General features: G+C 36.9%; 1 protein-coding gene across 1 annotated transcript; it reads right to left on the reverse strand.

The window, feature by feature from the left end:
* Positions 1-36,938: 36,938 nt before the first annotated feature.
* On the reverse strand, positions 36,939-37,686 carry LOC114366361 (uncharacterized; the record flags this gene model as incomplete). Its single annotated transcript, XM_028323222.1, has 1 exon — positions 36,939-37,686. A coding segment is annotated over one exon (645 nt), but the record flags the coding sequence as incomplete, so codon positions are not given.
* Positions 37,687-68,405: the final 30,719 nt, after the last annotated feature.

Below are 68,405 nucleotides of genomic sequence, written 5' to 3' on the forward strand. Positions count from 1 at the left end.
TAACTGGAACCTGCCTTTAGGAGGGCGTAACAGACAGTTAACTGGCCACGTGTTTGATTGCGAAGATTGCCTTATGCCATTATATTGGCCTTTGTTTGTTGTTTTTATCCTTTGTTTTTACAAAAAATATTAGGGCAGTATACCTACTAATAAAAAGGTTTAAAAAGTTATGTTTGAAATTTTAAAAAAAACTATGTTCGAAATTGGAAGTTTGAATTTTTAATTTGAATATTCGAACAATCGAACGCGTTCTTTTTGACAACACAGAGGATAATTTAGACAGGCATAAATATTTCAAGAATACTTATAAATTAGCACAGTCTTGCAAAACTTTGTTAAATTATCTTAGAAATTATTTTCAGGGTAAACCGGCTTGACGGAGCGAAACACTAAAGCGTAATAAAAGAGATTTTTCACAGGTCTGTGGATAAAGTTTTTCTTAGAGACCAAGATTATAATATTCAGTATTCATTTTGTTTGTAACAGCAGCTTAGACTTAAATATCTTTATTACTTTCACCAAATGGACAATTTTTATAATAGAAATGAAACTTTTGTAGAGGAAAATTGCCTTTATACAGTGTGAGTCACGTTAAAGTGTACATATGAAAATAGATGAAATTAGACCTGTTTTTATCGACAAAAAAGAGGTCAAAAAATTTTTGAGATTTTTTTAAAAAAAATTATAGAATTTTTTTTCTTCCAATTACTTATTGTAAAGAAAACGTACTAACTTTTAAACTAAGCGGTATATCCCGATAAAATAAAAACAGTAATAATGCTAAATAACAGGAAATACTAAAAAAATACATAAAATACACAAATAAGGCCAGCAAATAATAAAAAACGATACTTTTTGAAAAAAATCTGCTTAAAAATTCGTGTTTTTTTGGTTATTTGATAAATTTCTCCAAAAAATGCCCCCATAACTGGTGGTTTTTATTACTTTTTATTATTCTCTATCGTATTACCTTCGTAAAACCAAAAATCGCATGTCTCTATCCCTATCACAACGTTTGCAATGATCATTTGAACTAAGCCTCTCCGGGCGCGCCATTCAACGCTTCGTTAACAACAAAACTGAAAATGGCTCTAGATTTGTAATTTTGATAAAGACAAGTTAGATTTCAAATAAAAACAAAAGATTTCGAAGTATACATTCGAAGTAGACATAAATAAGCATTTTAGTTAAAATTTAAATTGTCTCTACCTGTAGCGGAGAATAATGTTGTGGCAGGCCTTTATTCAAACGATCATAGCAAATGTTGTGATAGGGATAGAGACATGCGATTTTTCGTTTTACAAAGATAATACGATAGAAAACAATACAAAGTAATAAAAACCACCGGTTATAGGGGCATTTTTCGGAGAAATTTATCAAATAACCAAAAAAACACGAATTTTTTAGGAGATTTTTTTCAAAAAGTATAATTTTTTATTATTTGTTGGCCTTTTTTGTGTGTTTTATGTATTTTTTTAGTATCGCCTGTTATTTAGCATTATTACTGTTTTTATTTTATCAGGATATACCGCTTAGTTTAAAAGTTATTACGTTATCTTTACAATAAGTAATTGGAAGAAAAAAAATTATATAAAAAATTAAAAAAAAATCTCAAAAAATTTTTGACCTCTTTTTTGTCGATAAAAACAGGTCTAGTTTCATCTATTTTCATATGTACACTTTAACGTGACTCACACTGTATACCGTTTAAGCACGATGCTAAGTATTTTTCACATTCGGACAGAAACTATATACAAACAAAATATTAGTTCTCTTTAAAATAACATTACAGTTGTATGATTATAAATGAATATGGAACTCGTAGGTAGGTACATGATACTGCGGTTGAGGTTAATCCTAGAAATGGCTAAACTAATTTTGATGGGACTTTACTGATATTATAATTGTTAATAGTAAGAAGTTATTTTTGTTTAGAAACTCATATTTTTTTATTAAATAAATCTACGCGTGGTGAAGCAAAGTTACCTAGTCTATATACAACGTGTCCCAAAATTCAAGGATAAGCCGACGCCACAGGATGGACATAGTCATGACTACTTTAGGAAAAATAAGGAAAAAAATCTATCTCAATTATTTTTTAACTTACACAATAAATTATGAAATTCGACGAAAATTGACACCCCTTATGATATTTTACATTACCACAACCACAATTTTTCAAATATTCCTGTTTTTCTGTTTATATCGGCAACTTAAGTAGTGCTGCTGTTCACCCCAACTCTTAAAACCCCCAGAATCCTTGCAGTTTTTACACAAAAGTTAATCAAAATATGTTATTTCCTTAAAATTTTCAACGATTTTTACTTTCACTCCACTTTGACTCATCGTTTTGTAAAAAAGAAGTATGAACACTACTGCGGCAAGTTTTTTATAAAGTTGACGCAACTATCCAAGATTCCAAAATGGTATAATACTCTAAGAAACCTAGTCGCAAAAAAGATATGCGAACCATTTTTACAAGCACTTCGCTTGTTAGTTAGTATGGGATAAATCTTGCAACTGAATTTAAAACCAGTTCTCCTTAACCAATTGAGCTGAAATTTGGTATACTTGTGTAAGTACGATGACAATGCAATATTATGGTACCATTGAGCTGGATGGAGTCTGGAAGTGGCCATAGGAACTCTTAACGAAACGGCGGAATTGCATCTAGTTTGGGTTCGTTGGACTTGTCTTTTCGAGCACTTTAGTGCTAGATGATGTCCAGGGTCCTGATGATGAAGTCAAGAGGTGGCAGGAGCTGGCCATAGGAACTCCTAAACGAAACGGCGGAAGCTTATCGAGTTTGGGTTCGTTGGATTTGTCTTCCCGAGCACTTAGGCCATGAGATTGAGAAACAACTAAAAAGCTTAAAATAAAGTTGTAATAAAAAAAACTTATTTAAAAACAAGCTTGACTTCGTTTGAAAATTATAATTGACTTCATCATCAGGACCCTGGACATCATCTAGCACTAAAGTGCTCGAAAAGACAAATCCAACGAACCCAAACTAGATGCAATTCCGCCGTTTCGTTTAGAAGTTCCTATGGCCACCTCCAGTCTCCATTCAGCTCAATGGTACCATAATATTGCATTTTCATCGTATTTACTTAAGTATACCAAATTTCAGCTCAATCGGTTGAGGAGAACTGGTTTTAAATTCAGTTGCAAGATTTATCCCATACTAACTAACAAGCGAAGTGCTTGTAAAAATGGTACGCATATCTTTTTTGCGACTAGGTTTCTTAGAGTATTATACCATTTTGGAATCTTGTATAGTTGCGTCAACTTTATAAAAAACTTGCCGCAGTAGTGTTCATATTTTTTTTTTACAAAACGATGACTCAAAGTGCAGTGAAAGTAAAAATCGTTCCAAATTTTCAGGAAATAACATATTTTGATTAACTTTTGTGTAAAAACTGCAAGGATTCTGGGGGTTTTAAGAGTTGGGGTGGACAGCAGCACTACTTAAGTTGCCGATACAAACAAAAAAACGGAAATATTTGAAAAATGGTGGTCGTGGTAATGTAAAATATCATAAGGGGTGTCAATTTTCGAAGATTTTCATAATTTATTGTATAACTTAAAAAATAATTGAGATAGATTTTTTTCCTTATTTTTCCTAAAGTAGTCATGACTATGTCCATCCTGCGGCGCCGGCTTATCCTTGAATTTTGGGACACGTTGTATATAAAAATGAAACCCGTTTCGCGTTGTCACGGCATCACGTGTGAACGGCTGAACCGATTTCGATAATTCTTTTTTTTAAATGTTTGTGGAAGTCCAAGGATGGTTCTTACGGGAAAAAATATTAAGAAAATCTCTACGCTAAGGCGGTACGAAGTTCGCCGGGTCAGCTAGTTGTTAATAAAATTACAAAAGACGTCTGTGCTTTGTCTTTTACAATTTGAATTTTGTCTTTCGAGAAACTTATTTGAAGATTGTCTTGCGTAGTTTTATTTGGCCTTTAACGGCAGGTCGAGAAAGTTGGGCTTACTCAATGTCCGCTTTAAAGTTATTTGAGATGGGTTGCCCTCGTATTTTAAACTTTTTAATAGACACCCCAGTCTAATTAATTCAAAAAGCTAACTCTGCGTGCGACAGACGGAGTTATTAAAATATAAATGTAAATTGTGAGCCAAAATTAGTATGCAATATCTTCCGGATTTAGCATCTGCCTAACCCAATTACAGGATCTTGAATTATGTACCTACATTCAGCACTTTAAAGTTAATATTATTCTGTTCTGTTTTACGAACTGTAACATGCACTATACACTATACAGTAAAAACCATTAGAATTTGACAAAATTACACGAGTTATACATCTAGTTCAATACCTGCTTGGTAAGTCAGTCCAGTGACACTACGGTTTGTACCAAAATTCCGCCCTAGAGCTCTCCATTTCAAGTTCAACCTATTGTACCTACCTACAGAAGACACAATTAAGCTAAACTCTGTGGCATCTTGCCTTATGTTGTAATAAGAGTGATTTTTCAAAAAGAAACAGTTTGATGTACAGACTGTCAACTGCACGTAACCTGAAGTGGTGCCCGCCGGGTATATCTATCTTACTTCCTCGAAGTTGTAAAGGCACTGAGACTGAGAGCTACTCGTATGTACACTTTAAATTATTCTCAGACTGAGAAAAGCATTAACTGAACTACTCTTACTATCCTACTAATTTTATAAATGCGAAAGTTTGTGTGGATGTTTGTTCCTCTTTCACGTAAAAACTACTGAACGGATTTTGATGAAACTTTACAATATTATTGTTTATAACCCAGAATAACATATAGGCTATAATTTATAACGATCTGTGACAAAATCAATTTCACGCGGGTGAAGCCGCGGGCAACAGCTAGTGTCCTATAACTTTTAAAATAAATAAATAAAAATACCTGCCTCTTATGTTGAAATACATAAAGCACAACACTATGATCGTCAATTGATTTGCACTTCACTAGTGTCAATATTTTTTTTCTTCTCCATGGTCGCGCCGAGCGTCCCATCGGTGTTAATTTTGATTAATTTAAAATGTGCTGAAATAAAAGCAAGTTGAACTACAAACAGTGTTTATCATTATTCTCAATATCTTAATACTTAATGTAGCAATACTAGCAATATTCATGAGTGTGAACACGTGAAAAAGCTTAGTATGTCAACTGATTTTCATCTAAGCTTTTATTCAAACTCTACTGCTTACATTTGTAGTAAAAAACACAGAAACTGCGTTTGTACAGTTGTCATTACATTAGATTATACATTTTGTTGCAAAATATTTGATGGCACAATTACATAAGATGCCACGGTCTTGACATTGAACTGCTGTAGTCTACACGCGCGCCCTTTTATTTGGTCTCCAGTGTATTCACAATCAAAGATAACGACAGCTAATACAAACAACTCTTTATTAATCCCTACATTGTAAGACAATCAGAGCAACTACCTCACAATAACAACAAGAGTTGAAAACAAAACGCTTCATTCCCTTCATCGGGGTAATTACAGTTTTTATTAGTTTCCCGTAATCCAGGCAAGGGCAGACGGCGCAGGCGCCCGTGTTTGTTTATTTGGCTACAAATTACTTACGAACTAATACTACCTACTGAAGGGAGTGTACTCTCGAAGTTATTGTTTAGTTGTTTAATTTATTTTCCTTTGTACATCTTTTTTCTCCTGAAGGATGGACGAGTTCTTGGGTTAAATGACACCATTAAAATGGTTCTGAAAGAATAGCCGTGAATCTATTTTGATAAGGAACAAGCATGTTTGTTGACTGATCATGCCAACAAAGTTACTATAATGAGCACAAAAAATCGGGATTAATAAAGTAACCTACAATATAAATTAAGTATACAACATAATTAATGTTCTGCAGACTCTATCTTTTAATACAATGATGATTATTATGACATAATAAAAAAAATAATACAACATGATTGAATATAAAGCTTAGCATGTAAGTATTTACATGCATATATTATTAACCTCTATTTGCGTCCCATGGACCGCCAATCCCTCTAAGGGTCGATATAGAACATTTAGAGTATCATCAAATAAGATGAAAACAAAGAAAGTTGACAGTGTGGTATGTTTATATGTTGCCAATTTTGCCATAAAAGTAAAACAAAACTGCCATACTTGGTATGTGTTGGGACGAAAATAATGTCTAAGTACACAAAAACCCCTCGAAACTTTTGTCTGAACGAGAATCCAGAAGTAAAAGTGCTTATGTAAATCCCTGCCGAAACTGAAAACTTTGGATGCAGCTGAAGTGGGACCAATACGAAGCTCTCGTAAATATCCCGCAGGAAAACTTACAATTTACTGCCCGAATATTATCCATAGACAAAGACTCTGATATATGCCGCTGCTGGCGTAAATGCTAAGGCTGAGTTGCACCAACTTACTTTAACTTAACAATAACCGGTGTATTTTGTATAAAGTTTTTTGACGTTTGTTAAAGTTAAACTAAGATGGTGCAACTCAACCTTACTACGCTTTCTTGTCTTTACAAGAAAATTGGTCCTAGTACCTAAGCATGATGTTTGATTGGCGATGTCATGACGTAATGATAAGTGTAAAATGTCATGAAGCAAAGGTAATTACTAAAGTATTTTTTTAAAGAAGTGTTATTCTTAAAATATGTAGTTACACAAACTAACATCAAAACACGACGTATATTTTCATTAATAAATTTTGTAATGAAGCGAAATACATTTATTAATAAATATTAGTTAGCTGTATTACAAGTTAAATTCATAGTGATCGAGTCTAACGAACCAATAGGTCTGTCATCTCACTTCTACCTTTATCTACGTTCAGATTTCTTTCCGATACCTTAGCGTTGTTTCTACTTTGAAGATAATAATGGCCTTCTCAAGTTCTCTACCTTTATTGGATAAGTTTCAAACCATAAAAACGTGAATACTTTTATTTTCGAGTGACAACCGGTTTCGTAACAAAATCTTTCATAATTGTGATTAAAATACACGAAAGATCTTTAACTAAGTAGAATAATTGAAACGTTCAAAATTACTTACTGTCTGGTTAGTTTGAGATAATTATTTGAGAACTCTTTTGACAAAACACTTGTGATTCCTTGAAACATGATAGGTATTTTCATTATATTATTCCTTACAAAAATAATCTCAAGATTATGACATCTTTAAGTAAAGTTAAGTATTTAACCCTTTACTAATAAAAGTTAGACGTGCGTTAAACTGGTTGAACATTAGTTTATAGCAATGTAATTTTATACTAGTGTTCAACATGACGTGTGTAACTTTTTCAGGGTTGGGGTTCAACAATGTTGTTTTATAAATGCTTAATAACTTATTTGGCCTTTTAAACTCTAGGCTAATCTTATTATTATAAAGATAAAGGTATTATTTAATAAAGCAACATTGATAGCTGAAGTTCAACTTCATTTTCTGGACCCCGACCTCAATGTAATTAACAGTATTAAACTGGATAATTATGTTGTTACTTTAGAATTTGCGGCACATTTTATTTTATTCAACAGTCGGTCGGAGTGCACGGCTTGATTCTCAGTTGGTCCCTTTCAAGTGGCACTTGCGGCGAGAGGGATGTTTTGCATACATTTGCCCCATTTAGGGAGTTCCTTAGGGATCATGTGGCCCAAGGAGTTCGGAGGTAATTTGCAAACTAAGAACCGATGAAATCGAAGCCTTCAAAAGGGGTTAATGCCAAATGAAATTAGAGGCCATCTGAGAACAAAATAAATTAACGAAAATCTGGAAATAGGCATGTCTAGAGTGGAATTTTACGTAACAAATTCCAGGAAATGTCTTCTCTTCGAATTTTTTAAAACCACTACATAACGTAATCACGCATGAATTTATTTCTGGTAATAGAAGTGACGAACGTCATTTAGGTTACCTACTGTGATTGGAGTATATTAGAATAATATGATGATAATTAACGGCCACTAATTAACATTACGTCCGCATATGTGCCTACGGAGGCATATGCTGCCACATTTCCGGTGAATTATGGGTCAGTACGCCATCAATTTAGTTTGGATTTCATGCTTATTTAGACTTGGGTATATGTCTATATGCTAATGCTTAACCTCCATCCATATCATAATAATATGATTCAAACATGAAAACAATTCCAAGAATTAGACATACTTGGGTCTTATTTAAGTAAGTTTAAAAAACAAATCCGGGATTTGTCTTGTGGCAACTAAATTGCGAGCGTCAGGTGATGTTTGCAGTTCGCTCCTTTATTAATTAGGTAGTTGATAATTTTTCTTTTGTCACTTTGTTTACTTTTTTTATAAGTTTATATTTTTCACAACAAAATTTTATTCATAATGGTTTGCCCAACTTTATGTGTATATTTAACTGTGGAAACTCAATTGGTTTATGTGTTTTCTTACTGCACCTAAGTTAAATTATATTGTAACTGTATGTTTCCCAAAAAATAAATAAATAAATGATATATGGATATGGATAGAGGCTAAGCATTAGCATATAATTCAGAATAAGAATCCTAAGCTGCATCTCACTTTTAACACCAGGTGCGATTGCGATCAAATACCTGCCTTGTCTTGTGTGTTATGTTCACAGATTACAGAGAAAAAGCAATATATTAGAAAAACATTAAGTAAACAGTCAATTAGAAAAAATATCAAAATTGGCGCCCAATATACCTCTATTTAATCAGCAGACAATCTATAGAATAAAAGCCTCAGTAGATGAATTTAATGAAATGGTTCCTTTACATACTGGAATGCTCCGAATCGGGTCTGGTGTTTGTTCCGACCTAAATTTGCCTAAGGGTGCCTTTGCCATTATCCTTAATTTGAATACCCAGAAATATTTGGCTATGATATCGTTAGGTATACCGGAAAATCTTAATTGATTTGATCTTGATTCATTTTCAACTCAATAACTTATTATACAGTTTAGTCCCATTAACTGTAATACAGTACTGCTCCTGAATCAATAATATACCTACTACTGCTATTTCTCTTTCTATTTATTTCTATTAACCGGCAGAGAGTGGTGACTGAGTTTGTTGCGGCGCTTCTTCTCAGCACTTGCCAAATGTTGCTGGTCTTGAAGCGCTGGTGGGGTAAAAAAATTATGAGACATGTGGAGGCTCCTTATGAGCAAAATATTTGTCGATTTGTAAGTACTACCTACTTAAATAGTCTATACAAAAGTTAAAGAAATTTAAAAAAAGTCACAAAAATGCTCAGGGTAATTACTAATTAAAACTGTAGGTTAATTTTAAGTTTAAACTTTGAAAATATCTGTATTAAAACGGTAGTAGAGTAGTTAATTTTGTTATGAACCAAGTTAAGGGAACTTTCCAGATATAAGACAGATATTGTAAAAACTTTGCCGATTCCTTTTGTGGGAATTGTACCCGAATCATAAATCCACTGTGTGTAAAAGGGGTGAAATATGGGTCATAAGTTTGTATGAGAAACCCATCATTTCTCTTGTTAGGGATATAAATATCCATATTTATGATTTTGGTAAGAAATGTGGTAGTTTAAGCTGCGGGAATTGCGAGTTTCTGTGTGAGAAAAAAATAAACGCAAGTAACTTGTCAACTGGTAAAAGTCGAAAGTAAGGAAGAAAACAGTGTCAAAAGGTCTAGTCTCTAAGGTTCTATCTATAATTTTATGTATTTCCAAAAATAAGTATTTCAATAGGTATGTTTATATCCGTTGCCTAATCTAGTACAAGTTTATTTTTTTAGTTTGATACTAGAGGCTCAGTATAATATATCTAATGATATTTATTTATTTATTTAAAGGCTTGAAAGTAATAATAAGTAAGTAACCATAACAGCTTTTGCTTAAGTTTTAAATAAATAAGTTACCTACTACATGACTTGTTTCAAGCCTTCGTTTTGATCGTAGAATATTTTCAGGCAATAAAACTCTCCAAAGAAAATATTATGATGTACCGTCAACTGTAACTTTGTGAACTGTTAGATACAAGAACTTGTCTCCGTGGTAACATAATCGTAAATACCTTCGTAAAAAGGTTTTCAGCGTTTTGCTAAAATTGCAAAACTTATAAATTAGATTCTCACGCCGCGCTCTTGTAATTTATAAGTGATGAATAAAGTTCCAGGAAGGGGCGATTTTAAATTTTCGTTTATTTATGACTTGCCTAACACTGTCGCCCGTATATACTATGATCACAGTGCGCGTGGACGCACAGGGTGACACACGAACCAATCACAGAGCTCTATTCAACGCTGTGCGTTCGCTTTGCTGCTTTGTTTTGTCAATACGGGCGTAAGATTGTGTCTCTTGTGTTTTGAAACAATGAGTTTTCTATGCGTGTTGCTAAGCATGTTGTGTAGCACTTGTGACAAAGGACTCGTATGTATTAAAAGTGTGTTCTGTCTTTCTTGATTGTAATACCTGACAATGAATATAATGATACCTTCTAGCAAAGCTAATAAATAAATAAAAATACCGTCTAATCGTTTCAATTTATGTTCTGTTCTGTTGTTTTATCTAATTAATTATGACTACTTACTTACCAAAGAACTAATTAATAAATGTACTTACTTACTTAAATATACTTTTGAAAGACTGTAAAATCGCAATTTGCGAAGCGTCTATTGCCGTCAATTTAAAAATCTTATTAATAGTCAAACGAACNATACAATTTCTTCTTCAGGGTATGCTTATTCTAATGAATACATTCTATCTTCTTACTTAGAAATAAATTTGTTGTAATATTAGTTCAAAGTTGTGCCTTCGCGAGTTACCTGGAAATCGGGCTTTCGAAATTCGCTGTTTTCGTAGGCAAAAATCCAATTGGAACGAGATTTTGTCAATAGACATTCCGTAAAAACGTATGATAATTACGATGATATAAGTCAAAAGAACCTATAACAATAAATTATATGACTAAAATCATTTCGAAATCTGCCAAATTCTCGATTTCTGCATGAAAAATGTGACAACGCTCTTAATACTTTTATGGTAATGGTGTAACTTATACAATAATTATCCCTTTGACTTTGACTTTCACTACTTCTTTTGGACCAGTCGATACTAATTGCGTGAACATTGACTAGTCAAAAAGTAACAGTATTATAATATTATGCATGCTGTGGTTATCGTTTGTGTGGGAGCAGTTAGCTAGAGACCTTTGGCTTAATTTTTTAATAGTGTTTAATACTGTATCTCATGTTGATAGACCAATAAAATCTATACTTATAATAAATCTGTAGAGAGGTCAATTCTGTACATGAAATATATTTTCAAAATAACTATCAGGGGGTGATTAGTGATCGATACTGATGCCAAAAATGCAATCAGTAAAATTTTTGTCTGTCTGTCTGTCTGTCTGTCTGTCTGTCTGTCTGTCTGTATGTTCCTTATAGAAACAAAAACTACTCGACGGATTTTAACGAAACTTGGTACAATTATTCTTCATACTCCTGGGCAGGTTATAGGATACTTAGGAATTCCCACGGGAACGGGAATTAGCGGGAAAATCCTTTTGTATGAAAAATCTAAACCGCTTAAGTTAGACGCTTGAAATTTGGCATGCAGGTACCTTAGTAAACTTAAAGCTTAGTTACAACAGGATATTGCAAAATTCCCACGGGAACGGGAGTTAGCGGGAAAAAACATTTGTATGAAAAATCTAAACCGCGTAAGATAGACGCTTGAAATTTGGCATGCAGGTACCTTAGTAAACTTAAAGCTTAGTTACAACATGATATTGCAAAACTCCCACGGGAACGGGAGTTAGCGGGAAAAAACATTTGTATGAAAAAATCTGAACCGCGTAAGATAGATGAAGGGGGAGTAAAACGAGATCCACGCGTACGAAGTCGCGGGCGGCCGCTAGTAAATAAATAAATCCCAACTAATAAATAAATAAATAAGTATCGAAGTGTGTCACGAAATCGTTCCGTGTAAATCCAGCATTAGTAACTCACGATATAATTTGGACTAGACGGGAAATTAAATGTAAGTGTTTACAGTCTACTCAGGGTCTGTTTTAAATAACTTAGCGCTACAAGCTTTTTACCCACCTATCTTGGTAACTGGGTAATAAATCTTAGACGTTGACTGTCGTGACCCTAATAAAGTTTAATTTATTATTACTACCCATTAAAATATTTGTAAGCTTGTTATCTTTCAGATAATCCTTTCTACTCCGGATCACTTCAAGACGGGAGTGAATAGGCACTTACAGGGCAGATATGTCCCATCATACTGTATTTCACTTAACATCAGGTGCGATTGCGGGCAAATAGCTGCCTTGTTGTGCATAAAAAAAAATGTTTTATATCATCCTTCAAAGGGGTATTTGCATATACTGATTGGATTAGTTCTTGTCAAGGCTCTTAAGGAGCCTTTACGTGTCTCATTTTTTTTGCCCTACCAGCAATTTCAAAGAGAATATTTTTTTAGCCAGTGCTTAGAAGCAGCGAAAGAAATCGAATATCAAATGTTTATTGAAGCCAGAAAAGATTACAAACCTACTTGTATACCAAAACTATTACTCGTAAGTCCCTAATCTGAAAGCGCCCCAAACGATCTAGACAGGACCAAAGTGACAAGTACAAAACTTTCGACCAGCAGGCTTAGCCTTTGGCCTGCCCTTGGAGATGTAAGCTCACAAAACACGAAACAAACTTCCAGATGTCCCAGAGAAGCTGGGAAGTTATTAACAGTCAATTACACTATTATAACTGATAAGCGAATCAATTTAAGTTTAATTGCTTTGGGAATTCTATGTCTGACTTTTGCTTGCGGTTTTAAAAACATGTAGGTAACAAACTACTTGATAACATTGGAAATGGTGAAAGAAGGAAGCGCTGGACGCAGGCCGCTACCAATCGATCAACGCGGAAAGCATTAGGGGAGGCCTATGTTCAGCAGTGGACATCCTATGGCTGAAATGATGATGATGATGATGAAAGAAGGGCTATAGGATCGGTCGTTCACTTCTGGACATAGGTCTCCCCCAATGATTTCCACAGTGGCCGGTTGGTGGCAGCCTGCATCTAGAACCTCCTGCTACCTTTGTGAGGTCGTCGGTTCACCTTGTGGATGGACGTCCTACGCAGTGCTTTCCGGTACGGGGCCCCCACTCCAGAAGCTTGTCAGCTAGGCGTATTATGTGCACTGCCCATTGCCACTTCAGTTTACTAATCCGTCAGCGACTTTAGTTCGTTTACGGATCTTCTCATTTCAATTTGATCTCGTAATGCCAACTACTAAGTATAAAAACGATAGCCCTCATTCCCTTTTATCCCCTATTTCCTCTCTGCAAGTTTCCTTCGAAAAAAATATCTACTACTTTTAGGCAGGAAATACTTCATGAAAGAGATGAAACGGAAAAAAGTATCCATTGAAAAAAATCACCATTTAAAAAAATCACTGTAATACCAGAACGTACTTGAATTATACTCGTAAAATACCTGAATAATAAATCATTACCTACTAGACATACAATACAATGTACCACTTAAAATGTATGCCTGGGTTTATCCTAAACATCAACAAAAATCTAGATTATAAATAATAACCCTTTTTCAACGCAGACAAAACAAAACGGAAATTTTTCATAAAATTTATGTCGCCTGCCCGCTTTAAATCTACATTAAAAAAGTTCCAAATGAACCTTCTAATTTATAAAACGGCCGAACAAACTCGGAACATAAACAATAAGTTGGCAACATTAAACATTGGGAAGGGACAACCCTACCCTACATTCGGGGAGTATATTTTGGTACCCACATACATTTTCAGGCAGAGTATATTGAAATAGGATTACTATTTTTTGTCATATTCCAATTTTAGATTGGATACACGTGTAGCACTTTGCACGGGGAATCCCAGATATACCTATCTTCTTTAGTTTGGTATGGTTCTTTGAGCACTCGACTTGACTCATTTCGTGTCGACTTAACCCTTATTACGATTACGTTTGGTACGAGTATTTTATACAATAATGAAACGGAGCTTCATGAAGTCTTAAACTTGGTCTAAATCCAAAGTACCATTATGAAACTAATCACAGCACATAATCTTTGCTAAATGATAAATATTGATTTATATTCTTAAGTTTGAATCAAGTTTTAAGTGCCGTTTCATAAATTCAAAATCGAGCCTAAATAATTCCAGTTGCTACCGTACTAACTAGTGTTGCAAATGGTCCATCCTTCTCAGAACCGTGTATCCCATCGATCTAATGAAATAGTTTCATGGTAAGTTAATATCAAATTATGGTAAATAATCACCTCAAAATCATTTTAGTTTTCAGTTCAACAGGGCCAACTAAAAACGGCCTTCCGAGAAATATAAATAAACCTAAAACAACCCATTATTTTAATAAACTGTACGAAGGATTTAGCGATGATAGCGAAACGCAAAGACAGTAATGGTATGGTAACGGAAACATACTCTCATACCGTGAGTCAAGTCACTGTCAGCGCCATCTATTGGTAAACGTTGGTACTTCTTTGTATTTAGATTAATTTAGGTTTTAAGGTGTTACATAACCAAACTTCTTTATCAAGCAACGTCTAGTGCTTAAGATCTAAAATTTCCCGCCAGCAAAATTCTATTGTTGTAAACCTGAAATTAAATTCAATAGTGTTAAAATTCAATACACGCGCCTCATACATATTAATACAAGTTCTGTAATGAAAGGGCTCTCATTAATTTCCTTTGTCGGGAAGATTAATAGGCCTTCGTTGTATCTGCAGGCTGCGGTGGCAGCTTTGGAGACGGGCTTGAGCAGTGTTGGGGGTTTGTTTCTATTTTTTTAATCGACTAGATGGCTCGGCAAACTTCGTACCGTAGTCAATTAATGTGTCAATTGCGAAAAATCACGGAGTTCCAACGATATCCGGAAAATTGGGTTACATTATTAAAGTTTTCATACATACCCCTAACTTTTTGAAAATATTATATCTAGCCTATGTTCATCATTGATAATGTAGGATTATTATGGTGAAAGAGTTTTCAAATCAGTTCGATATTTTTGAAACCTTTTCCATGCAAATAAACTATCACATTAAATAATAATAAGTATTGTAAGTGTATTGTCGATGATACTGAATAAACATTTTTTCTTTCTTTCTTTCTTTCTTTCACATCTTTCACATCTTTCACATCTTTCATTCTTTATAATATTAAAAAGCTGAGTTGCACCACCTAATTTTGCTGACCGTAACTATAACGATAACCGGTGTTTTTAGTATGGAGTTTGACAGATATTTGAAGTTTATCAAAGTTAAAGCCTTATGGTAACAATAATGATGCTTTATTTTTCAAAAATGTATTTAAGTATTCTCAAACGTATCTACTTTGTCGAAAGTAGAAAAGGATCGGGGCAAACTCTTCGTCAAATGTAAATAATAGGTAGAGTTCTCTTATTTCACAAGTATATTTTCATGAAATCATTATGGAAAAGTACTTAAATTTCTTCCGAGAACAAATTAAAATTGAATAAATAGAGGTACTTTGAAGAAATTGTTGAAATTACAGTTTTCAAACTAGTTGTATTTTCTCGTAATTACTGTTCCATTATAATTCTTATATAAACTTTTGCGAGTCCAAGAAAGTAATTTGCATCGAGAAACAAGATATTTAAAGGACCTCTCAAGGTGCAAACAGAGGGCATTTAAGTAACCAAAAATTATTAATTTTAGTAATAGACTTCTCTTTGGTGTTCAGGATAGTGAGTGAGACTCTCTCGAAACTTCTATATTAAGTACTAATAAGTCGCATATCAAAGCGTATTCTAATTCATAACAGCAGTTAGCTCGACGGACTGTTCGATCCCCGTCAACCGCTGGATATTGTTACTAAATGGACAAATAAATAGAAAACTGTACTAAAATGAACTAGTTACTAAATGGATGAATGAATGAAAGGTGTGCTTAATTTAAAATACTTGGAAATGTTCACGGAAACGTTAGCAATAAATAAATACTAAAAAAATTAAGCTATTTCCACTGAAAGCACGCATATTGCGAGCAAAACGAGGCGTAAAGTCGAATTTTATTTCAAACGCTGTTTTTGTATTGAAAACAAATTGTTTTCAGTCAACACGACGGCCGTCCGTCCATCACTCTGTAACAGGGCTACCAATATACCAATATAATAAGTATACAAGTTCTCTTTGAAATATTATACTACCAGTTTTTTCCTGCGGCTTCGCCTAGCTTGAGGTTTAGTTTGTCACACACATCAATTTTAAGCTATTTCTTATGTATAATACTGTAATAAAAAATAATTATTGGCTAAAATAAAATTAAATATGCACAGAATCATGATTCGTGGAACTTTAAAACAATTTAGAGAGGTGACTCGACAAACTTTGTACCGCCTAGGTATTAATTCATCAGAAGTAATTTAGGATTCTAATGGCGGAATTTTTTTTCAAATTGCTCCTGTACTGTTGGAGCTTATACAATACTAGCGGCCGCCCGCGACTTCGCCTGCGTGGAATTTGTCTGTCACAGAAAAACTTTATCGCGCGCGTCCCTGTTTAAAAAACTGGGATAAAAACTATCCTATGTCCTTTCCCGGGACTCAAACTATCTCTATGCCAAATTTCTTCAAAATTAGTTCAGTGGTTTAGGTGTGAAAGCGAGACAGACAGACAGACAGACAGAGTTACTTTCGCATTTATAATAGAAGTATAAATCAAACACACAATCAAATCTCTCTTCTTTATATTAGGGGAGAGTTCGGTATATTGTACCGCCGGGTAAATTGTACCACCCTCATATTTCGTAAACTATTTATTGAATGTCTGTAATTGCAACACTCAGCGATACACAACTAAATTCAATTAATATCGGCCATGTGGTTTTTGCTGTGACAACAAACACGTGTGTTTTATTTTGAAAAGTATTTTTTCATTGTTTTCAAGTAACTTTTGACAATGCATGTTTAGTTTGTAATTTTGTTAAATTTAATCACAGGGTGTTTCTAATATATTATTTACAAGCGTAAATTAGTGCGGATTACAATTATTTGAAACATTTTTCGATAATATTTATAAGCTATATTTTTTACCGATTTTTTAAAAGCACTATCACCTAGTCGGCTAAATTGTACTACATCAAGTTGTATGGAACTTTACCAAAGGATTTTGAATTTTTTTTTTAGTAAATCATATTTTGAAGTTATAATAGCGTAATTATGTTTGACTAACAATAAATGAAAGCAAAATACTGGCAAAGTAGATTAGGTACAAGTGTGCGTTACGATAATTGGAATTACAAAACTTGTACTCAAAATCGTGATAACGTGTAAAACAATATCGATTGTCTATGTTATTAACTACTGTCCCTTTTCGTTTCCTAATTTGTTAAGAATGTATCGTATAATATTTTGCCATAGTTTTTTTATGGGCTTGAAATTTATTGAAATCCAATTTAGTAACCCTGTAGTACAAATTATCGAACCGGTTGGCTAAATTGGACCGAAGCTCTGAGCTCATATTTTGTTGATTTGTGCTAAATATACAACAATCATGTTAATTAATACATATGAAATAGTAAGTTGAATAATTTATCTTTTATTATATACCATGGACATTAGCAAAAACAAAAGAAAACTATGTGTAAAATGGGATTGAAAAAAACTGGTCCAAATTAGCGGACTCTCCCTTATTAGTATACATATTTATTTATTTTTTCGTATATTTTTGTCATCCTTGTCGAGAACGAATCGTCCGACTAAATTAAGTGACATTTCTTTTGTTTTTTCCGCCCCTTTACGAGTTTGATTAACATTCTATTATTGAGTCCAATAAGGAAAACAATTTTAACGAACTGAAATTTGAGTGATGGTTTTGAATATCGTTTGGAAGTATAAATTAATGTTTAAACTATCTTTTAGTTAACTCATGCATAAACAATACCTCGTAACTCTAACGAAAGTATAGTTAATTAAAAAAACTGAGTCTTTGTTTAGATTTAATGTCTTATACTGAAGAGTAGGTAGGTATGTTTTATAGTAATTAAGGCTACAAATCATACAGAGTGTAATATAAAACTCTGGCATCCTTTTAAAATAATGTTGCTACACAGTACATTCTCCAAATATGAAACAAATCTAAGGAGTTTCTTTGTCTTAATTTTTACTATTATTTGTATTTATAAAGTGTCTAAAACTTTTTAAAATTCAAAATTCACCTTTTATAGGTACTTAAAAGAAAGTTTGAGTAGGTAAAGCACATCTGAATAAAGAGAAAACCTATAAAGGTGTGTTCCTCACAATTTTTCATATGAAGTCGACATCTCTGCTATCGGAAAAGATGGGAAAATAAGGCTCGAGTGCTCCACCTAGATCGATGAGATTTAGAGCAGTTTGATTTTGCGCGTGTGCGGGAGCATAAATCACACCCGGGACCCGACGATGACTATCTCGTGTGGTGCAAGTTAGGCCCGGGTTATGGCTGAATACTTTTTAATTTTTAATTCTTTATTAATAAGGTATAGTCTGGTCCCTGAGCACGTAGAATTTTGTCCAATGACCCCAAGCTACCCATCCTTATCGCTCGCGCGTAATTATGTTGCTATCGCGCTCGCACACTCACTGCGGGTGCCAGTCGCACAGTCGCGACAGCAACATAATTTCGCGAGAGCGAAAAGGATGGGTAGCTAGGGGTCATTGGACAAAATTCTACTTGCTCACGGACCGGGCTTTAGATGGCGTCTACCCCAGTACAAACAAAGGCTTTCACAACAACCAGTCCTGCGCTGAACGGGTCCAGGTGCTTCCCATAACCTTCATCAGATCGTCGGTACCTACCGGGGTGACCAAATGTGGCAATCTGATCCCTGATCGCCACTCGAGAGATTTTCTGCCCAAACAGTCGTCATCATCATCAGTTCTACGAGCTGAATCAATGTGCATAGGAAAGTGAAAGCAGCTGGCATAGCCCGCAGAATTGCCGAAATAAAGTGGCAGTGGTCGGAACACATAATTTATTACCCGGTACCTAAGTTCAAGTCCACCTACAAGGTGGACCGACGACATCATAAAGGTAGCAGGGAAGCGCTGGACGCAGGCCGCTACCAATCGATCAACATTGAAAGCATTAAAGGAGGCCTATGGTCAGCAGTCCTGTGGCTGAAATGATGATGATGATGATGATGATCCAAGTTCAAATTCAAATTTGTTTCAATCCAATTCAAGTTAAAACTACCAAACGTGTAAAAGCAATAATAAAATCTAAATTCTTAAATTCTGATTTAATGTAAATAATCCAAACATCCTTTGAACCATACACCAATATTTTCTTCAGAGTTTAAAGGAAATTGGGTTACCGCCGTTAATCACCGGAAGTGACACGGGCCCGATGCCCGCTTCCGGTCGCGAGGCTTTGCGGCCGATTACCAAAGCCTTCCAAGTTTTCTTTACAAAACTTCCAGCATGGTGTGTGTGACTTAGATACTTAGGGTAAGAGCATACTACGGGTTACTGCACAAAGCTTCATTTAATAAATACAGTGCTACTTTGCATCCTTGTCATATTCACAGAGATAAAAGTAGGGAACAAAACAATACAAATTGTAGGGATTTCTTTTTTTACTGATTTTTGTTCAGTGTCGGCAATATATACTCAACATCAAATAAACCGCACCTTCCGCGACGCGAACTTTAACGATTTTCTTCTGACACAATCATGGTGCCCCAACAATATTGGTGTTATTTGAAAGCCCAATAAATATCCTTAAAGAAAAACACATTTAATTTCTTAATAAATGATTAACATATACCATAAATGTGACTTGAAAAAATACCTCACTTTGGGTCCACCTATGGGATCAATTAGACCAATTATGGTTATAAAACCAAATAATGATCTCACGTGTCCTCTTAAACAGATGGATAGCAATTAAACCCAACTTAACAGTTTTATAGCCATAAAAGTTGGCTCAAGCCTAACTAGCTACCTATTTTTTGAAGAAGTGACTCTGGATCCTTCTAAAGACACATTTTTGGGGTAAAAACCTTTCCTTTAATGAAATGAAGGTTAGAACTAGGCTTTTAAATGGTACCAATATTGGTGGAAAGTGGGGATGCATACGTTTGAAAATGCTTTTCGCGGGAGGTGCGATTTATTTGACGTCGAGTGTAGTTAGCTCTGTTAATATGGTCGCACACTCACTGCGGGCGCCCGTCGTACAGTCGCGACAGCAATATAATTACGCGCGAGCGATAAGTATGGGTAGTTTGGGGTCATTGGACAAAATTCTACGTGCTCACAGACCGGGCTTTAACAAGTATTAACTCGTTTGGATGTGACTCATTGGGAACAAGCGATTTTCTGCCACTTATGTTGTCCCGAAGTGGTAGTAGGGCCAGCTATATTTGGGACGTGTATAAGTGCCCTAGTAAGCGTGGAAGTGTAACAAACATCCGTCTTCATAAACTATCATCTAATAACATCAATATTATTAATCTTATTAGTAGAAGAAGAAGAAGTAGGATAGGAACGTGTAAGATTAAACTACATAGTGTAGTCACATCCTTATCCAACTTAGGGATATCTACGTCATGAGCTTTCAGAAGATAGTTTTAGTGAGTAGTTCGCGGATAAAAAGCGCTTCTAAAGCTTTTTTGGGTAGAGATAGCTGCTGCGACTCTAACGACTTTTAAGGGAGGGATTTTTATTTATTTTTATACTAGTAGACATTTGATTCCAATGTTGTGTAAATAAGTAAATAGTAATAGTGACTGAGTTTCTTGCGCTGCTTCTTCTCAGCACTGGCCCATTTATTATCCAGAAACAGTGGTAGGGTAAATACTGGGACGTGTAAAAGTGATTTTTAAAAACCTACTTGCAAAAATAAATGAATTTTATGAGTAATGAATTGTATGATATGACTAATTTGACTATGCATTTTTGTATGAAATACGAAGTCTGGCTTTACTTCCGCATAAAAATTACAAACAAGAACTATTTTGGTATCACTGAAGATTTATTTATTTACTCGTATTTACTGTATAATTTATGTCAGTTTCATTGCAATTTGTTCTTTTGCGTGAATCACTACATATACAGAACAAAATCGATTTCCTGTCTGTCTGTACTATGTATGCTTAGATCTTTAAAACTACGCAACGGATTTTGATGCGGTTATTTTAATAGATAGAGTGCTGCAAGAGGAAGGTTTTTAAGTATAAAATTTTGTACCGGTGCGAAACAGGGGCTCTAATGCTAAATAAATCTTGATCCATCCTCACAAAAACATTTTTAATAATCCTGCAAGCAAGACAAAACCTTCTCATTTATGGCTTACACGTGATCACAAACAAAAATTATTATCATTGACAAATCTGTTTAAGCAAATCTCTGCCACTCTCTCCCAAGGCTTACGTCTCGGAGATAAGAACAAACGTAAAAGAAATAACAAATGTCAGTTTTCACCCCGGTGGGACCCGCTTGGGAGTGCTGGGTGAATTATGACGTCATATTTCGAGCCCCATGCCATAGAATAAGGTACAGAAGATCGAAATAAAACTGTAAAATAAATGGGTAATTTTGCAGAGGCGCTGTAACTTTTGCATACAAGTAAATCTGTTCCTGTCTATGTTCCTGTATTTATTTATCAGTTACATTATAGGTACCTACATATTCGTATGTTATAAAATATAGTATGTCTTCGCTAAAAATCGTATCGTGGGTAATGGATGGACTTACTGCGAATAAGCGAAGGTAACATTCAGTCCGCGAGAGAACATAAATGATCTGCAATTACTCTAAAAATGGCCTCCCCCAAGGATTTCCTCAACGACCGGTCCTACGCTGCCCATAATCCAAATAATTTTATAAGGTCGTTTAAATTTATCTTTCCACCAAACTATCGATATAAAGCTAAGTATGGTCCTTCGAGCCGGATAAATAAAACATACGATTGGCACTCAGATAGAAATATCTCATAAACCATCCCATCAATCGGTCAACACAATATATCAGGCAAAAAGGTCACCCCATGCTTCACCATCGATTCATATCCATTTGCTTCCGTAGCATTCCCATAACAATCTGGCAAAATGCAGCGGCTTTTCCCGCGTTTCTTGCGAGCAATATTTTACGTCAGCATCTGATATTTGGACATAAAACAACTGCGGCTCTCTTTCTGAGTATATTTGTTTATTCGCGGAAGATATATAAGGAGACATTCGGGTAAAATATACGAATTCGAAGTCGTTGGGGCGCTTTGACATCACTATAGGCGACAGCGGGGTTTACAGAGACCGACTTGCTTGTTTAACACTTTATTGCCCGACATTAATGAGTAATAGTAGATATCAGGCGTTACTTTGCGGAAATCCTTAGATATTTAGATAGATAAAATTACTTAGCCGCTTAGTGACGCCAGCTTAAGTCCCTAACCACACTACCTGTGCCCACATAGTTGCTAATTGCTCATAAGATAGGCCCCCTTAATTGATATTTATTGTCCGTGGTGCATAATCTTTTCTTAAGGGTTTTAAACCTTTGTTTGTCACCTGTCATCCGCTTTGCAATGGAGGGAAGTCGAACCTTAATTTTGAACTCCTCCTATGTTCTTCTGATTAATTTCGTTGCGGGTCCAATGACAGTTTAACTTTCCCCCGGGACAAACTTGACCTTCATTGGTTGGGTTTTTATGGCGGTCAATCTGTAGATCCTGGCTACACAGGAGTTGCAGTGGTGAGAACGAGAGGTGGTTTTTTTTTTACCTGTGTCCACCGACTATGTTATTAGAACAAGCAAATGCTAGAAGCACCGTCCGCCTTCCAACAAATCACATGCGACACAGATGACTAATACAAAAAAGGCTTAAATCAATCAACCTTTTTATGAAAAACCAAAGCGAAATACACACACATCGGCAAAACACCACATCGCCACACAAAAGCCAAAAACGGCAACGTCACGCGCCCAACATTAATTTCTTCCCACATCGCGGCATCGCCCCGTGTAAACCCCACTTAACCTACAAGTTACGGATAAAGTGGGAAATCGGCCGATATCATCAGTTCCCCGATAAGGGTGGGAAATTTCGGAATTTATGCCTTTTTGTAAATTGACTGTTTGGTTTTGTCCAGTCTTGTAAATAATGTTTGGGGTCGTTACGTTGTAGCATTACAAGGGTCGAGAGAAGCTTGGTGTTCAGTTTATTTTTATTAGAATACACGATATTTTTACCCGACTGCGCCAGAAGGAGGGTTATATTATACACTAGCTTTCCGCCAGCGGCTTCGCCCGCGTGGACTCCGAAAAACCCAAATATTTTACGGAACCCTATTTTTTTCCAAAATAAAATATAGCCTATGTTACTCGTGGATAATGTAGCTTTCGAGAGGTGAAAGAATTTTTAAAAACGGTGCAGTAGTTTTTGAGCCTATTCATTACAAACAAACAAAATTTTCCTCTTTATAAAATTAGTGTAGATAATAGTGGTGCTCAAACTCAGCTAAGTACCTAGTGCAGGACAAAGTTGGCCTTCTTTGGTTGGGTTTTTTATTGGCGGCCAAGTTGTATGTAGATCTACACAGGAGTTGCAGCAGTGGTAACGAGAGCTAGGAATAATTCCATTTTAGTGCAGTTCATGAGGTAGTAAAAAAACTGTTTAAAAAGAACATTAGCAATTCAGAGTGCACAAATCATGAACTATTAATAGGTATTCCTGTTAACTCTACTTTTTTATATTTTTAAACCGGCAGACAGTGGTGACTGAGTTTGTTGCGACACGCTTCTTCTCAGCACTTGCCAAATGTTTGTCTCGAAGCGCTGGTAGGGCAAAAAAAGAATGAGACATGTTTAGGCTCCTTAAGAGCATTAGACGATTTGCAAGTACTAATTTGGTAGCGGCCTGCGTCCAGCGCTTCCCTGCTACCTTTACGATGTCGTCGGTCCACCTTGTAGGTGGACGTCCCACTACCAATCGATCAACATGGAAAACATTGGGGGAGGCCTATGTTCAGCAGTGGACGTCCTGTGGCTGAAATGATGATGATGATGATGAAGTACTAATTTAATTAGTCCGAACAAATAAAGATAATTTTGATTTTAAAGAAGAACGGTCATCTGTGACCCAGGCCCGACAGAAACGAGACATACCTCAGTTTTTTTGTCATGTCTTAATTAGTTAAATTATATATTTTTTATATTCGAAATCGATGTATAACACCAAAATATTACCCTTTGTTTTTGTTCAGGCGCCATACAAAAACTAATACAAAATGATTATTTATCACCAAAACTGGTAATAGTATACTATTACAGCTGCTATGGAATGTATCTAGGTGACCTGGAGATACAGCCGGATTATACAGGGTGGAAACGAGAAATTACAAAATCCAAAAATTCAATGATACCAGCTTCCATAATCTGTAACCTATTGTTGGTACCATTTGAAAGAGCTCGTAAAGCACTTTCAGAATCAGTAACTAGTTTTTCGATATCTTGTATATTTTAGAAATAATCGAGTGAGATCACTTATCGTTCCATATGTATAACCACCCTGTATAATCCAGCTGTATCTACAGGTCACCTAGATACATTCCATAGCAGCTGTAATAGACATTTAGGTACATACATTTACCAATTTTGGTGATAAATAGGCATTTTGTATTAGTTTTTGTATAACGCCTGAACAATAACAAAGGGTAATATTTAGGTGTTATACATAGATTTCAAATATAAAAAATATATAATTTAACTAATTAAGACATGACAAAAAAAATGGGGTATGTCTCGTTTCTGTCGGGTCTGGGTTTTTTTTGTATGGGGCGTGACCGTTCTTCTTACGCTAGTTATGCTAAATTATGCTTGTGTTAGGAGTGAATTCACCACAATAATAGCCCAGCGGTAAGCGGTCGAACTAGCGTTGCTCGATTCTCGAATCGGCCAATGTTTCCTACCTTTTAAAGAAAATATTCAAAACAAATAATAAAACACTAAAAGCGGTATCGTGTAACGGTCCCGAAGAAAAATAACATATTCCCGCAAAAACTACAATGAGTCCCGAAACCGGGCAATTACTTAGGGATGCGATATATTTGCTTAGGTGGAGGCGGGCTCAGGCCCCGCGAGACGGGCACGACACGACGACGCGACGCGACAGGGAAATCCCTATCGTATTTGCGTAAAAGGAAGTAAGTAGATGTTTTATAAGAATATTATTTTACGTTTTTGTTGAAAATTTTGTTAATTTCAATTAGCTTTCCGCTCGCGGCTTCACCCGCGTGAAGTTTTATCTGTCACAAAAAACGTTATCGCGCGCGTCCCTGTTTCAAAAACCGGGAAAAAAACTATCCTATGTCCTTTCCCGGGACTCAAACTATCTCTATGCCAAACATCAAAATGGGTTAAGTAGTTTAGGCGTGAAAACGACACAGACATAGAGAGAGAGTTACTTTCGCATTTATAATATTAGTAAGGATTGAGGAAAAGGTATTTTGCGAGCTTATTTATAACAAAACTCAAGTTGTTGCAATTGGAAAACGAAATGAACTTAAGGTTATAGCAGACTTCTCAACTCGGAAAGTTGTATTTGTACGAGTATTTGGATCAACACCGTATCGCCATTCGCGCGCTGTCAACCGCGAGGCGAGGCGTTTACGATGCGGATAAGCGGTTTCCGTCGATTTCCCTAGGATCCCATCATCAGACCCTGACTTGGTGACAATGGGACCACCTCGGGAGTGTACCCTATCAAACAAAAAAAAATGGTTCATAATTGACGGAGCTTTGCGGTAACATATACATACAAAAAAACATACACTCGAATTGAGAACATCCTCATTTTTTGAAGTCGGTTAAAAAAGCTCTTTTAAACGCTACTAAACGATACTTTGGCGTGTCAAAATAGTTATTCTGCAATCGTAAGGTGTGGACGGTCTTCGCTAAGTGGCCGGCGAGTGCCGCGAGGACCAGGACACCCTTCTAAATGAGAGTTGGATAAATACGAACACTTACACGCACTTAAGGGCTGCTGGTTTACGTCTATTGCTAGCTAATTCAGGTGGTGTACACGCAGTGGTGATGGCTTTTTAATTAAAACTAGCTTTTTTGATCTGTCTCTAAAACTCGGGAAAAACCTTCATATTGGTTTTATTGGGGCCCAAACTGTATTTATGTAGACCGATTTTCATCCAAATCGATTCTGTAGTTTCAACGTATACAGACTGACAGACGTAGTTACATTCGCATCATCAATAATTATAAAACAAAGTCGCTTCCCTATCCGTCTGTAACTATGTATGCTTAGATCTTTAAAACTACGCAACGGATTTTGATGCGGTTTTTTTTAATAGATAGAGTGATTCAAGGGAAAAGCCGGGAAATTCCATTGCAACCGTGCGAAGTCAGGGCGGGCCGCTAGTTTGTAATAAATTACGGAAATAGAAATCACGCATTATACACCTTCTGTTCAAGAAAATTTAAAAAACAGTCGCTACATAATATTACTTGTACAAAATAGCAAAACAGTACTCTGTTAAACAGTATGATGTTTCATTGAAGAATATACAGTTCTACCGTCAATGATATTGCTTCAATAACCACGCGTTTAAAAGATATTTTTAATTTTCTTTCTTGCTGAATAAAGCTACGGTGCCAAAAAGTTTCTTGCAAAAACTTTAAGCGCCAACACGGAGCTTTGGTTAATTTTCTCATACATACAAAACAAGTGGCGGCGCGTCATGACAGAGTGATTAATTTATAATTTATTGCCATTTCAGCTGACGACAGCCCAAAGTTTCACTTCCTGGTTTGGTAAATTTTGAAGTTAGGTACATATTTTGTCCTACTTATGGAGGATGTTAATCTATGAACTTTTCAATACAAATTCTAGCGTCAAATCATTTGACTATTGAACTAGCTGTTTCATTTTATCCGTTATTTGAATATGTGTGCTATTGCTGTACGTACGGTTGTTTCTGGAATATATTTTACTAGTTGATCCTTTCAATCAACATTAGGAAAAGTATTTAATGGTTTCTTTCTTTTTACACAAAATTCCGCTTATCACAGAAAGTCGGCATCGTGGCCTATGTGCTCTACTAGATTTTTTTTGTAATTAAATACATAATATTATACTCGTTTGGAATTTGATATCCGTTGCTTGAGAAGTAATAGGTATATCATTACATTTTTGCGATAGAAGGTAGCATCTGCCCTTCTTAAGATCGATTCTAAATAGGTACCTTTATTATCTATACTAAAATCAAACTTTATTATCTGGTTTAAATCAAAGCCAACGTAAACCTTCGCATTTGTAACATTAGTACAGATTATATCTGACTCCTAAGACATAAGCTAATAATATATCTCAGCCTAGCTCATGAGCACTACAATATGTTGGAATATAACATAGTAACAAAATAACAAGACTTTTATTACTAGCCATAACTTTAAATGTAAGAATGGCCGGGACATGTAAGTTATGGTTATTGTCAGTCCAGTAGACCATAATGACAGTAGATTCATTCATCACAGTGTTTAGCTTACTTAATAGAGCTCGTTCCCACGGCAATCCAGTTTTGCAGGATCCAGTATTGCAGAACTGGACTGTCGTGTGAAGTGAACAGACCTCGCATAATGTATGTTTGAAACTGGAATTACAAATACGAACGGATTGGTTTTTTTGCGGGACACTGCAAACGGGACAGTTTTACCTCAATTTGTTCTCAGAGTTCACCAATGCAGCACCTTAAAGAAAGCATTACTAATATCCACAATAATACCTGTGACTATTGATAGATTTAAAAATCAGCGATGTATCATCAACCAGCAATACAATCTCACATTGGTTTTTAGAAATTAAGGGAGCATTTATACATAAGAAAAAAAAAAGGTCTCAATATTGATCCCTGAGGCATACCTATAATTAGAAGCTCAAAAGGTTCTGTGAATTCTAAATAAATATAATTCTCAAATTCTTATGTGGGCTTACTTTATGTGAGTGCATTACCATGTCTTTTACGGTCAGCAAAAAGAGCTTAAAACAACATCGCTTATGGCCAAGCGTATAGAGTCCAAAGTTGGTAACAAACTAACGACATACGACCCACGGTATGAAATTATTAGATAAACTTCCCAAACTCTGGCTTTTATATGGCTACTTCTTTGTGCGTGTAATAAAAAAATGTATTAATGCTCTCTGAAGACCTCTTCAATCAATATTGACGTTTATTAATATGCCCCCTGGGTGTGATTTAGAGAAGTCACATAATTATATGTATTTTGCAGTAATTTGGCGTAAAAAGGTCAACAGTGAGTATGAGTATGAGTGCGATGTAAAATTCCAAATCCATTATGTTAATGCACAACTAGCAGCCGCCCGCGATTTTGTACGCGTGGATCCCGTTTTACGCCCTCAGGATTGAATTTTGCAAAATCCCATCTTAGTGAGCACCTACGTTCTAAAACATGCAAAATTTGAGACTCCCACGACTTGTAGTTTCTGAGATTTCGTGATGAGTGAGTCAGTCAATCAGTGGTCTTTATACATAAATATAGATATAATAATAATGGAGTAATTAACTTTCTGCGTAGAACATAAAGTCTGAAAACTGTACTTGATGAGTTTAAGGCTAATGAATGAGTACTGATAATAGACACAAGAGTCTCTGTAGCTATGTAGGTACTTCTTCTTCTTGTTGTCATGTCGACAACAAACCTACACAGTGTCAGCCCAAAACTGCTACAAGAGTAGCGTTGTCAGTAGTCTTTATTAAATCTTCCTGCGTATAGTTGATTGGGCACGCAAAGCACGTCATCATGTGCTTCATCGACTGGGGAACACAACTATGTACCTATTATTATATTAAGCAGAAAATAGCTCCATTCTCACTACAATAGAACACGTCCTAATTCAATTCCTTAAAAGCGTTCCAACGGAAAACCATTCAATTTCAACGCTCGAAATACCCTCAAAAATCCAGGAAATCTTTCTTACATATTCATACTCACATTTCCTTCCAAAATACTTAAATGTTAACTACAGCTCGAATTCATATCTAAGTTTAAACAGAGTTCAAGAAATATTCCATAAGTTGGGGGGATTGAGGGGTAAGAGGCTGCGCGGTGGCGCGAGACCGAAAGGGGCAGATGGGAAAAAAGGGATTTTGGGAACGGTGGCAGTGACAGCGATTTTGTTGGTGTGTAAGTTTTTTGTCATTTTTCCGGTTGAAGCGAATGTTATTATTTTGAAATAGTTACAGAGTTAAAATTATAATATGTTTTAAACAAATAAGATAGTGTTATGTATCTTTTAGGATTACCTTATTGTTACATGGTAAGAGTCGTCGTCGTCGTTTCAGCCAAATGACGTCCACTGCTGAAGGTTTTCCACACTCCTCCAAGGTTTTCCACAATGCACGGTCCTGCGCTGCCCGACATGGTAAGAGTGTCATATCCTTTTTACGTTATAGCAATAATTTTTAATGGCAAGCCACGAAGATATACAAACGCTGTGGAAAATTATCTTACAGCTACATGATATTCCCAAGAATATCGCTTGGCCGTTAGACATTTCTATTCTACACGTATTATAATTTATATTCCTAAAAACTATAGAAAATAAATCAAACGTACTCACATTACTCCATCCAAGATGAATTGACGGTTTCCTGTAACAATAAAAAAAGAATTATGTGTAAATATTATGCCAAAATTTTTAGTAATTAATAACACTATTTTTATGACAACATATTTTCATTCATTTAGTTCTGGGGAGGCGAACTGTTCTGTGTGCCTACCATGAGTTTACGTTAGGTGAGCACGCTAGCGAATACGTCAAAAAATTCTATGAAGATTTTATTTCTTGAAAGTAGCCGCTAGGGGCGCTGCACTATATGTCATACATTTAAATGTCATTTTTTTACGCAGTCGCTAGCGAGCACACCTAACGTAAACTCATGGTAGGCACACTGAAACCAGCTTTAACCCTTTGCTATCCAAGTGTTAGTCATGTAGTTTTGAGGTTTAAGTAGCTTCAGGTGGAATTGTAGAAAGAGTTTTAATCGAACTTTTTTAGTCATATTTTGATGACATATTTCCAACGGCCGTAATTTTAATACAATTTACTTTTCACACGTCAATGCACTAATATGTCAGCTCGTAAACAACAATGCATGAGTGATGAGTTATGCAAACAGCGTAAAGGACGTCTCACATTTATCAACCCGGAAAAGGATTGTAACCGTATCAACTCAAGGAGGTCAGTTTTTTTTGTATGAAACTCCATACACAACACACACTTATCCGCACCGTAACGTAAACGCATCGCCTCGCGGTTGAGAGCGCGATGACAGCTCGCGAAAGGCGATACGGTGTCGATCCCTTTCCGAGTTGATAAGTCTGCTATGAGCTTAGCTAGTTTTTTTTAAGTTTTGCGAACCGCTAGCACTGAGGCCCCACCCTTAGCACAAAGAGGGCACAATTCGGGCGTTTTCGTTATTCGGACGCGGGACGGCAGTCACCTGATTACGCGCTCCGGTGGTCGAGTAAGGACGGAAATTGTCGATATTAAACTTATCGATACTGTAATCGATCGGGTTCGCATTTCAATTTTATTAGACGACTTGCCTAAAAAAAGCTCGACTCGCCTTCCATGCATAAGAATAAGAAGACTGGCTCACTTTCGTATGTATTTGCTATTTACAAATGTAATTTAATTTAAAATCAATAATCAATTTTTAATTAATACAAAACCTACTCGTGGTAGTGACATCAAACTTCAAACTCTATACGAGAGCCTTTTTTGTCTCGGGGTAGGTTAGTAGGGCATTGAAGGCTACCACATCTGTCGCAGAACCGTCGAGACAAAAATATTCTCTAATAGAAAGCCCTTCTCGACGTATACAGGGTGTCCCGTAATGTAACGTCAAGCCGGAACTGGGTGTTGAGGCAAGTTGTGCTGGTTATCAGAAAAATATAAAAAAAAATCTATGTGGCATATTTTAAAAATAATAGGCATTTAAAAAAAAACAAAAAATTCTACTCCAGGTGACGGTCCTTTTGCTCGTGTTGCCACAAATCTTCACTTTTTCCAAATTTTTTTTTTGTTATGTAACCCTGAATAATGCTTCTCTAAATTGTTATCAAAATTACAAAACCAGCTGCTCCAACTTGGATGAAAAAAATACATTATTCCCAAAAAAAATATCAAAATAAAAATTTTACCTAGTTTAAACTGACTGTACTGAAAAAAAATTGTACTACGCGAGTGTGGCAAGTGACGTCATAATTTGGCGCATTTAGTAAGGATTCCAAAATGGTATAACACTTTGTAAAATCTTGCTGTAATTGTCGACAATTTTTGTTTATTGGAAATAATCCCGTTTTTAACTTTATCTACCTTGGTTAAAAATATTATTCTAATGTGCCCAAAATGCAAGTTTCTGGCTTAAGTGAGGTGGAGAAGACATTTTAAAAGGTATGAGCGGGACGGAGAGGGCCATCTTACCAAGCAGGGATGTTATGGATATCCGTAACCGTAACCGAAACTATCGGATATCCGAAATAAAAAAANATATCCTTATTATCCCTGTTACCAAGTACAAGGGCAGGCAGAGCAGGTAGTAAAGGCGCGCGCGCACGGGTGACTTTTGTTACAGTATGTCAACTACTAATACTGTCATGGTGACAAAAGTTTCTGTGACTGACTGTACGGTAGTCAGTCACAGAAACTTGAATTTTGGGCACATTAGAATAATAATTTTTAACCAAGGTAGATAAAGTTAAAAACGGGACTATTTCCAAAAAAACCAAAAATTGTCGACAATTACAGCAAGACTTTACCAAGTGTTATACCATTTTGGAATCCTTACTAAATGCGCCAAATTATGACGTCACTTGCCACACTCGCGTAGTACAATTTTTTTTCAGTACAGTCAGTTTAAACTAGGTAAAATTTTTATTTTGATATTTTTTTTGGGAATAATGTATTTTTTTCATCCAAGTTGGAGCAGCTGGTTTTGTAATTTTGATAACAATTTAGAGAAGCATTATTCAGGGTTACATAACAAAAAAAAAATTTGGAAAAAGTGAAGATTTGTGGCAACACGAGCAAAAGGACCGTCACCTGGAGTAGAATTTTTTGTTTTTTTTTAAATGCCTATTATTTTTAAAATATGCCACATAGATTTTTTTTTATATTTTTCTGATAACCAGCACAACTTGCCTCAACACCCAGTTCCGGCTTGACGTTACATTACGGGACACCCTGTATAATTATAATGTAAGAATTCGTGATATAAAGACTAAGGGCCTCAAGAAGATAGCTGGCAGTGGCTCTATAAAGGACATTGTACTTTATGGTAGTCCTTTTGGAGACTTTCATCCATAGAGTATGTTTTGAGTCCGAGAGCTAGCTCCGAGACGGTGCTCTGGAATCGCCACTGGCATTTAAATAATCTGAAATAGCACTCGAGATAATGAACTCTTATCTTACTTTAAGGTGGCTGAGTTTCTTCTGCCACTTCATCTCAGAATCAGCCGGAATGTGTCCTGAAGTGGCCTCAATAGTAAAAGATGAAAAACGGTAGTAAATATTTCTATCGACAACCCACCGGCCCCCATCCCTAAAAGCATTCTGGCAGCTTTAAGTGAGCATTTGGTCCAGTGGCGACCTCTGTGCTTACATCTACAATTCTGAATATATGTAAGGAGAGCTTTTTAAACGCGAGCTTTTTCAGCTGAAGATTAAGGTGAGGATTATCGGTGTTTTAGATTTGGAGAAAGATTTCTGGCGGAAACCGAGGGGAAACTGTGAATAAAGAATCTTTTAAAAGTCGAGTTCTGCTCTTGATACTTTGACGTTCGGATATTTAAGTGCTATAGAAAGCCTGTTCCTTCCAGAATGTCTGAAAGTGGGCTTATTACAATCAAAATTTCAGTAGCAGTGTGAAAATCTGCTTATTTTACTGCTGGGAGTTATAACTAGTAAAGCTGAGAGTAGTACAGATGTGAAGTAATTCGTAATTTATAATCGAGCCAGAAACTTTAAAATTCTCTTTGTTTTTGGACCTTAACATATGGTCATAATATTCAAGATAATATTACTATACAACTTTACCCTGCTTGAGGGCCTATGATGCAATATAAATAGTCCTACATAGGGTGACTTTAATGCTAAGGCTTCCCTCTGTCGTAAAGTATAATCTAGCTATCAGTCAGCTAACAGCTAAATATTACTCAATTCTTAACATGTTTCAATTAAGAAAAGGAATTCCTTCCTTGCATGTCTTCGTTCTCAAATGCATTACTCGCTCTCTTCCTTCGGAATTGCTTCTTTCTCGACATTTCCAAGTGCGACGATTCTACACAAATTAAAACTTGGGTTCACTGGAGTTGCAAAACACGTCCCTCTACAACTCCAAGACATTTCTGAGAAACAATGTTGCGAGGGAGTCTCTAAGGCATTTGTCCCAGTATTTCTAGCTCAAGTAAGCACGAATGTAGGTTCTATATCAATAAAAGAGGCTACTTTGAACTACTAGAAACTAGAAACAATAAAAATATATTTTGAGTTCGATAGTCACTGGTGAGCTGCACTACGTCCAACGTGTTAATAATTGATCGCAAACTGTTCACATTGTCAGCGAGGACTTTCTCTCCCTAGCTTATGACAGCGACAAATAATGAGAGCATTCAGTCACCCACAAGGTATACAAATGAACTCAGACTCACTCAACTTGTCGAGGAGGGCGAATTCGCCGCGAATATCTTCGCGCAAACACGAGCGTATGAATTTTCAACTCGCGCGTGTCTTGTGGGCGCAATGTATTGGCTGCTAATATCTCGCCAACGCGCGTATGAATCTACGCGCGAAAACATTCGCGGCGAATTCGCCCTCATGGATAAAGCGTCATAAAGGTTGCAGGAAGGCGCTGGAAGCAGGCCGCTACCAACTGGCCAATCTGGAAATCATTGGGGGAGGCCTTGGTCCAGCGTGGACGTAATTTAGCTGAAAGGAACTTATGAATTCAATGGGATATCTATCCGAATCCTACACTAATAAAATAAATTCGCAATACAAACTAGGAAAACGTGTGGGTGAAAACTACATAATTATTAATGCCTTCAGGGAAATCCCTGAAAAAATGTGGGTGTTGTAGAATAGCCATTATGTCACAGGCAACGAAGATATATTGCCAATACGCTATATTTAACGTAAAGTTATAAATTAATGTAACACATTTTTAACCACATCGAGGAAGCATTTGGGATGGCTTGGAAGGTTTATTCCACTTTGATCATCCACGGATACGATGCACTAGGTGATCAAAGTGGACTCCAGTTAAATTATTATTTTAGTGTCCTTTGATCACCTACAAACAAATTACATCTCCTCAGAATAATCACATGTCCAATTGTTGTGAGTACAAACATTTTCTTAATAAGCGCTTTAAAATATTTCATGCTGTAAAAAATTGTCTATGGAAACAGTGGAAGTCGAACCTAGGACCTCTGAGTCTGAAGCAGGTGGTCTTCCCAATAGACCACACACTTTCATAATATCCCAAGTACTGTATAAGTAATACAAACTGAAATTTACTAAGCAGAGGATTGAAAATATTAATATCAAACTACCGGCTATATGAACAGTCAACAAAATGAATTCGAATGAGGCGAATACACGATTTCATTAGTATCTTCAAAGCCCCTAATTATCACGTTAATCACAAATAAAGAGACTTAATCTGTAATACACGAGAACACAAAATAGAGGTCATAAAGAGGCTGAAACGAAAGTAGATTCACATCAGGCATTAGTAGAGCCGTCGGTCCGATTGATCGATGTCAGACTAAGTACTAAGGTAACTCGTTATGTCTGACTATGCCCTAAGCTATTGACCTACATCACATAATACTCGTATTTCTGCAGTGATTATTAAAATTTCTTAGCGAATAGAGTAGCTTCTCAAACTAAATTTTAAATAAACAACTTGAAAAAATCGAACTGCCTAAGGCGGGATTGTTTCAAGTTGTTTAATTAAAATGTATGCAGTGATATTTGGATTTTTTTTATTTTCGTGTTAATTACGACACTATTTTACTAATGATTCTCTTGAATCCTTGTATCACGAGCATCATCATTTCGTTAGCAGTCCACTGTTGAATGTAAACCTTCCCCAAAAAGCACCAATAAGCACGATATCTTGCTTTTCAATCAATTAGTTCGTTCCTTCGTTTCAGCCAAATGATGTCCACTGCTGGACAAAGACCTCCCGGATTTTCCTAACGACTGGTCCTGCGCCACCCGCATTCAGGTTCTTCCATCATCCGAGTTTTAATCAATCACTGGCAGTTCTGCTTATGGTCGTTGGTCCGTCGTGCTAGGGGGCGTTTGCCCAGATGTGGTCTTCACACGAGAACCCATTTATCACCATCAGGGTAGTCACACATCATCAGGCCATCCACTCAACCTAATACAGTTAATATTTCATTATTACCTAGCGTATCACATTAAAACCTTTTTAATTAACAATTTTATCTTATTTTCCTCTTTCACTATTCTCACTCTCACACACACAATATTATATTAATAAACTTCTTAATTTTCTGTAAAACGTAAAATGTAAACTGTTTTTGAAGTTTTGTTGTAACATTCATCATTTATACTTTATAGGATGCATGTTGTTAGGTTACAATTTAGTCCATAAGCTTACGTGCTATACAATTTGTGAAACCTAAATTGTAATCTGTTTTGCGTCTTTAATAAAAAAATAAATAAATAAACCTTAAATTATGCCTACATAACCGTTAAACCCCACTTGTAAAAAATGTAAAATAATCTACTGGGTCCATTAAAATTTATACTGTGGCAATGATTCAGTAATTATAACTGCCTTCTTAATATTTGATATTCGTTCTAATTAATAATCCGAAAATGTTTACTGACGAGTACGTCCATAAGGTTTCCAATTTCGTGTAAATTTCAGCGGAGTTCGTTAGAATCAATAATTAAGATGTAACTTTAAAAGCCTTGATGATTTAACCTAATTATAATGTAATAAGAGAACGGAGAAACATCGTTTTGATAGATGAAACATTTCTAATTTGATAGGTTGTTAATATTGTCCTTGAAGTCAATAAGCAACCATCATTATTATTAATTTAATGAGCTACCTTATTTTCTTGTCTTGTCTAATGCCCCATAAAGGCTACCTTTTTTTCTATTTACTATATTTTGAAGTTCATAAGTGCCACTTGTGGTCTAAATTGAATACGTAAGTAAATATTTTTGATTTTGATTTTGACTTTATATGACTTATTTTCAATTAAGGACTCCACCCACCAAGCCCGCCGACGCACGGCCCGCGGCAGCTCGGTGTCTTTCTTTCAATAGAATCACATCGACGACTTGTACTTTCTATGACTTTTCAACTCAGTCTCACACAACAACGTGTCAAATGTCGACGACACATGTCGGCGGATCGTGCATTTGGTGTGTAGACTACATTAGGGTGTCACCAAAATCTCACGCAGATCAGATTTGTAAAAACACTTTTTAAAAGACAATTTGCAGATTGATTTGACTCTTAGATAGTAAACCCTTGAAAAAGGAGGCTGTTTCGTAAAACATGGTGCCATTTAATTAAAACACTTTCTTTTACGGTTTTACAAATATATTGAAACCATGACAGTTCAGTACGACGACAAAAGCAAGAGAGGCAAAAGAAGTCCTAAATAATTAAAAATAAAACGCCGCGCCGCGCACAGATTGGAGCAAGGAGGCTGAACGCCTCAACATCTTCCCGCCTCGTTAAAACGGAAGTTTTAACCCGTGATATCATCGCTGGCAAGTAGAGGGCACAGACGAATTAGGGGTCTCCGTACACTTCCTCTTGTTGTGTTGACGTCGGCCACTCTTGATACACCGTCTGCGCCAGGGAATAGTCTGGTAACACTCCCAAGTCTCCAGTTNAGAAACAAAAGAAGTCCTAAATAATTAAAAATAAAACGCCGCGCCGCGCACAGATTGAAGCAAGGAGGCTGAACGCCTCAACATCTTCCCGCCTCGTTAAAACGGAAGTTTTAACCCGTGATATCATCGCTGGTAAGTAGAGGGCACAGACGAATTAGGGGTCTCCGTACACTTCCTCTTGTTGTGTTGACGTCGGCCACTCTTGATACACCGTCTGCGCCAGGGAATAGTCTGGTAACACGCCCAAGTCTCCAATTCAAGGGAGGGGTGTTGTCTTCTTGCAGCAGGACCAGATCTCCTACATTTAGTCTAGAGGTGTCATTCCGCCATTTGATTCGTTGCTGTAACTCTGCTATGTATTCTTTGGACCAGCGCCTCCAAAAGTGCTGATGAATCTGTTCTAGCCGTGCAAACCTCTTCAGTGAGTGTTCTTTTGCGTTTTTTAGATTTGCTGATGGTATCGACGTTAGAGGTCTTCCAATAAGAAAGTGCCCCGGAGTTAGGGAAAGGAGGTAGTTGGGAGATGATGATAGAGGATACAAAGGACGACTGTTTAATATTGACTCTATTTGGGCAAACAAGGTTGTGATTTCCTCAAATGTGAGGTGACTATTGCCGATTACACGTTTTGCATGATATTTTGCAGCTTTTACCCCGGCCTCCCAGATGCCGCCAAAGTGAGGAGCGTAAGTTGGAGTAAAAATGAATTTAATACCTTCTTGCTTGACTTGCAAAGCCAGATAGAGGTTCTGTGTTATTTTTTATAAAATTACCTACGTCTTTAGCAGCAGCTACAAAATTGCGGCCGTTGTCGCAGAATATTTCAATTGGCTTTCCTCTCCGTGCTATAAACCGTTTTAAAGTCATAACAAAAGATTCCTTAGATAAATCGCTGACACACTCTAAATGTATGCATTTAAATCGTAGGCAAACAAATAAGCATAAATAACATTTTATCACGGCCTTTACGATTCAAAATATAGAATGGACCAGCAAAGTCCAATCCAACGGACAAAAATGGAAAGTCAGGATTAAGGCGTTGGGGTGGTAAATTACCCATTTTAGGGCACAAAGTTTTACCCTGGATGCGTTTGTATCGAACACATTTGTTGTTAGTGCGCCTGGCTAAGTATCTACCATTGACTGGCCAGATGGTTTCGCGCACTGTGGCCAATAGTAATTGCGGACCTGCATGAAAGTTACGTAAATGTTCTCGTTGGAAAATTAACTTGGTTAGGTGATTAGAAGCGTGCAATTATTGTATTGGATGCTTGTTTTCAAATGAATAATGAGAGGCGTCAATTCGTCCACCTACTATTTGTTACTTATCTTAAATTTACATTAACTAAACTCTCACCTCGCTTTCGCTTTAATAAAGAATAGCTAGAGTATGGTTTGGTGACTTCTGATTTTGAGAGATGTCCCAATTCTGCATACTCTTGAATGAACTTTGAATATTCAGATTGCACAGCTGAATTTCTCTTGAACCTTTTCTCTAAATTTATCAAAGTACGTTTCTTCGCGAGAGCGTAAGTGTCTCCCAGGCAGTCGGGAGAATCAACTAGGGGTAGTCTTACACAAAACCTACCCGACCCTGTCCTGTAAGTGTGAGCTACAAAATGATCCTTACATTCTTGCTCGTTATTATTTAAACGTGATTTTGCGGGCAGTTCCTCTAACTCCCAAAATTTAGCCAGTGAATTGTCTAAAACATGCAATGTAGAGTTTGTAATGGCGTGATTACTTTGTATTTGATTTGTGTAAATTGAATTATTGATAGCGCATTTTGACTTTACTGGGCCCGATATCAACCAACCTAATTTTGAACTTCGTAGTTTAGGTCCTGAAGGACATAGAGACGATTCTTCGTTCCCTAATAAGTCCCAAAATAAGTCGGCTCCAATCAGCATGTCGATGGGAGCAGGTCGGTCAAAGGTGGGATCTGCCAGCTGTATATGTTTAGGAATTTTTAGCATATGTTTGTTTATAGGAGCCTTAGGCAGCTCGCTTGTTAGCTCGTTTAGTACGAGACAAGACAAATTTGTATTGAATGGGCTGCATAAAGACTGTATTTTAACAGTGCAGCTTTCTACGACATTGTTAGAATGATTGTTGCCAATACCAATGATTTTGAGTGCGTCTATAGGCGTGGAATGAAGACCTAATTTGCTCTTTAGTGACGTTGTGATGAACGACGACTGGCTACCACAGTCTAGAAGCGCTCTAACCTGCTGGAACGAGCCTGTATTTGTATTGTATACTTTGATTAGGGCTGTGGACAAAATGACTTGAGTGCTTAAATGCTCAGATAAATTAACAACAGCCTCGGATTGGCATAAATTGCTTGTATTATCGCTTGGGTCATGAAGCAAAGTATTGTGACGTTTCTTGCAAATTCTACAGGGCCCTNTTGATACAACACTTTATAGCAAGTAAAGCCTAAAACTAATTATTTCCTTGAATAATTTTAAATAAAAATGCAATTTACGAGTTTTTTTTAGGTTCATTATTTAATTTAAAAAAAATACACTTAATATTGTGTGGTTGGCATACATTTAGTAAGTATGGAAGCTGGAAACATTGAATTTTCAGATACTTCCAGTTTATTCTGTAACCTGTTATTGGTACCGTTTGAAAGAGTTCGTAAAGCACTTTCAGGGTCAGTAACCAGTTTTTCGATATCTTGTATGGTTTAGAAATTATCGAGTGAGATCACTTATCGTTTCCACCCTGTATACCCAGTACTTAAATCGCTGTAGGTGTACTTACTGCCAAATAAAATCAATAGAGCTTTGTTAGATGCTTGCTGATTGCTTTGAAAATCTTAGGACCGTATTAAGTACGACAATGCTCAAAACTCAATATTACGTCACTTACCATCAGGTGAGATACAGACCAAGAGCTTCCTCGTTGTGGTAAAAAAGAAAATCATTCAGTCATAGATTTCATCTTGTGTTGCTATAATGCTTGAAATTGAATCGAGTTCTGTAATACACCTTACATCAATTAGATCTGTACGCACTACGCGTCTACGCACGATCCGAAGCTGAATGTTAGATCGACATTTCTCGGATTCAGACCCAATGCAGTGCGAATTGCCATAAGTTTAACCGTGGACGTCCTAGGACTAATAATGGCAATGATTTTCTACGAACTCATTGACGCCATCGCATCGGCCTCCGGTTCTATGATTACGACTTCAGCTTGCAAATCGTTTGGGCAGTGGTGCGCGATGCATACAGAGGTGTTTATTGATAAAGCTCGTTCGTTTCAGTCAAATGACGTCCACTGCTGGACAAAGGCCTCCCCCAAGGATTTTCACAATGACCGGTTCTGCGCTGCCCGCATCCAGGCTCTTCCCGCGTCCTTCACCAGATCGTCGGTCCACCTTAGTGGGAGGCCTGCATAATCATGCTGCCCTGAGTTGATAAAACTCAATGTGTGTAAATTCGTAAATACTAACCGATAAACTAATTTTAATGTAATGTCCGGCATTTGGGCTCTATCGATTTTAATGCGCTGCATTACGTATACCGCAATAGGCTTGCGTGTAGTTTGGTATAACACTCCACTGGTGGTCTGCGTTCTAAATGGAGTAGAACATTTCATTAATAGATTGCTTTCACATCACTCCCTTGTCTATTTAGTTATGTAGTTAATTTTAAAGACTTTTTGTTAGTATTCTTACATCACTAATTAATGCAACCGCGAATTACTCTTACTAATAGGTAAGTATGCCTATTAACTTTTTCCGCGAAGCCAAAGTTCGCGCACATCTCAAAACCGGAATCTCAACCATTCAAAACCCTGAGCCAATGAATGAATAAACCTGAATTAAAACATTAATATTCCTTTGGACTTCATTAACATTTTAAAATTTATAACTCTCTCTGTTAAAATTATTTGAAAAGCTTCTAATTTTCTTAGCATTTTCTTTTATGTGACAGGAGGCAAACGAGCAGATGGATCACCTGATGGTAAGTCAGGGATCCAAGGCTTTAATTATAATCTTGTCATAAGACGGAGCAAGGACGGTCCATCATCAGGCCAGCCTCTATTATCCATATCCATTGACTTCTCACAGGCCTTTACACCCCCACCTCTATTTCCCGCCACTGAAACTTGTATAGCCTGGCTCTACAGCTCGGCCGCTAATGGAAACCAAGCAGTGTGAATGTGCATACTGCCCTGCTTTGAAAAGAGCCTAGGTTTTTGTCATTGGCTTTTCTTGGCAATTTTTTATGACTACGCCGAAATTTTTTATGGTCCATCTATATACGAGTATTAATGATCTTCTAGGTTCTAAATTAATAATAAAAAGTTATCTTTTATAAAAGCTCTGTTTCCTAGAAAGCCGCAATTCTCAAGATTCTAATAAGTGCGACATCTTACCTTTTACGGGCTGATTTCGCACGTAAAACCATAACTTCGCGAAAGTTATTCAGTTATGTTCGAACAGCCTTGGCTAACAAATAAATATTCATTGAAGGTGAATTTAGTGTCTGTCTGATCATTGGCATTCAGGCGGCTGTAGCAACCTGTTCGGTATGTATAAAACACCATAATTATGTGCCTTCTATCGCGCTGTAAAACGCTGGATTTATAGGCAGTTTGTGCTTATATTCAAAATACGGCGCATTTTGTCTAGCCGAGAGGATATGCTCATTTTTGTTCCTCAGGTGCTGACGGTGAAATTTTTGTGACAAAGAAATAAATAGTTATTGAAATTTCTTAGCGTTAAAAGTCGCATCTCCAACTAAATTATAAATAACTTGAAAAAATCGAACTGCCTAAAGTGGGAATCGAATCCGCGACCTTTCATCCAGTGCCTAAGTAGGTAGCTTAGATGGAAGAGCAGTCGCCCGGCAAGCGAAAGGTCGTGGGTTCATTTCCCACCTTAAGCAGTTCGATTTTTTTCAAGTTTTTTTTTTATAAATGAATAAATGTCATTGATCGATCATAGTTGAAGGTCTTTATGGTACGAGTGTGAGTCGTTAATTTAAGTCCCGTGTTTGTTTTCAGGCTCACCTTAGTAATTACCTACCGTGAACGATTAGAAGTTGATTTTGCTCTGAAGTCATTTTTACACCTATTTCATTGCGTTCTTCTATTTTTATGCTGAAAGGTAAAATATTTCAAAAGAGACAGGCTTAATCAAACATGCGTCGTCTAAATAATTGCCTCTGCCAGAAATCTAACAAGCGCTAAGCAAACTATTAGCGTATTCTCACATTTGTATAAGTAATCACCTTTTAATATTGATTAAGTCAAGAGTGCCTTCATGAATCCTAATCACAATTCATATCAGCTCGAAATATTTTTTATTTAACGCGGCGCCTTTATACTGCAAACAGTACGTCTTTATTATTTCCCGAGAAGTTTGGGTAGACTATTACAAAGTATGACAAGTGGCCCCGGATGCGTTTGATACGTGATAGCAGGGACTGTGCCTTACTTGAGCGCCATTTCCATGCCGTACACGAACAATACTTGATTTGTTATTTTGACTAATACACTGTTTATTATTTCCCCCCTCTGAATTATGGGATCAAGTCGAGAGCGTCGCACTAAAAAGACTGCATTGTAATCTCTCTTCGCGTTACCAGATGGCGTTAGAAACAATTCGGAGTCACAAAACGCACCGCGTGCTACGAACCAACAAAATATTTTCGATAAAGCCAAGTTATTAGCATAAATTAATTTTTAAACGGCCACCTATTCAACGTGACCTCGAGATATTGCTCTATGTAGGTACCTAACAGTTCTATAAACAAATTCATGGTCACCGCTGCGCTTTGGCCGCGTGTGTGTGCGTCCGTGAACGTCGCACTACGCACACGCGTGTCACGTTGCGTGTACCGAATCCCACACTACTAGGGTCACCAATAATATTTCAGAGTTCATCAGGACCTACTGCAATAGTACTAAACGTACCTATGTAAAGTATTGCCTTGAAAAATGATTTTCAAAAAGAATTAAAAACTATTTTGTACCAAAAGCATAGGAACGCTTTATAAATTTTTATACGGGCCATCTCCCATCAGAAATTAAATTAGGGTGTGTTTCTTATAAAAACTAGACGCCGGTTTTCTATTCACTCAAGTATAAAGTATTATTCACGAAAAAAGTAGAATCTTCCGTCGTCGACGTTCAAAATTCTAACTCTACATCCAAGAATAGTATTGTATTAAGCTTTCAGTAATTTTAATTGTATCTCGCTATGTTATAGACGTTAAATGTTTCATGAAACTGTTTTGTAAGTACTCTGATATATCTGGTAGCCCTACGTCCCACGCACACACGTGAAATAATCCTTGACAACTCAACTCACACTCGGAGCAATAAATAACGCAGTTAGTTGCGTGTTCCACGTAGATAGATTCGGCTTATTTTGCATAGAATTATTCGGTTGCTACTATGTATCTTGAATTTAATTGCACGTTTAGCTTCCGACAGCAATGTCTATTTGACGATAAGTCACGATTTTTTTCAGCCAGAAAGTATAAAGCTTTTAATCAAGTGGGCAGGTACATTAATTAAATTACGTTCCTTTAGATCGTTGATTTATTCATCCGCTATTTAAATGCAAAAGGCTCACCTCATGTTGATCTAAAAGAGCCAAATATAAAAGCCATTAATGCCTATGATGACCTTAACATGCAGTTGATTTCCGCAGTACATACAAACTGATGCCGTCACGCACTCTACAAGTAGATGATGTTTGTGCATGTGTGAGTGTGTTTTTTGTAACTAGTGTTGTGACGTCGTAACTCCGCAGAGCGAAACTAGATGGCGGTGATTGTTGGGATCGTTAGTTCAGCTTGCGTTTCTTAGATGCGTTTCAGCTGAACTGAATAGAGCGCGTATATTATAGATAATAGCTGTGATGCGCGCGGGGCGCTCTTGGGAGGGACGGCCCAATTTGAAACGCGGCCTGCCCATTACACAATGAATTTATAGCCGCATACGACTGACACATATTGCGTGCATGACATGTACGCACGGCTGGAATGTTTCGGCAATTAGGTACTTAGCGGTGGAGCTGACAATTTGGCGCCCAAATCCAAGATTTGACAACGGTACAAGATTTACTTAATCGCCGATAGATTAACGATTGACACTGGCGGCGTGGTTGGATTCATTTGTTTCCTAATACATTTACACGATGTTAATTGCTTTGCATAAAGAAATCATCAATTTTAGTGAACAAAGTGTTAATTAGCAGAACAATCGATCTTCTTTGTAATAGGTACTACTGGACTAAATAAAGACTAGACTTTGGATCTAGCCTACAAGGAAGCAATAACATAGATCTTGTTTTTAAATGACGGTAAAACTGCAGTCCGCTCCTGAAATTTTAAAGTTCGATTTATGTTTGGCCGCGATCCAAATTGACCGGTCGTTTTGTGTAATTTGGCAAATGAAACGTCTCTATCCCTAGGCACCTGTCGTCATAGAGTTCATTTCGCAAGTTCAAACGCCATGCTTTGTTTTAGAAACGGAGTTTGTTATACATGGAAGGTTTTTAGTTTACGTCAGTGAAGTACAAGGCGAAGGGCAAGGCCGGTGTCGATTTATTCGACTCAGTCGATCGACATTGTAACGATTGAACTTGATTTTTCGTTACGCCCTTTACGATTGGCCGCAATATGCACACAGCCTTAATTAGGCACAACAACCAATCGACTTCCTTTTACTTTAACTCCAAATATTCTCGCACTAAAATCCTGGTAACATTTATCTACTTCCTAACATTATCCGACTTAATTCAATCGAATATATCCAATCATCTATTCGAAATCAACTTTTATTTGCAACGAAACTGGTTTTTCGGGTTTCTGTATTACAAAGGCGTACTGTGAGGGTAGGATAATAAAGAGAATGCTTGGAGCATCGAGGTCCGCCTTTGTGCTCCATCTTGCCTACCTACAAGTACATTACAATTGGTTGGCGCATTGTCCTTCGTATTCGGGCCTACGCTTCCTTCGCACACCAGGGATTCCGATAAGTATGGAATCAATGTAAGTACGTCGAGAATTCGTCTTCGTTGATTACGAGGATATATACAGATGAAATGATTGAATGGAAAGTTTTGGTATAGCTAACGTAGAAGAACTATTGTTATTAATTTATTGAAACTTACGAATATTATATCCACATTAAATATTCAAATTATATTAAAAGACTACCTTGAATAAAAGGTATTGATTTTCTGGGATGTGTCAAGGAAGTGTTATGTACTTATGTTTCACATAATTATTAGCTCGTAAACCGCGATTGAAACTATAGTCTATACCCATACAGAAATTCAGATAGATTACTGTAGATAAATCATACTGATATACAGGTATAGGACAGGTACTATCGGAACGCAAACCTACTTGATAGGTGCTGCATTTAATTATGCTATAAAAGCAATATTTTTAAAACTACCAATATTGCAGTAACAGTAAACAGTAAAAAAATAGTACGTTAGCCGCGCTTGAGTGGAGATAAGAAGAATTATCTACAGATAAAAGTAACTCAGTGATAAAACTACTACAAAAGTACACTTCCTGACCTATGGCAAGAGGTGCAATAAAAATAACCATTAAAAAGTAACAAAACCGTAATTAAAGACATAAATTGCGTGGTACAGTTGGCAGGACATAAAACTCTACATTTTAGTTGTAAAATAACACTTATTGCCAGTAAATAAGATGCCCCAATGGTTAGCTTGATGTGCCGGTGTTTGTACATCTTTGAGCCACTAATCCTTATCACGTGCTACCAAAATAGCGTAATTTTCATTTCGACAATTTGAAGACAGTAGAATTTCAAGTTTAACGTTTTTGTATGAATGAGATCATTGGCTAACAACAACTTACATAAAATTTTTGAACTATGTCACCTGTAAAACATAATTCTTAATACTCTTTAGAAAGTAGAAACATGAAATATGAACATGAAAAGCTGCGCTAAAAACCAGCTTCTCGACATGGCGCTTGCTATGTCGCGGATATAGCTGAGCGGACGCCACTTTAGCATAGTTTATAGTTTAATGTTATAAGTATGTATGTACTGTATTTTTATTTTATTTTTTTCTTTGCTGAATAAAGTGTTCTTATTCTAAAAGAAAATCCAGTAAAATCCAAAAATTCTGGAGCTATCGTTAATGGATTATTAAAACCACTACGCAAGACCTAAATAGTGTATTTCTCGTCTTCGGGAACCTATCACGATATCACTTATCACACTTCAATATGCCTTTTAGTCTTACGCCCGTATTCACAAAAGATGCTTGCCTAAGTGAAGCAGAAAATCGAACGCACGGCGTTGAATAGAGCACTGTGATTGGTTCGTGTGACACCCTGTGCGTTCACGTGCAATGTGTGTAGTAGTAATGTTTGTGAATACGGGCTTTAGACTATAATATATCTTATGAAATTGACGTACATTCTTCAGCCCACAAGCCCAGCATCCGCCATTTTGTATCGCGCATCATAGTTTCCTTGAATAATTTGACTAATGCAAAAGACATGGTACCACCGATGGCTGCTTTGGGGCCACACACGGAAACCTCCCGCGGCCCAAGGCCATACAACCAGTTTTGCCGGTACCTTTATAAAACCAAGCTGGTCCGATGACTACCATAGATGTACACCAAAATATTATCAGCCGATTATACTTCTGTCACGTACGATATTAAGATTGATCTCATTCAGATGTAAAGTGTGTATTGTACTTTATATCAACTTTTTACTTTGACACTATTTGTGATGGCTCTGAAAGTTTTGTAAACAAATAGGAAAACTAGTATTTGGACAGTTGTATATCTTATGAATATCTTGGAGGTCATATTTAAAGTGTTTTTCGGTTTTTACAGGAAAATAATTATTGTATCTCGTTCCGCAGGTGGTCGTGTTTATGTTAAGAACAAAAAAAGCTATATTATTTATAAATAGCTATGTGCATACGGTCTACTTGTGATAATAGCATTTTTAACAGGCCCTTTAAAATTAGTCTAGCATTTACAAAACGACGTATTTAAAAAATTGATTAATCCTAAGACAAGAGTTTTGAGAGTCGATAATTTTTTTTTCATTTATTATCATTTTACAAATGAAGTTCTTAAACATTAACACAATTTATTGCATTGGCATTTACGAGTCTCTGATTAAAAAAATACTGGGAAACTGTTTCGGAAAGCCATAACGTATCCATTGTAGTGGATATTGTTTTTATTTTGAGTTTTGACTAAAATCAGTTATACACCCTTAATCTTTATTGCATCGATCGTTAGGATCAGTTATAAGGATGAAATCTTCTCTAAAAAACTTGATAAATCAAATGAAAGGGAAGCCACCCTGTATATTTTATCTATAAAGACTTACTGATACATAAATATAGTTGTAAACCTTTCCCTATTTGAACCGCAAACCCTCTATGTTCAAATTTCGATGGAAAATTCCCGATGCAATAACGTCATTAATTACACAAAGGGCCTTTTGGGAAATAGGTCAAGGAGTGTCGACGACAAACGAAACAGTTTTATACTATTATAGGCAGTACAATACGGACAATACTGAGCTGACAAAGGCATGGGGAATGCTATAAGTAGTATTTTTACAGATTGAACTTTAGGCGGTTAGTTATAGAGAGAGACGCCCGTATTCACAAACATTACTATGAGGTCTCACAGTGCGCGTCAACGCACAGGGTGCCACACGAACCAATCACAGAGCTCTATTCAACGCTGTGCATTCGATTTGCTGCTTCACTTAAGCAAGCATCGTTTGTGAATACGGGCGAAAATAACTTCGAAAAAATTTGAGGACAATGGAGATATTTTTACATAATGCAAAGCATTTTATTTCTGAGCAAAATAAGTATATGCCAGCATGTACCTCGAAAATATCTTACTCAATATTGTGACGATGGAGTCATTAACATTAACATCTGTTTAGCACGTTCCCTCCCAACTTCCTGACAGTGAATAGCAACGAAAAAATTAGCCTCATAATTTTCCTTACAGCAATCGCAATAAGGGCGATGCGATTAAAAAGCTACCAGGATAATCCGACGGCTGTATCATAACTATTGCCCAACTGTTGCTACCAGAGTATGGGACATGCTCATGATTGATTACTCGGTGACTTTCGGCAAACGTTACAGTATCTTTAGTCGCTAGGTAGCCTTATTATGTTCGTTATTAGTATATTCTAAGGCCGTCTACTAACAAAATCACTTTCAAATCCTCTGGGTACTATTAGGGCTAACGAATTGATCAACTTAAAGTACTTAAATCCTTTTGCAGATTGGAGAAATGGTCGCTAGTAATTATGCTCTTGAATGGTGTATTAGATTTGTAATTTATGAATAAATGAAATAAATTGTTTACAAAAGAAGTTAAGAACAGATTCTGCAAAAAGCTTCTCTTTGAAAAGTAGTTTTAAAGTCTTTTAAGAATACATAAGCAAGAAAAACGGTCGAGTGTGTTGCAAATATTTTGCATGTGCAATTTCGTAGCACGCTACGAGTTTCGTAGACCGTAGCTGCATATGCTACGGTGCATCGGTGCAACGTAGCGTCGTAGTATAAATATTTATGCGTTTCGTAGCCGTCTTTTAAGTTATTCATTTACGTATTTGTTATTGGTTACTTTTATATATTTTTTAGGTTGTTAAGTACATTATATTTAAATTAATTGTGTATAATGTATTATGCTTTTTAGTTGTTAACAGTGGATTTTTTTAGTTTCCTCGTTAAATCGTAATTTTCTTTTTTAGAAGTGTACTTATTTTAACATCTTCTATGCTAATTATTAGAATTATTTTTTACTATTGTTTTCACTCACATTATACACACATCCAATTACTTATTTACTAAATTATTTGTAAAAACACGGTATTAATTTCGGCCCAAAACGCGACATTCAAACAACATCGCTTCTTTTACTCCAAAATATCAGCAGGAAAAGAACATGGGAAATCTCTGTCAATTCTTCGTAGATTAGCTAATAAGATGTTGACAATTATGATTCTCACGATGCTCATTAGGTTCTCTCATAGCGCCGACGAAACCCAATTTTCTACTATATGCGCACGGCCAGAACGCAGGAATGAAAATAAACGCGCATCGGTCGTCGGCCGGCGGTTCTCACGCGTGTTATGTCACGCCTAGGGTTGCCAGGTCCAAATTATGTGCTTCATTTGGCCGGACATTTTACGCTAAAAGCCGGATATGTGACGAGGGGACGGGAGGGGGGTTGTAATTAGTGTTGGTAAAAATTTAATAACAATATCTGGCAACCCAAAAGCGTTGTATGCTCTATGGCCCCTCTTTATGGTCTGTTTTTCCTACCATTCAAGTGTGTGCACATGGTTGTAATATTATCTTCGCAATAAATAGAAATTCACTGAAGTTAAGTGTCTTTTGTACCTGCCGCATCACTCTGTTCAAGTGTCATAGTCACGACACGAGTGAGTACTATAATCATCAGTTGCCCAACATCCTCCTGAAGCGTGCGCTTCATATTATTCTGTGGCTCGACTTTCGACTGGCGCAGAAAATCGGACAGGCCGACCAAGACAATATTTGTCCGGACAAGTCCGTAAAAAGCCAAACATGTCCGGCAGCCGGACACCTGGCAACCCTAGTCACGCCGGCTGCGTTGGCGCATGTAGGTACAATCGCCAGCAGATATGAACGACGTACTTATTTGTAAAATAGTCTCTTTTACAACTACTTTAAATGCCACTTTAACTTTGTAGATGTGCTGTCATCTGTACATCTATTTCACTGAAATACATTTGGCCAACTCGGAAATAACACGAAAATGTACTCAATAAGAGCTCAATATTATTTCACATTGTATTCAAAGATTTATTTACAAACAAATAGTTTCAATGTTAGTTTGTGCTTTCCAAAATTGAAGTTTGTCAATTTGTAGGTACTGACGCGATTAAATATTATCAGACGATTTTAAAAGCCTGTAAAGTTTGTTACCAGGATAGAGAAAAGACCTCAGAATATAATAAAATAATTGCAGCGAACTATTCGAGTAAGTGTTTGGTAATTATAGCCTTTGTGTGTGGGCTAGTGCATTAGGTTTTTTGTTTACAAAAATATACCTAGCGAGGTAACATTTATTGATTTAGAAATCTTCAATAGTTTTAGATTTCAAGACCTATTTTTTCAACTGCAAAAACGTGTGTTCAGTAGCTACTGCGCAGTTGTAGATTGATGGACGCGAGGTACTTGCTTTCGGAAAAATGGACAGTGTCCAGTTTTTCGTCGCTTTTCTACAATAATTGTCATGATTTTGAATTATTCTATCGCTACTTCTAACATAGTCCATGTTAGATAGAATACTGATAAATTTTAAATCAGTTTGGGAAAGACAGTTGAAAAGAGAGACGCCCCAAGCTGTGATTCGTGAGTGTTTTTAGATGTTCAGTATCAGCTGTAGGAATATGGATTTTCTCTCTGTAAAATGCTATGCTCTTTGGATACCACCATTCTAGCTTTCCAGATGTGGGAGCAATTTTGTAACACACCAAGTGCTTAATGCGTTTCGATAGTAATTAACTGATTTGTTGAGTAAATTGTGTCCAAATCGAAAAGCAATGCAATCTATTTTTTGCGTGCGTTTTAAAATAAAAGATCGCCAGCGGTAATCGACCGCGTTGTCTATGAGTAAGCATGACTCAAATAGTTTTATTTGAAAACAACTGCATGCTGATTTGAAGCAGATTTTGTTCTTAGAAACGTTTTCCGTGTACCTCCAGGAATAGTGTTGAGATTTGTATGCCTTATCTTCTTCCGTGTTTTATATTTTTTTTATTAAAAAATGCTTTATGTGACTATACTTTGACCAAATCAAAAATGCTTTATCTGACTATACCTACTTTGACCAAATTCTAATGTGCCTGTAGTCCTGTAATTACTTTCATCTTGAGTTTTAACGCCACATTTTTAAGTATATCATTTTTCACTGTGAATTGTGCCATCTCTTCTGTAAGAAAGTGTTTATCTAATCTATATTTTTTAACATAATATTTTCTCTACAAAATCTGTCCTTATGTCAAAGTATGGTAAGTCTGTGGACGTATAATAACTTGGTCCTTTTAATTTTTTTTTGCAACTAATTTAGTTACTTGCTTGTTAAAAAAGTATGTAGGTATGTTAAATATATGACATTGTTATTGGTGTGTCATTTAACGTCATTCAACAAACGTCATCACGTAATTTTGTTATTCGAAATAGTTCGCTGCGATGACTGCGACATAACACGCTGCGCGAGCGCAGATGAGCATAATCGCAACAGTAAAGTGTGATTGACACTGCCTGGTTTGCGTACTTGTGTGAGTTATAAAAGTGTATTTTGTTATTGTTTTTCTAAACTATACTAGGTTTTAGTTATGTTTAGGCACCTACTGGTGTCGTGAATGCAATAGTAACTTACCTGTTACATTTTTCGCCTCAATAACTTGCGGTGAATTTTGACCTTGATAAGATTTGACCTTGGAGAATGATATGGTTTAGGTCTTTAGTTTCAACATCATCCTCATTTCAGCCACAGGACGTCCACTGCTGAACATAGGCCTCAATGACTTCCACATCGCACGGTTGGTAGCGGCCTGCATCCAGCGCCTTCCTGCTACCTTTATAAGGTCGTCGGTTCACCTTGTGGGTGGACGTCCCACGCTGCGTTTTCCGGTACGCGGCCTTCATTCCAGAACCTTGCTGCCCCATCGACCCCATCTTTAGTTTAATGAAGATGAAAATAAAAAGATGGAAGTAACTATTTGTTTCTGAAATCAATAAGTCCTAATTTAATTAGAATTGAGCATTTGAAATGTCATTTTCCGTAACCAATTAGACTGAAATCAAATCTCTTGTCGATCGTTCCCTTTGTCATTAGAGTTTCACTTCACTTTAGCAGCAATAAAATATTCAGACAATGGACTTCACCTTTAATTTCTGTGAAATATAGACATGATTTTATCACAATGCTGTAACATATACATTTCTATGTATTCTGCATACATTTTTGATAACTCTCAGACAGACAATAATAAAACGTTTTATAATATTTGAAAGGAATCGCATTTACAAATTTTTAATTGTCTGTTTCTTGCGTTTTAGATACTGTTTTGAAATATACTTTTATTTGTTTAAAAATCACTATTATGATTTCAGTTCTTTGTTTCTATACGGTCATTGTGTGTGATTTAAAACTGCCTAATATAGTGACTTCAGATCACCATGATCTTTTGAAAATATTTGAAAATGTCTGACATTTAGCGATTTTCTCGTGAAGTTGCCTACATTATTGTCCCGAAAAACTGAAAGGGCTCGACTAATTCTTGAATCGATTGTTACAACAAGATCAATCGTTTAAAACGATTTTGCGTCACATTAAATTCGACTCTACGAATAGGCGTTCTATTCGAAACATGCACGTTAAAATTGTGCACGGATACAACTACGGCTGGCAATATTGGCGGTTATTTTTGGCGAATGCCTCCTAGGCAGTGTTTGACACATGCTGCAGACAAAGCACATTGTGCGGGGTCAACGAACCCCTCCAAATTACACTCACGTGCATATGCCTGATGGTTTGCATGTGCGGATTAAAAAACTGTAACTAGATTTAGCCTAGGCGCAGACCATCGATTTTTCGTCGGCCGATAGTTTAGTCGGGCAGTTGATCAGTATGGGCATGTATGGAAGTGCGTACATTACACCGATTTGATTTAGCCGATTCTTCATCTATACTTATAATAAATCTGTAGAGAGGTCAATTCTGTACATGAAATATATTTTCAAAATAACTATCAGGGGGTGATTAGTGATCGATACTGATGCCAAAAATGCAATCAGTAAAATTTTTGTCTGTCTGTCTGTCTGTCTGTCTGTCTGTATGTTCCTTATAGAAACAAAAACTACTTGACGGATTTTAACGAAACTTGGTACAATTATTCTCCATACTCCTGGGCAGGTTATAGGATACTTAGGAATTCCCACGGGAACGGGCATTAGCGGGAAAATCCTTTTGTATAAAAAATCTAAACCGCTTAAGTTAGACGCTTGAAATTTGGCATGCAGGTACCTTAGTAAACTTAAAGCTTATTTACAACAGGATATTGCGAAATTCCAACGGGAACGGGAGTTAGCGGGAAAAAACATTTGTATGAAAAAATCTAAACCGCATAAGATAGATGAAGGGGGTAAAACGGGATCCACGCGTACGAAGTCGCGGGCGGCCGCTAGTACAAATTAAAATCGGGCCCAACTATCGGCCAACTAAGAATCGGTGATCTGCGCCTAGTCTTATAGATTTGCATCGAGTTGGTACGCGATGTGGGTATTTTTGTGCGGAGAAATGTGTTGCTTACCTATTTATCATCTTCACTTCTTAGTATAAACAAATATTATCAAGTTACTGTTAATTAATTTAATGGTAGGAAAAATACCAAGTATTATTTTGGCAACTTCCGAAATGAACTCAAATTGTAGGTTTTCATTTATTCTATAGCACTTTGAAAGTTTTTATAGAGTTAGACTAATAGTTTGGCTTCCTCATCGATTTATTTATTTTCTTGCAGCTTCGTCCTGTGAAATACAAAGTCTTTTCGATTTGTTGGGAACTGTGTAAAAAAATGGCCGCGTAAGACGTTGCTCGGAAACAGTGTAATTTTCTATTTAAATATTAATGTTCTTATCATGTCAGCCTTCTCAAAATTACGAAAAATTGTCATAGAAACAATTTGATCTCTACAATATTAATGGAGATATCGAATAGACACGTCAAGTTGTGAATTCTAATTTGTTAAGTGTTAATGATATGCCGGATGCGTATGGAGTGTTTGACCCCTGTTTCTACGATCGATAGGAGTACCTCAGGGGTCAAGTTCAAGATGATACGCACTGTTTTTTGGACATTGCACATGATTAATTTATTTGTCGGTTTCACGTCTTGTTTCATAATTGTTTATTTAATTTACTGCGAATGTGAAATGAAAAATGTAAAGTGGGGTCTAACTGTGGGCAACATCGACGATGTTCGACTCAATACTGTATGTTTATTGCTCTTTGATACTCATTATTGGCAACATTGAATTTACTTAAGTAATTACGTATTTCTAAATTATCCAAGAGTGGATTTTAAATATTTTCTATAGAATCTGAAAGGAAATACTTCAATGCTTACGTATATCAGCAATTTGATATTAATAGACCATTAACGATTCGTAGAACAATTCGTACACAAATTACAGAAATTTGAGTTAAGTTTATAAATTAGCTTTGGAATTTTCGGTATTTCCGTAATTTTGAAACTTGTTTTCTCTATTTGCAGATCATCCATTATCTCCTGCGCTGGGTCAATGCACCGGTAAAGGTAATCAGTATTCATATTTTGTGACAGATGGTTTGCAAATGCATGTAATTTTACAGCAATTTTTCCTGCTCTATGTTTATACATATGTATGGTTTTATGTTCATACATGCGCTCTAAAATAGTGTCGCGTGAAAATCCAGAGACAAATTACCGTGGACTTCCGGATTATTTCCCTTTTTTTATAGAATTCGCCCATAAAAAGTTTTAGCTTTTGATTTTTAACTAATTAGAGATTCATAATTTGTTTATTTCAATACTTAATAATAATATTTCAGTTTTCTTCTACTTTGCTTTCTATTAACTTTAAATGTAGTCAGATTTTTTATTTTATTCTTTCAATATTGTAATGCAGTTTTCGTACTAGCTTATACTGTCGTTTCCGAATAACCGGATGCGTAAGTCCAAAATCGATTGCCAGCATCAGATAATGCTCCTTTTTAGAAGACAGTCATCGAGATTAATGCGTTTATTCAAATTAGCACTTTCAAGCGTCACTGTCTTCAATAATAGCGATGTGTTTTTAATTCCGGCCTATGTTGCTAGGGGCAACGTCATGCATAATTGGCCTCTGGCCGTGATTACGTCACCGCGTTTAGGCATTACTTCAGACGCAGTACGCGCCATAGCATGCATTGAAAACGTACGCTGGGGTACTATCAATAGGCAACGAATACGATGTACTCGCCTACGGTATTTATAATAGAGTCCAGGAATAAAGGCACTTTGGCGTGTGTCGGTGTTTTTTAAGTATCTTTTTACACAAAGCGTTCAAGTATCTTTTTACACAAGGCGTTTTGGGGCTTAACCTACGCTTTGATAGTTATTTTCGGACACCTTGTTCTATGACTGTTCCCTGATCCATATTGTATGAGCTACAATAGCCGTTTGATTCGGTTAGATTTTCTTTGATATCCCGTTGATACTTTCACACACCTTGTTACTACGTAAAAAAGCCTTACCATCAGTTTCTAAATTGAGATTTTTAGCTTAAGTGTGCTTATCTTCTACGATTACTAACGCCCTCCAATGAATAGAAATAGAAGATGACCACGTTCAGGCTAAAAATCTATGTTCAGAAACGGGGCCTAAATAAATATAAGTAGTTGAGTGTAGACCTGACCTCATCCTACCAAAATGCCCTTTGTCTCTCGTAGACGAGCCATTCAGCCATTCACGGCAAAGCGGGTCTAAACCCCTACATCAATGGCTTCTTCACTCGCAGCTGTCGTTGCTGGCACCTGAATAGATTTGGGTCAATCAAAGAATTGCACAAAGAGCTCTATAAACTTGTTTCAAAGTTCCCGAACTTCTGTGATTAGGGACCGGGAATGTTTGAGGTCGTTGCCTACTATTCAATTCTACCTTTGATGTTCGATCGATTTTAGGCCCTGGGACGGAGCCGATGTGACTATGGCTGGTATCTGGGCCCGGACAAATAATGTGTAATTTTGTTTTAGGCTATTTTGTCACTTAGGAATTGCGCTCACATCACGTCTTCTTCATGTAGGTAGTTTAGTTCTCATGCTCAATGATCTATGTCAAATAAGTTTTGGCGTCGGAGGCAGTAATGGTAAAATTTTAGTATTTTGTAACGCTGCTGTGCATGGTATACGAGTAGATATTCTACAAGATGTTTTCAATGTTTGAACAGTTCCGTTCAAATCCTACCCATTAAAGTTTCAGTGAATTCAGAAATTCCCAATTCGTTCAGGTTGTTTATGAAATAACCGTCCTAATTTAAACGTTAATAAAGCTCAGTACACTCGAAATCATGAAGAGGCTTTTAATTTGCTTCATAATTGCCACCGTTCGGATAGGCAGATGATGTTTAAGTGCTTTTAATGTTTGGCGCCCGTAATATTATGTCGGGGATATCAGCGGGTCCCGGCGGAGCGCGTTTGCTGGATTAGGCCGCCGGTGGGGTTGCACAGCTCCCGACTCACCTTGGAGAGTAATTATAATGATCGGCGCCGGAGCCCTAGTCTGGGCCGGGACTCCTTCCTGGAGAGGCGTGCCGGGCGCCGGGTGGCGCAGCGGAGGTACGCCCACGCTCCCCCATCCCTCTCCCACTCGAGGCCCAACGCGGAACTCCAACTGCCCCTCTCGCTCGCACGACCCGTCTCGCCCCCCACGCCCCCACGCACCGTAATAACCCAATTTGTAAGAACCCCCCATTTTCAAGGACGGCCGTCGGTCTTTATGGCGGCGGCGACGGCGACGTTGATTCCCCGACCTTGTTTATTTCAGTTTCTTTTTGTTTAGGAACTGGCTGAACTTATTTTCGTACGTCTGTACCGGCCCAGGTCCCGCTTGTTTTTGTAATGAAAACTCGATGAAGATTTGAAATGTTGATCACAAAGGAGCCCGTTTGAGGCCGCCTGCCTTATATACACATAGCCGTTCAATATCAATTATTCAGGTCTCTTCAAATTCTAAAACACAGCATTTCTATTCCTTTAGGCGTGCTACGATAAGTAATTGGATGTATTATGTTTGAATGTCGATCAGTAGCCCGTGAATTTGTTCGTTGCCCTGAGTAAATACAAAGTTTTAGGAGGTTTTAATATAAAGGTTCGGTTCTATCTATTTTAGTTTCCGTATGTGGCGACGTTCATATTGAAGTGGGTTTAACTAGGATGGGAATTATGTGATGATTTTAAATAAGGGTGTGCACATATGAGTGTGAATATGTGAAGCGCGGGCAGCCTCATTTGTTTAAGCCGCTACAAAGTTCAAGGTCGTGGACAATACCCTTATCAAAATCCGTCCTGTTGGGTCGTCTAGACGGGTTCACACCTCCAGCCCTTCAAGGGTCCAGATCAATTTGGTTTGTTTCATTGTACTTATTTTTCGCATATAAGATTTCTTTCCCTTTCATGTCGGCCCGGCATTCTTTTGTTACTTGACAGTTAAGGCTGTCGAAGTGTGATTAGCAGCCATCATGTTATCGATCAATAGCAGGTCACTAAAAAATTTGGTGCTTCTATAAAATACATGGCTTAAGTACCTGAAATAGGTAGCATGTTTACTTCATGTAAATCGATGTTCGGGGTCGACCTTTAAATTTGGAAGCGTATTTCCCCACCGAACCTATGTGTGCTCGAATATTAATTCAAAGCAAACGTTGGTGTTAGGTATCCTAACGCCGAACCTGTGTAACCAATGTTAACTGCGGAGGCTGTGAAATTTTCATTCCGCCCCAATTGAAGTGGGCGTTGTTTTTTAATGACGTCCTTGATTAGGCACGTGGATCTGCCGAAAAATGGGGCAAAAGTTTCAGACGCCTCGATCAAGGTATACACGTGTTCGATTCTGAACTGACACAGTTTCGGATTCGCGTTCCAGGAATCTAGCCACCCTCCGCCACCCCGCTCCCGTTCGTTATAATTTGGCTGGGCAGAAAAATCTTTAGTGTCATGTGATGTCCAGGAGAAAGGTCAAAGGTGGTTGCTGTCACTTCGGCGAGTCGGTCGGCTGTGGCAGCGAGGCACCAGTGGCTCATTGGAACTATAGGTGGTTTTGGGAGGGGGTGGGAGGGAGGCTGTCGCGCCGCCTTCCTTATCCCCGGCCGGCGCATAGAAAGTGAAATGTGCCGCCGATAAGCAAGTCGCCAAAAACATGGACCCACGCTTTTTCGTGCGCAGTTGCTTTCCGTTGGGTTATTGCTTTATAGCGGCCAGTAACACGCTATTCGACCTAGTTCGTTCTATCGATTGTTTTTGGTAACATTACTTTTTTTTACTTAGGTACTGCAGCATGGACAATGCGTGGACTTTATTATTTAGGGAAAATTAACTACCTATTTAAGCTATCAGCTATCAGCTGAGATGTATTGTATTCTGAAGCAAGATGTCATAAAATATTAAATAGAGTTTAATTTATGAATTGATTTGATACACTCTTTACTGTAATACGTATGCCTATTTTTATCACTTTTTACAAGAAGCCAAGCAAAATATGAAATACCCTTATCAAAACTACATTTATTCACACATCTAACCACCATATTACCTGAACATATTAAAAATAAGTAGAATATTAGGTATTTTCCTCGTAATTTGAAAATTATAAATAACTTGAAAAAATCGAACTGCCTAAGGCGGGAATTGAACCCACGACCTTCCGCTTGCCGGGCGACTGCTCTTCCAACTGAGCTACTTAGACACTGGATGAATCAGTTCGATTTTTTCAAGTTATTTATAATTTTCAAATTAGTTTGAGATGCGACTCTTAACGCTAAAAATTAAATAACTATTTTCCTCGTAAATAAAAAACCTCGATATAAATCTCTTCCGTGCCCTCCAAGCAGTTCACGGTGCGGACATTTATTTCCCTCAGTTGTTTCCAGGGCAAAATACTGCCGCTAGAACAATTTAAAAGTCTGGCTGTATGCAGGGCGGAATAAGTTATAGTGGCATCGCGCTGAAATCGAGGCCTACCGGTCTGGGAAACTGGCTACCGGCACGCACCGCAACGCACGCAGTCCAGTTTTCGGGCTCCAACTCGACACAATCTGAATGCAATCGGCTACTACATTAACGCTTTCAACTGTATACATCTCATCCTCGTTGGATCATGCTCGTAGACATCCTGACGCAAAATCGTCAATGTATACTGCTCAAGCGACAAACCCCAAAAACGCCTCTCTGAGCTGCGTACATCCAAAATAATCTGATATTCTCAGCCTTCACGCTACAAACAATTATGAACCGTACATCTAAGAGATAAAGACTAAACCTGCTCACAGGATTGTAGATATCGCCGCTTGTTATAAGGTTTCGTAGAAGCTATTGGAGCTATTGTAAAGGAGGGTTTCATTGTCACCTAGATATAGTAAGGTTTTGTCTACACGCAATCTCGAGTTCCGTTTGTGTTCAGGATAAGAAGTTTCAATGGGCCCGCTAGGGTCGGCCACTAAAAACCATGGAATTTGCGTGGTGTGGAAACGGAACGATGACTTCTGCTTTCGTGACACTCATTACTTTTTATTTTAAGGTTAAGGGAAATTAAGTAATTAAAAAATGAGTTTTGTACTGTGGCGACGAGGCTTCGTGTGAGATTATAATTTTTTGTTATGAAAAGAAAGAAATTGTGTGATAGACATTATTATACATATTGCATACTCAAAAGCAAATCAATCGAGTCTTCTGATGATCCTCTCCGATTGAAAGCGTCTACAGAAAATTCCTAAGTCGTTACTAATAAATAACACCACAATAGAGTGTAACGAGCTGTTCCTACATAATCATAGTAAGATATAACCACGTCCAAAAAAGTAAAACTAATATTACAATGGCGATAAAAACTGTTGAATCAACCGGCCGCGGTCACGTTCTGTTCGACTGCAATCGCCGGCGGCCTTGAAAAATTCACTCTTCTAGCTAGTACATTAACGCGGAAAACGTTGGCTGTTTAGACTTTTAGAGCGTCGCCAGAAACGTTGGCGTGCGCGAATTGATAGCCTGCAAGACGGGGCTATTGCCCTCCCCATACCATTGCAAGGCCACCCAGGGCCGCATTCGACGCGGGCGCGTAGCCATGGCGATCGTGTGGGCGCGTTGCGATAGAGACGCCCCCCCTGCACACCGCCCCCGCGCCCTTCGAGCCCCGCACGTGTTCAGCTCCGCTTATTTGGAGCTCTTTTCAATTTCCCTCAATGGCGCCCAACTTGAAGGTCGTCCGATATTCCGCCAGGTATTTCGATTTGAGCTGAGTTAAATTGCGCATTAAAATGTTTCTCGCGCATTACTGATTACAGGCGTCTGTGATGAGTATCATAATTAAACATTGATAGGCTTTCCATGATATTGGAAAAAGCAGACACTAAAGTTCCTCTCTGATAAGTTTAAAGGGCTAGTTTAGTCAGATAGGATTACCTTTGTTTAATCTGAAGTAGGTATAACCCGCATCCTGACACAATGAGCTCTCACGGCCGCCTTCCGAGAACCATCCTGTGGGAACCGTGCCTCTTTTCCGAGAAATCCAGATTCAACTTGATTTTCGTCAGACGAGCCCATGATGAATGTTTTTGCTTTTGTGAACTGTGTCATTATTAGCATAATACGTTTTAACTTGATTTTTACGTGTTCTCCCAAAATGTTTAAAACAAATATTTTGAGATAAACACTAAATTTCAGGATATCTGTTTAGCATAATAAAACAGGTTGTTTTCTCTTTACTGTTACTAGGTTACAAAGTACTTTTTTCTGAAAACACGCTGAAATCTTCAGAGATTAAAAAAAACAGAAATGTCGAAAACAATTTTTTCTTGGGGAAAAATCGAACTAAAAGTAAGAAAGATATAAGATAAAATCAGAACAACTTATTTGTCCCTTTTGAATTTATGTAGGTACTCTTCATTACTCGATGGGCCGCTGAATCGATAGATTCATAAAACTTTTATGATAGTATACTACAGACAAACAATAATTGTTTTACGTACCTACACGTAAAACGATGTATTAAGATAAAATATAAAAATCCGTAAATTCTAAATAATTAAGTTACACGAATCTTTGTTAATCAATTTATGTCATTACAAAGTACTTTGATAAAATGGAATCAGAAAAGTGTGCATGCATTCTGCATTACGCATTCGTAGCAACCTACTACGACGACTACGCCGTAGCACGCTTGCAGCAAAAGTGTGCAAATAATTTTTTTGAAATTCCAATAAATCCTAGACTAATGCAGTACGGCCCTGGCCGGAAAGTACAATGTATGCCAAGTCGCAGCTTGCTATTTGTGCGCGCCGGGCCTCCGAACTTCGTACCTACCACCGCCTCGCTCGGTTGCTAGATGCTGGCAATCCACACATCAATATAAAGAACGCAGATAGAAACTGATTTTGATGCGACACTCATTTTGGCAATCTACGAGAATTCGTTTATGAGTTTGTTAACACATTGAGTGCGAAGTTGTGAATGGCTTTTCGAATATTTGAGGCGTCAAAGGTTTTGCTATTTTTTTTTGTTTTGAGAGCGAGTATTAATTAAGTTTTGAATTGGTTTTGAGTTAATTGAAGGGTAGACACAAATAAGAATTAAAAATTAATATTCAACTAACATTATATACCCAAAAGGCAGCGTTTTTAGGTTATATTTTTTATCGCTTTTTTAGTAGCTGTTGCTTTAACTTTTCCGAATATTTCTCTCTGGTAAATCCTAAATGACTTTTATATGAAGTCTTTGTGGATTTGTAGGTGGTTTTTAGGAAGTCAACGCACGGATTGGTTTCTTTCCATAGCGCGATTGTTTGGGATCAGCTGTTATTGTAGCAATTTATTATTTCAAGTGGCTCCACTGAATTTGATTATTATTTCCTTGTGAGGTTTTTGACTTTTGCCCTTATTAGTTCAGAACTAGGGCGTTTCCGATTTTACTTTTCTTTTTTGAGTTAACTTTTACAGTCAGTAAATTGTTTGTAGTACAAATTGATATGATTTGAATTATTAATTTAAAGTATTTCAAAACAAAGTTCATATTTTTTTTAAATTAGATATAATTGTGTACTTCACAAATGTGATATTGAACACACTATAAAATTACATGATTTTAATAATGTGGACTTCATTTTCAAGGATCTCTATATAAAATAGTTACTATCATGATTACATGAGGTAATACAGACAAAACATGTCGTAGGTATTATACCGATATTCGAGTTGAAATTATCTGATTTTCGAGTCCCTAAATTATTAAGGCTCGGCGTACATGACAGGCTTTTTGTCGTCTACCCTTTAGTTGGCCAAAACTTTGGTTGACCAGTTGAACTTTGTAGAGTTATTATTTATTAGCTTCTCACAATTTTTTTTGTGTCTTATGTCCCATTGAACTGATATTAATAAATAATTTTGTTTCTTTGTCAGTGTGTGTTTTATGCCAGCTTATTTAATGTAGTATTTAGGTACCTTGAAATAAGCTATCATCTGAAAAAATCAAAAATAAGGACTCCACTTTTCTATCAGTTCTTCTTTAATTAGTTGTTGTACTATTTACGCAATTATTTAACATTGGAAATATTTGAGGAAGCATACTATCGAAAATTATTCTAGACGCTTTGTCTAAAATACATCCAGTGTTCTTACAAGTCTTATTTATTTACTTGTAAAACTAAAGCGTTACCTACATACTTTATTTAGTTACACCATTACATAACATCGCTGCAGTCGCCGTCTGTAGACCCCCTAAAGAGTCCCTGAGAGCACAACCCGGTTGCCATAGAGACGCTGGCGGCCAGGTCTCGATTCTACGGCCTATTGATTATGTGGATCAAAATGTACTAACTAGACTCTTCATTATGATTCGGCACATTATATACTACACAGTACATAACCCAAATAATGCCAGGGGTGTTATAATATCACGAACACGTGTATCTTATATACCGTGGGTGACAGTTGACGACGGAATATTATATTTTTGTTGTATTTTTCTGTGTTGCCAGGTTTGCAATATTATATGAGCTGTAAAGGGATATGTGGGGATTTATTTTACATTATATTCTGTATCCTGTTACGTTGATAAATAAATAATATAGAAGATGTAAACGGTTTGTAAGTGAGGGATTAGGGTTTTATTTCTTTATGTGTTTAGTGGGTGCTTAAGGGCTTAGAAAAGCCTCATGGATAAATAATCTGAGTTTTTTTTATTGAACTCGAATTTATATACTCGTGAATTTCAAATACAATTTACCTACCACCAATTTGGACTAGGACTCAGCCACCTTTTGTTTGATACGATTTAATTATTAAATAGAATTAATTTTAGATACATATTAATATTTATATCTAGCAAGTTGATAAATATGGATGAATTTTGATGCCATTAAGGTTTTTTTACTAAATGCCAACGTAGACGTGAACAAATAAGCACGTAAACAAAAATTTAAAAAATAATGTTTTTTCTTATTCAACTCCGAACTGGTTTTCGGATATTTCCTCATCTCGACAGCTTCAGCTGCGGAGCCATGACCGTGAACGTTGATTCGAGCGACTTACGTAACTATGCGCTCATCTATCTTAGCCCACGCAATTGTCACCTTTACACCACTCACTATAAGCGCCAAATTGGCGCGCACAAAAGTTTTCCTCTCGCTACGCCGTCGCATTTTCTCTTATGTACTTTTCACAAGATCCTTTTATCATTAAATTAACTATGTTTAGAAAGATTGTGTAGGTAAGTTAATAGGAAGTGTTTTGTGTAATCTTATGCAACCTTAGCTGGGTGACGTAACCGAGCGAGTTCATGGCCGCACAAGTTCAAAAACGCCTCAAGACAATAAGAGAACACACATGTTCGTTTTTTATATGCCTCTTGGCGAGTCTCAATATGCAATATGTAGTTTTAGAACGTATGCGCACAGTCAAAGCGAAAACAGTAACACCCGTATTCACAAACGACGCTTGCTGAAGTGAAGCAGAAAATCGAACGCACACGTGTGACCCTGTGCGTCCACGCGGACTCTGAGACCTCATAGTAATGTTATGGGCGTTAATTCATTTCAACGAAGGATATCGCGGTTTAAGAAATCCCTGATTGCTTGTAGCGATGCGTAGGAGGGATTGGGTTCCCCGTATCCATTGAAGTATATGTTGATTTATTAAAAAATATTCATATAAACGATTTAGTTAACAACAAGGACGATGCCAATAGATAACATTGTCGCGCGTCTAAAGTTCTTCCAACTTTGTATTCGTAGAAGTTTTTTTCCATTCAAAGGTCCACTTACCAAGTTTAAGGATCCAGTTGCATCAATCTGAAATCGATGATGTGAAAAATATGCATATTGATTACTATTCACGACGATGGTCATGTACTTGCATAATACCTAACATACATAGGAAATACTCACTCAAGGTAACATAAGGAAATACTAATAAAATAAAATAAATACAAATGGTAAACCAGTGTCCTAAAGTTTTTTATTATGAAAAATGTAGGATTTTTTTACAAACCTTCGTCTTTTTAACGAACTAAAGTTTCTCTCTCTAGAACTTCTTCAATTTATCTTTTTAGTAGGCTTCGTTCTTTCTACAGGATATTAGAAACTATCGCGGAACGAAACAAAAATCCGACTCAGAATCTCGTTTGCTTTTCCTAGAAACCATAATACTGCGATAGAGGCCCCTTGTTGAAAGTTTGCGGTCGAAGCTTTTGATTTATGTTGCACTCTGATTTTGTTCTTGTAAGAATTGAAATCACTGCTTGTATTTGATTAAGGTTTTTTGGAAATTTTTTACTTGTGTACTTTTTGACAAAAAACCTATGACTACACAAAAAGAGAGCAGAAGGCTTAATTAATAACCACTGTTATTTGTCAATAAAACTTCATTTGTATGAAAAACCTACTTGACAAACCATATCCCTTCAGTCCATTTCGTCCAACGTTCACTGAAACGTAGAGTGAAAAAAATGTGAAGTTTTACAGCAGTGATGTAGAGTCAGCTCTTAGTAAGGTAAAAAAAATAATATGAATCGTGTTGTTTTCTAACTAATGCTATGGAAATTAATCTAAATTGTTTATTACACTCAACAAAAGCTAACTTGTTTCTTATGCCCTGGACATTATTCAGTACAAACAATAGCACATAAAGCTTGACACTGTGGCACCTTAGTTGTAAAAGGTAGCACTTTGCATAAAACAGTGAAATCACTTATCTTTTCCACCCTGTAAATTTACTTGCAAAATGGTAGAGGTGTGAAAAGCCTAATTTCAACTATAAAATACACTATAAACATTATAACGTGCAAATGATAACTGAAAAACCGTTTACACCAACCAAGAACATGTTATTCTAGTTGTGACGCGATGTTTTTAATTTTAGAAAACTACGACGTTATTAAGCATGTCATAATTGTGTAGAATCATGATTCGCGTCATATTCATTTTCAGGTGCATAGTACAGTACAATTCTATTTATCTTTAAAATTACGTATTTTAAAGGCCAGTTATTTGGCTGGGTTGCATCATATTAAATAACAAACGTCAAAAGTCATTCAAAGTCGACACTTGTTATAGTTACTGTTACCTTACTTAATAATGCTTTCTACCGAATAAAGTTTTTCGATTTCTGACGAGTTTACCCGAGATTTCAGTTTATTTGACAGATAAGTTCCTGATAGTCTATAGGTGAAACAGGTTCTATTTTCTGTTAGTCTATGAGCAAAACCTTTGTCAGATCAGTGTTTGACAGCTGCCTTGAACATTTTCGTAGTTACCGATCCTTCCAACCTTGGCGGCCGCAGGGCTCGGTCAGGGTTACACAAACCGCTGGTTATTGATTTAATTAATTTTGCGAACCTCTGTTATTCCAGCTCCCAATCGTCCGCCATACTTCACGGGCACGTTTAATTACTAAACGAATTTTGTAAAAATTACCAGACTTCCTCAGCTACGTTTTCATTTATATAATTTTTGGATAATGAACTTTGTAACGACGACTCTTTGTTACGGGGTCTATAAAGAAAATTTATTCTTTGTTTTAAAAAGTAAAACATTAATAACTAGATAATTACATGACTAATCAGCGGTATTTTACTCTTTTGTGCGTTTTAGGCTGGTGCCACAATATGAAAATTGCTTTCTTTGATAATAATAATCGTATTCAACATCGATATAAATGATGTGACCACATTTTGTACAAAATGCAACATATTTTTCATAGATAATTTCCGCGATAGGTTATCTTTTTTACATGAGTTTTAATCATTACTTTACTACTAATATGTAATTGGAATGAATGAATAAATCTGGGAAAATAATAAAGCTGATTTCGTAGTTATCATATAATAACTTTTGCATGAAGCGATAAAAATACATATCTATAACTTTGGGAATTGTTTATTTGGACAAGTTGTGTGAATTTAGTGTGATTTTACTAAGCACAGCTAATATACCTACGCAATAAATTCGATCGAATTTCAATTTTAAACTCTACATAGAATAGATAGGAAGACAATGAACATTAGGTATAAACGTTTGATTAATTTCGTTACAGTTTCTAGCTATAATTATTCAAAACTGTTTCTATGACAAAGGCTCTACAATCAAGCTACAGCTGCAAGCGCTGACGACAAAAAATCGTTTGAATTTAGAACTTCTTTTTTTTTGCACGCTCGCTAACCGCCGCGGCCAACCCTGTTTCTAGTATCTATCGACTACGATCGGCGTGCAACTAACCAGCCGAGGCCGCCCACATTTGATCAGTGCAAATTTCGTCCGCTGGGATCAGTGGCCGCTCTCAGGGCCACCGTATCTCAATTTTTGCCTGTTAATTATAAAAATAATGCGTTATATAACTCGCTGCACGCCTCTCGCTCGCGCCAACGCACAACCGCATACACCCGTCCCACTCCAACCTGCTACGACGCACACAACAACGATATCTAGAAAAATACATCCGTGAAATTTGGCTATGCGTTTTTCGTGTGTGAGTGAATGACGTTATCGCACAATGCGATTACAGGGCCGCATTGTAAAGTTTCCGCTGACGCACATCTGCAGCGCGCAGTGTTTTGTTTTTGGGGAATAGTTACGCGCAGTCATTTATTTTTGTAACCTATTTACACTTTTTACAATAACTCTTTTGTGTGTTTAAAAATGTAAAGTACCTACGCGAATAATTTATTCAGCTACTTTACATTTTTCGAATGTATTATTTAAAGTTATTTTTGAAGGAAGTAGGTATCTGTAAATGACTCTTATGAATAAAGACAGCGTATAGTTCCAAAATACTGGACTGTCCTGTCGATGACATTGACAGTGGGGCGCCACCGTCAATACCGGATCGCTGGTTCAGATTTTTGCCATGTTGGAAACCATATAGTTGAACGATGGTAGCGCCCCCCTGTCATTGAGTTTGGCGGGACAGTTCAACGTGGGTCATCTATACACGTTATTTCCATTTTACTGTTTCAGGTGTCTATTTAACTTACCCGAAAAGCTTCTAAATTTAAAGGGAATTGCGTTTTGAAAAACTACGTTTTACGTTTACGTCTTTCATTTCATCAACGGTGTTTTAGATTGTTTGCATAAAAATATAAATTGGGCTGGCTTTTCTTTATTTATTTTTTTATATTAAAAAGGGAAGGTTTCCCCTACAAAATTTGATTGAAAAATCGAAACTCACCCCAAATTCGTCACTGTGCTTACACGTGCCGGCGCTAGGCCCGGGATGCGATCTTTAGCAGTCATTGTGCTTGCACCGCGCATTTGCGCGCCCCTCCCCGCCCCGCGGCTTATTTTGAACGCATAGATAAGCGCACGGGTTGACAAGATCATGGCTACGTTTTATTTTGGTTTGGGCACTAATTGGGTAGGTACCTATGCGATTATATTATGTATTTACCGTTATTTGATGAATTACTAGTAATTTGGGATGTATTTGTAATTAATTCCACCAGCCCCCTTCCTTCATCGGGGAACCAGACGTAGGTTAGCGTACCATCCCTATGTTGTTGACATTCCATCAGCTCGCACTAAGCGTTTCGATGACTCTTTTATAATGCGAACGGCTAGGGACTGGAATTTGTTGCCTGCTGCTGTCTTTCCCGAAGACTATAATCCGGGCCTTTTCAAGGCGAGAGTGAATAAGCACTTACAGGGCAGATATGTACCATCCTAGACTGCATCTCACTTAACACCAGGTGCGATTGCGGTCAAATACCTGCCTTGTCTAGCATAAAAAAAAAATTCGTCTCCTTTGCATGAGCATTCCCCTCCCTATTATACTACAGGCAAATAAATGTGCACCCCTTTAGGCAAGCTAAAATAATTAATTAGAAGCAGGTTCACCACAATAGTTCAGCGATCGACCGGGGTCTATATGCATTGCACCTTCCTATGGTATATTGTCATGCTTTTGTGCTTAAATTGTATATTTGCATGCTCATGGTTTTGTGCTTAAATTGCATATTTGCATTGCATGCACTGAAGATTTTAGACGTATGCATTGTAATGCATGCGTCTAAAATCTTCAGTGCATCTTCAGTGCAAAATCGATGGTCTGCGCCTAGTCTAAGTCGTCTGTAGACTACAGTCTACAGTCGATTTTTCGTCGGCCGATAGTTTAGTCGGGTAGTTCATCAG

Source organism: Ostrinia furnacalis, unplaced genomic scaffold (genome assembly GCF_004193835.3).
Source record: "Ostrinia furnacalis isolate ACB-3 unplaced genomic scaffold, ASM419383v2 OfSCF0629, whole genome shotgun sequence".
In the NCBI taxonomy this organism is placed as follows: domain Eukaryota; kingdom Metazoa; phylum Arthropoda; class Insecta; order Lepidoptera; family Crambidae; genus Ostrinia; species Ostrinia furnacalis.